This window comes from Prosopis cineraria, unplaced genomic scaffold, assembly GCF_029017545.1.
Source record: "Prosopis cineraria cultivar Desert tree isolate PC_DT_omini unplaced genomic scaffold, ASM2901754v1 PC2, whole genome shotgun sequence".
Classification (NCBI taxonomy): Eukaryota; Viridiplantae; Streptophyta; class Magnoliopsida; order Fabales; family Fabaceae; genus Prosopis; species Prosopis cineraria.
The window spans coordinates 31,910,011-31,982,099 of NW_026555333.1; the positions used below are offsets into that span (position 1 = coordinate 31,910,011).

Genomic DNA, 72,089 nt, shown 5'->3' on the forward strand with positions numbered 1-72,089 from the left:
CTGTGTATATACCATACTTGCTTATAGTTACTTGTAGTAGTTAGTAGTACTGAATTATTCTATTACTGAGATTATTATCTAACCCTATAGTTACATTTTTATAGGTTAAAATAGTAAGTCTGGTAAAAGGAAAGACTCAGGACTGGCTTAGTGCTGTTAAAGTCGTGTGAAATCAGAGCTTGTATAATGAACTTCCCTTATTGTGAATAATGTAAATGAAAGGTTGCCATAGGATGACATATGCATATTTTGAACTATCACTTGTAGTGATTATGAAAATCTTAGCCCAATATGTGTGAATATGAGTTACATGTATTGAATCGTGTGATTATGAGCTAAGATTTAATTGAAAATGTGTTGTGATTGTATAGTAGTGATTATGTGGAGAAATGTGTTAGCTGGTGAACTTAGCCCATTTATGTGAAAAAGTGGCAAATTGTGATTGTGGGTTAAGAGTGTATTATGTTTGTATATAAAAGTATCGATAATAGTGAGTTAGTAGTGAATTCTGAGTTAGAAATGATAAAGTGAATTTATTGTGAAATTTGGTAAGAAATAGGCTAGATTGCTGTGAAATGGGCGACTTAGTGGCTAAATTTTGATTTATGTGCATATGTGCTATAAATTGTGGTTAATCAAGTATAAATGATCTTTTTAGACTTGGTTCTAAGCCTAAAATGGCTTAATGAGACAAATTATGTGATTTGAACACTTTGATGCATAAATTTTATAAAAAAAGTGACTTTTTGCACCTTGAGTGCTTAAATTTTGATTAGACTATTGGATAATATCCAAACTTATCTCATTAGCTAGTTCATGAATTAAGCTTCGTGTGGGCACTTGAACCACTCCGATTGGACGTTATATGAGGAAACGATGCACACAGGAAATTCACTTTTATGAATTGCCATAAAACAGCAAAACTCTATCATATACATCGCGGCGCATAGTGCATCACACTGTGGTGCATGGCACGAAAAAGAGAGCTTGTGACTCTGTGCCACATGCCGCGGCGTATGCCCCTATTTTTAATTTTGTTACCTTGATTTTAAGCTATGACTTGAGAGAGTGATGAATGCATGTATTTGTCTTCCGCTGTGCAATATTCGATTAGTGAGATTTTGATGATTTTGAAAAAAAACAGAGAGAGTGGTCCTTTGTGTTTCTGTGACTTGCATACCAATACATACTATGCACTCATTGCAGCAAGCGGCATAAAGCCATTTTCCTTGATTTTTCTCCCACTTTAAGGTTGGGGTGACCCGACCTTGCTTTGGGCTTGCATTTAGGTCTAAAAATACAACCCAAAACTCTCGTTAGTCTTTTTTATCCACACACCATGCTAATCTCACTTAATTATTCTTAATTAATCCGATTAATAGGAGATTAAATTTTTAAGATGTTACAACTAGCCTCTATTTTATATAGAGGTTGGTTATCTAATTTTTGAATAGATATTTGAATTAATAAGGATTAATTTCAAAGATTTGATTTTTTTCATTAATCCTTATTTATTTCAAAATTAGTTTAAATTTAAATCTATCCAATAGATTAATTTAAACTATTTTATTTAATCCAATTAAGAGCCAACAAAAAACAATTTAATTTATTTTCATAAATCAAATTTATATATCTTAACTTCATCTCATAAATTTAAATTTCAAAATTTATATGATATCTTTCTATATTATATTAGTTATTAAATTTATCCTATCTTATAGAAATAAATTTAATGCTAATATAATATAATATAATATAATAATACACACACACACATATCATATATATTACTCCTTCCATTAAAAAATATAAAGTATTTTTAATCGAATCTCACCCTAAAATAAAGTAATTACTTACTTTCAAACTAACTCTATCTTTTCATATTTACCCCTATTAAACATCCTACAATAAATATAAAGTCATTATCAATAATGACACTTTTGGAATAAAGACAATGATTACACCTCAAAAGATTAAAAATACCTTACATTTTTGAACTAAGAGAGTATATAATATTAAATTTGAATTTTATATTATATATACATATAAATATTTATCACATAAATATATATATATATATACATACATACATAAATATAAAATCTATTCACCCTAAATTTAAATGTTGTATCCATTGAATCAAGACACAAATTAGATTCAATGAATCTGAACAATATAGTTCAAGATGGGCCATTCTTGTGTGCAACCTTGTAGGTCCATATGAAATTAGCAGTTTGCCAATAGTGTCATCAATCCACAAGTTGCAAGCGGCCCCTATCAAAATGCTACAACTACTCAAATCATATAAGAATTGGTGATTCGATGTAACCTATAATACAACCATATCACATCCCTTTTGTCACTTTATATTTTGGTCACGTGCAAGACATGGAAATGTCTTCCTCCTTTACGTAACCATTACTTTTTCAATCTTTGAATAAATTGACTATAGAAATGAAAACCTTTTTCCATTGTAGCATGGCCATGCATTTCTCAGTCTTACTTTATCGAGGGGCCCAATAACATCTCTCTACTAATGTAAGAGAGAAATTCAATCTCGACCATTCACATTGCTCTACATGGAATTCATAAAACTTGATTATAGCCTTTATGATCACCCGGTTAAAGGCAAGTTTTGACTAAGTCAAAGTTTAGTGATCCTCATGTAGGAATCTATGATGATCTTAGGTCAAAAGGTTTGATAACATGGTTATATATGAGATAAGCTTTTGATTTGATCTATGCAGCTTTCTCATGGCAGGTCACTTTAACACCTTATACTCTTACAAATGCCTATGACTTTGATCTGTATCTCTACACATCGATCAAAAACATACCAATCTTAATTCATCTTTGTTATCACAAAGATGATTGATCAGGGATATTAAAGACAATTACTACAATTTATTCTCGGATGCAATTACTATAGTGAACATGTAAATAATATGATAAATAAGGAAAAATTTATTATAAATTACAATGTTCATAATAAAATGATTTTCCTAGGACACAATCTCTTCATTCCAAAAAAAAATGTCATGTTAAACTTTTATTACAATAACATGTAAAGCCTACAATATATAGGCTTGAACCCTTGAAGTCTACTTAAGGTCTTCAATGCATAATTTATTAGAGTTGGATTCCCTTCGCTAAGAGAATCTTTCCATTGTCTTCTAGGGTATGTTTAGTTAGGGGGAGGAGAGGGGAGCCTCCTTTTTAGGTGGAGGGGGAGGGGAGCCCCTCCACCTAATAAAATTTTTAAAATTTTTCCTCCCCTCTTATTGAACTAAATAGAACCTTAGTGGGGGACAACAAATATAAATTAAATTAGAATTGTTTAAATTTAAAATGTTTTATTTTTATATCTATTAAAAATTATAAAAAATATATTTCATTACCAATTTGAATAATTCAGATTTAACATAAGTAGTCTATATTTAATATTAAAATTTTTTACAATTTTAATATTAAATTGAATTGTCCAGAATATGTATAAAAATTTAATATTAAATTTAACTATTTATATTAAATTTGAACTGTTCAAACTAATAATTAGATTTAATAAAATTTTTTTTATTACTTAAGTATTCAAATATTGTACATATTTAATATTAAAATAATAAATAAAATAAAATTTAATTATTAATTTGAATAGTCTAAAATTAATATAAAGCATCCAAATTTAATATTATTTTTTTATAATTTTAATAAATATACAATAAAAATAAAAATAAAAATAAAAACATTTATTTTAGGTGTCGGCTGCAGCGGAGGAACGAAACCTAGTCCCAATTTACTAGATATTGCATGAAAGAAAAAATAGGCTCAGACCCAGACTGGAGAAAGATATTCTGAAACAAAATTTCACGCAGCTTCCAGAGCCAGTAGAATCCCTAAGAAGATGAGGGACGCACCGAAGAGGCAAGGAGGCCGACCACTGTCCCCACCTGCTAGAGGCCCTCCACCTCCTCCTCCTCCTCCACGCCCTCGCTTCGAACCTGTTGATCGCGAAAAGGTTCCCGCTTTGTCAATCTTTCTGCCGAACCCAGTTTTTAACTTCCATCGTTCATTGACCTAGCGGTCTTAGTCCTTAATTGCTTTATCTTCTTAATGCGTGTTTTCTGTTTCGTTTCTTGCCTCTCTTGTTAAACCTAGCTGGTATTCTTGTGGAGATTTCTTGTTTTTATAGTTATTTTGTTGATTGCATTTGCAGACTTGCCCGCTGCTGCTGCGAGTGTTTACTAAGGTATGCCGGTCTGCAGTATCTGCACTTTACATGCTTGATGATGATCTATCTCAAGTTTCCAGTTTTTGTGTACTTTTGTGGGTGTGATAATTGTTCATGCATTTGATTTAAGGGATTGTGTTTTCTGTCTTCAGAGGTCACTTATAGTTTGTCGTGTTAATATAATTATCCGTTGATGATTGGGATTATGGTTTTCTTACAACTGAGTTGTTTGTAAAAGAAAGACATCATTGGAGGCTTTGCACCTTGGCTGTCATGGACATGTGGTCCTCGAATCGCAGAGAGCAAGTGTTAAAATCTATCAAGGGCCTTTGGTATGAAGTATTGAATTTTAAGGGATTGGAAATAGGATTGGAATGGGATTGGGCATGGGATTGAGAGTGGGAATGACTTTTTAAAATCATGTTTTGTAGGTGATGGGATAAAAAAAAAAAAAAATCATGCTCAGATCAAACCAAAAACAAAAGTAAAAGACATAATTATCCTCTTCTTTTTCTGTTTCCTACGACTGTCTAGTGACCCAAAAAACCAGACCTGGGCTTCTTCCTTCATCCTCCTATCCTCATTGCGTCGCTCCTCCAAAGATGGTTCCAAATGTGTTGTAAGCTTTGCTTCCCTGCCACTCATTTCTTTGTTCTCTTTTAGATTGCTTCGCATAGAGAATTCATTGTTCTTTGCTTCAAGTTTGTTCAGATTAAGCAACTGTTTTTAACTATGAGATGCACTGGTTGGCTATTGAACCAGTTTGAATAATGGATAAAACATCAGAAACTTCAAGAATCTCTATTGGCACTCTGCATTGTTGGAAAGGTTGATTGGTTCAGATCTGGTCACCTTGTCGTCGTTTTGGTTCATTACCCTTGTTCTTGCTGTTTGGAAGATGGGGATACTGAAGGAACACTGTCACTGTGGGTGGAAAACAGCACCATCGGCAAAGACGTCACCGGCAGCTGGCAGGGGAGGAAGGGGATGAAAGGATGGCAGGGGAGGTAGACGAGGGGGGGGGAGAGGAGTGGAGGGTAATTTGGTCTGCAAATATTTAATCCCATGATTGATTTTCTAGTACCATGGGGGTGGTGGTATTGAGAAAACCCATGTAGGTGGGACTGGCATTGGTATTAAATGTTTTATTACCCCATACGAAACATAAAAAGTTGGGGTTTACTCAATCTCAATACCAATCCTGCCCCTTCAGTCTCACATACCAAGCAGGGCCTTTAGATCTTGCTCAGGACTAGTTCTAACCCCTCATGCAAAAGTTAGCTTTTGGGACAAGAGAAACAATCCACTTATGTATACCATGTAGCATCCCATTTCACTCAAAGTGGGGGCATCCCATACTGTTTTAGTTCCCATATCCATTAGTTGGCCCGTTGGAGAGATGGCATCACAGCAGGTACAGTCTACAACAGCTCATTTTAGCATTTTAGTCTTGCTATTAAGAACCCATCACTAGTTAGAACCCTTTGCTAGCGGCCTTCCCCCCCTCTTGAACTGCTGATTGTCATCGCTGATATCAATTGATTGGCATCCGCTGCATGCCATGTTGCTTTTGTTTTCTAATCTTTTCATACATGTAGGTGCACATAATCAATGTATGCACACATCCACTCAGACATATCCTGGTCTTCTAATGTACTTCCATAATTTCGTTGTGACTTGCAAGACATGAAAACATATCATCTGAGATAGTAATCTATGCTGTACTGTACTCTTTAAATTCTGCAGGCTGGAGGTCATCATACCAATGAGGAATTTGCAGTGAGAGGCAAGGAGCCCAAGGACGAGGTTCAAATTTATACGTGGAAGGATGCAACTCTTAGAGAGTTAACTGATCTTGTATGAAGAATATCTGTCCCCATTATTCCTTTATGTCTTCGTTTAGAATTATGAGCAGGATACATGAGTTCCTTGATGAGACTCTATTTAAGGCTTTTGTTTGTAAAAGAAGCATTGTTTAGGCAAAGGCCTCATCATAAAATGGTTCACTTCTAGTAGTCTTTAAAGAATTGAAAGAAGGATAAGGTGTTATATAAAAATTTTAAACCAACTACGTTTGAAATAGGAAAAGGTTGGCCTGTGTGTTCTAGTAAGATGTCTTCTCTCGAATGTTACATTCAGTGAAATATTAAATGGACAATGCTCTTTGGGATGTACTAGGATAATTCCACAGTTTCTTCTATACCTAAATTTCTATCCAACTAGTGTTTATGATGTTATCATGAGCTTGAAAGTCTGCCCCACCATTTTATATTTAACTGGTGCAACGGAGTCATTGCTGTGTATCCTTTATTCTAAATTATGATGCCACTTGGATTTTATGCAGATGTGTGCAGCATGGCTTGAGTTCATAAATTTAAAGCAACACTAGGTATTAGGGTAGAAGTGATGTGAAAAGACAGTGTTGCTAGAAATTATTTATAAGATACATGGCTAGATAGCATTTAGCCAGATTTCAGTTAGAGGATATCTTGCTACTATAATTTAGAGTAGATGGTTTACCAATCACCATGACAGAATCTGTGCTTTTGCAAAGACCAGATTCATTGAAATCATTTATTCATTTGAATTGATGCTCCCCTTTTTCTGAAAATGCCATCATCTCTGTTTGTGGAAGGTCCCTCTTGAAATGGTGGTGTTTTTCATTTATTCATGCTTTCCTTTTTGTGGTTGACTTGACTACCCATTTTGTGCAGGTTAAAGAAGTGGCTCCAGCTGCAAGGAGAAGAAATGCAAAGCTCTCCTTCGCATTTGTTTATCCTGATAAACATGGCCGCTTCTTAGTTAGAGAGGCAAGTCCTTTTGTCTTTACGAGTTTGTGTCTTTTTGCTTAATGCAGACTACATAACTTTAGAGTCGTATCCTATAGCTTCTCACCTGAATATTTGATGTTCCCTAGTGATTTCTTTGCAATCGTGAATTTGACTTTATTGTATATCCCATCAGCTAAAGTTTGTTAACATTGCTGCCGATTTTCACGAGTGTGCTATCTTTTGCTTCATGCTTTCTTCCTATTTTATTGTTAAAAACAGAAAACCCTGACAAAAGTATCCCTTTTTTCTCACCTCTTACTTGCTCGTTTTGAAATTGTTCTCCAAATTAATGCGGTTTTTGTGTTGAATGTCTCATTCTTTTGACTCTGAAGAGGCAATTAGTAACTTCTGAGTTATTGTTCACATCTTAGTGGGATGTGTGGTCTACTGTACATCACTGCTTGGATTTTTAGTTTGTTCCTCATTCTTTTACTCTCTTAACTTCATGCAGGTGGGGAAGGCTTTTTCATATGGAAATGGAAGATTAGATGATGGCAAGGCTTTAGCTGAACTTGGTTTTGAGGTAAGCAACATGTTTTTTCCTGGTACGTGTCATGACATGGTTAACTGAGTGAGCTTATAAAGAGAAGGCTTATATAATTTTTGTAGAATTCAATGAAAGTTTGTGTAACTAGCTCGATTATTTTGAACAAAGTTTTGGGTAATAATATTAATATACATTATATACTCGAAATGTTTGTTGTGAACATATGTATGCTGTTTTATTATGACCTTGATTAAGAATTGAGATAGTAAATGACTTCCACCCCACTGGTGAAAAGAAACTCTAATTCATATATTTTTAAGACCCTGCTCAAGGAATTTGCAGACAAAGATCAAGGAACCTGTTCAATTGCCGTTTTAGCATGTCTTTGATCTTTATACACGTGTTTTTCAATTTTTGATGCGAGTTCAATGGATTTCATATTCTTAAATGTGTTATTTTGGCATAAATTGATATTTATAGCTTTTGAATGATTATACTTTTTTTTTAAACAATGGAAAGTAATTTAAGCTATGTTGAAAAGTTAGTAGTGATAATTATGATTTACTAGCCCTGTTACTGAGCTTGGTTTATACATGCAGATTGGTGATTACTTGGATGTGGCAATTCTATAGATGCGTTGCAGGTTCCATCATTTTGGTTGTCTTTTTGGGTCTTGTCCCTTGTCAATTAGGTTATTCTAGAATTTAAAGATTGTTCTCGTGTATGTACATTCTTGTGAACTTAGTGGTAATTGAAGTTACTTGAACTGAAAATTTTAGTTTCTTGCCACTAGTGAAGAACAGATCAAAAGAATACGTTTTCTTGCCCCTAGGGGTCTGGTTGATTTGTAGTTTTAAAATAATTTTTTTTTAAAACATAAAAAAACTCATTTGGATAAAAATATTTTAAAAAATAAAAATATTTTAAAATTGTTTTCATTTTATTTTTCTTGTTTTCAAATATGCTATATTTGATTATTAGAAGTTACAGCTAGCTTGATCAATTATTATTATAAGCCATTGTTATTAACTGCTAACGGCTATCATTATTAGTCAATTTTTTTAATTTTAAAAGTGTTTTTAAATTAACATGATCAAACATTTTTTTTGTTTTGAAAAATTGGTTTACGAAAATAATTTTTAAAAACAACAAAGGAGAATAAAACGAAACAAGCCCTAGATTTGTGGGCGTTGGCGTTTGAATTTTGTAGTCTTGGATTGTTGCTAGTCAATGGGGACAATGTGTGGGAAGTTTAATTGGAAGTTGACAAATTATAAGTTAAGATTTGTGACTACGTTATAAGTCAACAAATTAGAATGTTGAGTCTTTGAATTCTTTCTTGATTTTTATGTTCAATTATTTAGTTCTTGGTTCTTTTTTTTTTGTTTTTTTTTTGGGCTGAAGAATGCATTCATAATCAAAACAGATTACAGCAACAAGGGTTTAAAGCAACCACTCATGCTTTACCTCCTCTTGGGGGAGAGGTAGGGGATGGTCAAAGGTACGAAAATTAACACCTAAGCTATATGACAACTTCGCTAAATAATCAGTAGTACAATTAGACTCTCTAGAAACATGGTGAATAGCTAAAGCTCTAGTTCCTATGATAGCAAAGTCGCATAATCAATTATATCCTTGAAGGGGTGTAACTCCTCACCCTTGTTGATCAAAGTTATGGTGTTAATGCAACTGTAATAGATAACAATGCGCGTCCCAATAATCCAACATAAATGAAGTCTCCAAATAATAGCCAGCAGTTCCGCAATAATAGGTGGAATATTAACAAGTTTGCATCTAAACTGCTTCACCCAATTTCCAACTCCATCTTGGATGTAAACGCCCGTAGCTACTACATCCAGGAGAGAGAGCAGAGCCATCCACCTCAAGTTTAACACCATCAGATCTGCTCATCCTGTTACCTCTTGAATGCTTGCTTGCATTGGTCAATGAAGGTACCATATCAAGACGATCAGTATTCAAGCAAGCTCTAAGGAAGTTAGATAGGACAGTCCGGTAGTCATTAACACCAGTCATGACCAAAATTAGAATTAAAGACTTTCTTACATCTCTTCACCCAAATATCCCAGCAAATCTAACCAAATGGAGTTGCCTAGGTAACCTTTTTTGTGTAACCTTTACCTACTTCATGATCCAAGTTTCATCTTAGCCAATCAACACTGGTAAGGCTGATAAAGATGTTCCAATGGTCTTTTATGACAGTAGCTTTCGATCTTTCTAGTGCATTCGGGGCAATCACGCATCAAATGCATCAAGTCTTCAGTAGCCTCGCGACTAAAGGGGCAGTTCCCTTTAGTCACAAGTCCTCTCTTCTCTCAGCTCCTAGGTGTGGGTCCTCCCATGCTTAAAAAGCCACATGATAGATTTCACGGGGACGGGCCACCTCCATAGCATTTTTCATGCACCATTAGCTCTCCTTCTTGTACCTGCGGATAAAAAAGAATAAACAGATTTAACTGTAAAGCAACTATCAATGGATGCTTTCAAAAGTGTTTATTCTCTCCTCTTTTCTCACAAGGTGAGTGGGCATGGGTAAGAAAAGTAGTATTAGGCTGGAACCAACAGTTAAGTTTCTGCAAATTCCTTTGCCTGGATGGGTCCACATAATCATACACTCTTTCGTTTCTGTCAATCAAGCTCTCTCTTCTAGCAACTAATTCAATCAAAGGAACGTTTAACGTAGGCCGGTTCTCGAACCAGAAATTTGTGGAATTTCTATTTCCAATTTCTTTCCCACACCTTACTCAAACTTATCCCAGATTTCACAGATTCTAGGGTTAAACATTGAAAGGAATCCGCAGCGTATTATTTTTACATCTTTGTATGTGCTTTCAGTTTAGAAGGACGAACATTTTTTCTGCCCCAAAGTTTTTCTTAAGAATATATTAGGATAATTTAGATTTTTTTCATGCTACGGTATTATTTATCATGTTTGAGATCGGCTTTCAACAAAGAACTGGCAAATGTTTGAGATTATCATCATGTTGAAGTTAACGCCAGTTATGGATTCCATTGATCAATGCCCTTTATTTAAGATTAATAAAAAATAAATGATTTTTTTTTATATAGCTAAGATATTACAAAAAGATATACTTTATAGATTGAAAAATTACACTTAGGTCTCAGAAGATATTTAATCACTAAGAGATTCTATGAAATGTACAAAATTTTCCTAAATTTTAAATTCTGCGCATTTAAAACTTAGCAAATGGCATTTACAATTGGGATGTGGGCATTTATAACTTGCTATTATAGGTTGTCATTTTTTTTTGTAAGTTGTAAATGATCATTGGCTAGTTGTAAATACCTTTTATTTAGTTATAAATGTATAGAATTTGAGATTTGAAAGTATTTTATACATTTTATGAGATCTGTTGATAATTAATTAAATTTTATGGGACCTACTTGTAATTTTCCCTTGTCAATTTTATTAAAAAAAGACATTATTTTATGTTCAGTTCTAATAATAAAAATGTGATTATTACTTAGTTAATTTTAAATTTTATATCTTTTTATCTTTTTAATTATTTTAAAATTTTATAATATTTTCGTGTATGCTGCTTTTTTAAAACGTTCTTTTTTATCTATCATGCTATATTATTTTTAGAGGTTATTTTAATTAGTTTTTTAAAATAATTAAAAATATATATTTTTATTTTGATTGTTTTCAAAAGTTTAAACAAAAGTCATTAACATACAATTAGAAATATGTTGTTAAAAAATAAGTGATTTTTTGATAAAATAAATTGAAGTAAACTAGCCCATAATTGATGTTAATTATAATATTTATATTTATATTAAATTGTATGGTAAGTTATAAATATTAAAACTATTATACATTTATTACATTGTGCGCAGGACACGGTAATATACCTAATTTTAATTAGGTTTAATTTTAGTTTTTTTGCCATAAAATTTTAAACATTCAAGTTTGAGATAGGACACACTTTGGCTTGATTCAGATGGAAAGAAAAGTAGGTAGAAAACAAAGAGAGAAAACTAAAAGAAATTTTTTTAAAATAGTAATTTTTTTTTACTATTTTTAAACGTTTTCTCACCTAGTTTTTTTCCTCCATATTTTTCTCTACATCCAAACAAACGATAAGTATCAATGAATTATTAAAAGGTGATTATATGTTTAGTTTTTTTAATTATAAGATTAAAGTGTATTTTTTTTCCTGTACTTTTATTTGAGAAGTAGTAGGCACCCTTTATTAATAAGTAGGGCATTTCCTTAAACTATTTGTTAGAGGAGCAAAAATTTCTCTGTGTTAATGATCCATTAATGAAGGTTTTGCTCCTTTGAAAAATAATTTAAGTAAAAAATATCTCATTTATTAGTATAAAATGACTAATGCTCTTTGAAGAAAAGTGCATGAGAAAAAATGCACTTTAATTCTTATATGAAAATACCAATTAATAATAAGTAATACTTCAGTTCTAAATATTCATAATTTGACTGTTAGTTAATAAAAAAAATTACAAAGAATGATCTAAAAAATTTAAGAGACTTAATCAATATTAATTTTATTAAAATATCATTTTCTTAATAAATTTTAAAAATTTTAACAATATTTATTATAATAACAATAACATTTTCAATAAATTATAGTAAATTAATAATGATTAAGTATTTTGAATATTTTAAATCATTTTCTGTAATTTTTCAGCTCAACTAATGGTCTTTCTTCAAAGTATTTCACCACTCAAATTTAATATTTTAATATTTTCTAATTTTGTATTAAAAAGAAATGAATGAACATCCAAATAAACAAATAAAATTAATATTATCTTGTTAAATTTGTGACTTGTTTTTTCAATTTTAAAATAAAAAACATTGCGTTATATGAAGGGTTAGTGCATTTTTTTCCCATTTATTTTTTGTCAATGAGTGATTGGCACTCTATATTAATAAATGAAACATTTTTTCTCTTAAAATATTTTCTAAAGGAACAAAAAATCCTTCTCCATTAACGTATCACCAACGGAGAGAGATTTTGCTCTTCTAAAAAATAGTTTAAAAAAAAATAACTCTCTTATTAACATAGGATATCCAGTGCTTCTCAAAAGAAAATACAGAGATAAATACACATTTAAACCCTTGATTATATATAAAAGTTCAACCCTCTTGCAAGATTAAAAGATAAACTAATAACATGCTAATTGTTTTTTTTCTTTTTTTTTTTTAGGGTCAGGTTAACCTTTATATTTAATTAGCAAGTCACACTGAGTTATCTAACACTCATTACATATTCAAGATTGAAATGAGGCCATAAGTAAAATAAAAAATTTAACAATTATTAATATACTCTCTCTAGTCTCAAGTCACTTCCAACAATTTCATTGAAGCCCAAAAAAAAAAAATCTTAAACTTCATTATTTCTATTTAAAAACTTAATTACTTTCAAACTTTACTCCTATTAAATATATTTATTTTATAAATAAAATATTCTAACATTTAATAATTTTTCTAACATTTATAAAGGGCAAAAAGATAAATATAAATATAATAATTATTGAGATACCGTATAAATAGAATCAAAACAAATATTCTCCCTTTGCCTTACAAATAGTCTCTTGGTTGCCTAACCCCATCACACCCTTGGCAAATGGATTGGGTTGCATCAAATTATATAGGGAAAATGACAATCAAGTCCCAAAAGATCAATTTTATACCAGTTAAGTCCCAACTAATTCTAAAAAGCCAATCAAGTCCCATGCTGTTTTTTCCCAATCAGAATTACAAAAAAAATGATGAAAATGCCCCTATGAGTAAATATAACATGTACACTCATTAGCTCCAACATTTTCCTCCCAATTTATCTCTTTCCCGCCATTAATGAGAGTTACATGGAAGTGATGGAGCTGTACATTGAAGAATACCCATTTCTAAAATAGAGTTATGCTTGGAAGAGGTGAGTTGCCTTAATTATTGACTCAAGGAAGCTTAAGGAGTTGTGCTGGTGCGTGCAGACAGGTATTTTTTTTTTTTTTGCAAATCCTTGCATCTGAACAAAAAGGTTTACTCCATGAAGGTTTGATTTCTTGCAAAATGGCTTTCGTAAGGAAAAAGATGGAACGGTTTTCTGCAACTGAACATGAAAGATTTTTTTTTATTTCACGTTTCTAAATATTTGGCATGAAGATTCGACATTTTGCAATTGAAAATGTCAGAAATTACTATCAAGTGTCCATATTTTAAGATGGAACGCTGTCACTGTTTAACTGATGCGAAAATCACTTATGTCAAAAGTAACTTGTTTCTAAGTGATATATTATTACATTTTATTTTGTTTCTTATAGGTTGATATTATTGGGTATGATGGAAAGTAGTTGTTTAAAGAAAATTTTTTGTTATTTTCATTTTAGTGGAGATATTGTAAAAGATATGCATAGGACAATGTATTATGATGGGGGGGAGTTGTAATGAAAGAATGATTAGAGAAGGAATGTCTTTTGAAGGACTTGTTAGATTGATTTCATCATGCTTGAATTGTGATTTAAATGGAATAGAGTTGAAGTACATAGTAAAGTTTGATTGCAGTGCTCTTTTAGACCTTAAAGATGATGAAGGGATAAATCAATTAATGAAATTGAATGATAATTTTGCTCATGTGTACATCATTGGGAAGATATAGCAAAGTACAGAGGCAACAAGAGATTCAATTGATGGGTAAGTTTTTTTAATAGTTGCATAATTAATATTATGTTAATATGAATATGGATAGTAGTAATAAACATGATTTGAATGAAAATGCAGAGCAAAATGTTCAGCTGAGAATTCACATGCTACATAAGATCTTGAAGTTCTACCATGTGCAATACAAAGTATCCCAACACTAATGCTTGAGCTGAATGCAACAAAGTGGAAAGATTTACTAGTAGGACCTGAGCAGATTTTTGCGAGTGCTGATGATTGTAGACAAGCAATCTACAAGTATAGTGTTGCATTATGCATGTTATCTTCGTAGTTCATAGGAGAAAATATACAATGACACTATGCACATATTAAGACCCATGAGATGTCAAAGCCAAATGCATTGACAGTATCTAAGCTCATAAGCCAAACCTTTTTGCTACCTCCTAAAACATCTCGATCAGTTAGCAGACCTCGTCATGTGAGGATTGAGTCTCAATATCAGCAGAAGAAGGTTTATCATTGTTCTCATTATCATGAAGCAGACCGTACATGAAAGAGGTGTAAAAATCTAAATCCAAGTTGATGTTATTGTAAATGGGTTACTACATGAACTTGGATTTGGGTGATATATATATATGGGTAGTTTTAGATCAAGTTAGATTTGGTTAACATATATAGGTTTTTATACATATATATTGGTAGTATTGGGGGGTTTTTTGATACATAGCAACCCCTCTTTTATAAATTCAAGTTCATGCTTTTGTGTATGTGGACAACTGATATGTGCAGATGCATTAGATGAATTAATACATGCAACTTATATGTACAGTTCATATCTTCTGTAATCACTAAAAGTGTGTTGTCTTAAAATTTCGAATAGAGGTTGCAAATTATTTGTAAGGCAGTTGCAAAATTTGGTATGTCAATTGCAAATTACCGGAGCCATGTCCTAAAATAATTTGGTAGCTTTGCAAGTTTAAGAATTCAAAAGTTATTCCATTCAAAATTTCGAGAATGAGTTGCAAATTATTCATAAGGAAGTTGCAATATTTAGTTAGTTGCAAATTACTGGAATCATATTCTAAAATAATTTAATAGTTTTGCAAGTTCAAGAATTTAAAAGCTATTCCACCCAAAATTTTGAGAATGAGTTGCAAATTATTAATAAGGAAGTTGCAAAATTTAGTATATTAGTTGCAAATTACTGGAGCCATATCCTAAAATAATTTGGTAGCTTTGCAAGTTCAAGAATTCAAAATTATTCCACTCAAAATTTTGAGAAGGAGTTGCAAATTATTCATAATAAAATTGCAAAATTTGGTATGTCAGTTACAAATTACTGGAGCATTATCCTAAAATAATTTGATAGCTTTGTAAGTTCAAGAATTCAAAAGTTATTCCACCTAAAATTTTGAGAAGGAGTTGCAATTTATTTGTAATGAAGTTGCAAAATCTGGTATGTCAGTTGCAAATTACTGGAGCCATATCCTAAAATAATTTAGTAGCTTTGCAAGTTCAAGAATTGAATAGTTCTTCCACCCAAAATTTTGAGAAGGAGGTGCAAATTATTTGTAAGAAAGTTGTAAAAGCTGGTGTCTCAATTGCAAATTATTGAAGCATTATCCTACAATATTAACTTTAAGAATTCAATAGTTCTTCCACCCAAAATTTTGAAAAGAAGTTGCAAATTATTCATAAGACAGTTGCAAAATCTAGTGTTTGAATTACAAATTACTGGAGCGTTGTCCTAGAATAATAACTTTTTTAAAAATTTAATGGTTCTTCCATCCAAAATTTTGACAAGCAGTGGCAAATTTGTCTCGAGCTAGTTGTAAAACTGGGTATCTAAGTTGCTTGACAACTTGATTGATTGGGTATAATGTATAACTTGAACATTATAAATACGTTTCAATATTAAAAGTTGGAAATAAAATTGTGAAAACAAATTACAGAGTTACAAAGTCGCAAACTTGATTAATTGGGTACAATGTATAAACTCGAACTTAAAATCCATTTGAGCATGTCATCACTTGTACAAACTACATAGTCTCCTTCAGCTAAGACACTCAGAGAAAAAAATTGAAAAAAAAAAAAGCAATTTCTGCATAATCAAAATGGTAAATGTTGATGAGGATCAAACTCTTCAGCTAGGCAAATACATCACACCCATCAAAGATTAATAACCAAAACAGATTACAGATTAATGACCTAAGCAATTAATCACTTAGGGTAGAGAAGAGATGTTAAACAGAACTAGAATAGAGATGATAGACAGTTTTATTGGACAGCTCAGAGAAGAGATGATAGAGAGCTTTACTCACTTGCAATGAGACAGGGAAGAGACGATGAACAGGACAGGGAAAGAAGAGATGAGGAACAAGGCAGGGAAAGAAGGGATGACGAACAGGGCAAGGAAGAGTAGAGAAGGAGAAACCTCACATTTTCATCAGCCAAATAAAGATATTTCGATCATTTCTCATTATATTAAAATGCCACTCAAGGACCTAGGGACTTAACTGGCCTTTCAGAATGTTTTGGGACTTATCTTGAATAAAATTAATCCTTTGAGACTTAATTGTCATTTTTTCAATTATATATAACAAATTTACATGGTCAGATCTTACACCCCATTACCGCCACAAAAGAAGAAAAGAATGAAAAACCACCACACTGGAAATCTGTTTAGCTCGCCCAACTTGAGGTTCAGTGAAGTCCCACCCGTAAAAATATCATTTGGTTATAAGTAATCGGTTTCTTAAAGACAAGCAGTGGACAAAATGACAATAAAAAACTGCATAAAAAGCCAAAATTTCAGTTACAGCGGTGAACAAAAGAATTCAAAACAAGACAGCAAATATCCCCCTACCCAAAGAGAAGGGGGCTGGGGGGAGGATGAGTTTGTGAGATGATGAAATTTTAGTTACATTCATAAGCAATTTTAGAATACAGAAACTGGAACATAGTTTTGCAGACTTATGTGGGTACAACAGCCTTTGCATTGGGGGCCAACTGTGACGTGAAAAACCAAAAGGCCAAGATTAACAACAAAAACTGTACCCAAAAGTAAAAAGTCACCTTATATACTCGTTTTTGCATCATAAAAGACTCCAAAACTTCTAAAGTTCCACCATGATGATTTTCCAGTTCTTCTGATTGGTTCTTCAGCACTGAAGCCTTACTCTCTGCCTCCACAAGCTTAGGCAGAAACTGGGCTTGCTTCCTGGACAGTGCTTCCAGTTCTTCCAATTGTTTAAGGTGAAAATCTGCTTCAACCTTCAAATCATGCATCATCTTTGTGATCAACAGGCATTCAACCTCAGATTCAATCTTTTGCCTAAAAAGCTCATCAAGATCAAAATCCGCCTCTCTATATTCTTCTGGTAAATGCACGAGGGTACTTGATTCTATGCTAGGAGGCTTGTCATTTCTCAGGGATGTTTCGAGTTCAGCGATCCTTGAATTCTTCGCAGCAAGTATTCTCTGTGTTTCCTCCAACTTGAGTTCTAAATTATTTACATTTTCGGTCAGGCTCATCATCAACCGATGTTCCAAGAAACTTGAAGCAGTTTGTTTAATTCCTTCGACTTCAGACTGGCCAGAAAACCATGACTCATGGAATTTGGGGTCAACAGAACCAAATTCAGCTGCTGCCGTGGCACATTTAATTGATTCATCACCCGGTGAGAGATGCTCATGTCCAATCTCCCTAAGCTTCTGGACTTCTGCAAGAACGCACAGATTGGTTACTGTGCAATTTTTAGAGAAAATATTGATACTGTCTTCAGAATAAAAGATCAGACATGTTTTTCAATACCTATTCTTCGCAAATATGCTTTCAGAAACAACAAACCAGCAAATTAGAAACAAATTTATAAACAAGTGCTTATATATTATATGGAATCTTTAAAGATTTTTCTGTCCTTAATAAGTTATTAATTATCATTTTCTAATTTATTATCATTTTTTATAAACACATGGAGGATTATTTATTATCATTTTCTAATTTCACCCCTATTCTAAATTTAATTTTATGGTTTATCATATACTGTGCACCATTCTCTTGCCATCTTTAATAGGGGTAAAGTTAGGAGGTTTTTTATTTCAAGACGTGTATTGAGTTAATTATCATTTCTTGGTTCTCGTGAAATAGTTGAAAACCCCTTATAATAAAGACCAAAGGGAGTACATTGAAAATGAAATCCTAAACCCAAAAACTATTTTCAACTTAAAAGTGCAATGTGGTTTATTACTCAAGTCATTTTCTTCAGCCCGTCCAAAGAGGATAGTACAGCAAAAGTACTTAAACAAGCTCTTGCATAGATTCCTCAGTTCACAAGGAGATTGTGTTACAAATGAAAGGTGATTCCATTTTTGCCTCCATTCCATAAGAACGAGTATTCCCCAAGATTTGTACAGAAAACGGCAGAGTGAAAATTCCATTTTGAGCCTCAATTCTAGAGATATAATATCCTTTCCTTGTGGTTTGTCTGTTTATTCTTAGCTATACCTCCTTCCACATCCTCGCCAACAACATAGGACAGCCATTCTTTTTAAGGGGTAAAAATGATGATTCTTCACAACTAGAAATGAATAAATTTGGTTTCATTCTGATGGGACCCGAGCAATCAAATATGAAAATAACAGCAAATAAATCTAGGGAAGAAATCTGAGCAAAAAATGATGTTATATTAATGATCGAAATACCCTCTTAAGGGAGAAGGAAGAGAATTACAAGAGATCGAAACTCACACAATGGAAATACGCTACTGGAAGTGAAAGGAACACTCGCTCACACAAAAATCTCACTGCCAACAGAAAATACTGGAAAATAGAAAACAACATGAAGAAAGAGGCCTTCCTCCATCCCTAACCTGGGATTCAAGAGATCAGGCACCCTCCCTCACAAAACCACTAGCTTCTTTCCCATCCTCCTCCAGCAAGAAACCCGAAAAAACCTGCCTTAGGACCTACACTCCCTCCAACAGCTCAGAAACTTGGGCTCTCAACCATTGGGCCTGTTTCAGTCTCACTGCTCTTACCCGGTCCATCAGATTCCTAATCATCCTTGGTCACAGCTATAGTTCCAGCTATTGAGTGTAACAAGGGAATGGAATGAGAGAACCAAACACTGATCCTGGAAAGGCCTTTCTGTTTTTAATGATAAAGAACTCACTCAAAATCCAGGCAGACGGGAGGAAAGAGCCACTTCAATGAAGGGAGTCTTGTGTCTTATAGCTAGTGCGTGACTCATGGTATTGCATCAAATTCCCAATCTCATACCCATTCTGTGTTTTCTGCCCATTTTGGTCTGAAATCTTAGCCATTATGATTTCACAAAGAATGAGATAGACTTGAAATGTTGGGATGTACATTATATCTCAAGTTTCATTAAGTAATGACACAAAGACACAAGAAAGCATCTCAAAAAGTAGAGTCAGGAAACGGGTGGACTTGAGCCCATATTAAGCCTTGTTTCCCTAAAATTCCCCCATTTCTAAAGCTGGCCTTTATTTAAAAGGCTCAAGGCTAGGCCTATAAACCCGTTTGAGGAGAAAATTAAATTAAAATTTAGTATTTGTATAATAAAAAAAACTAACATTATAACATTATAGACAAATTTAAATATTCTAAAATTTAAAACAAATCAAGAAGTCCAAACTGATCCAAATCCAAAAGAATTCAAGCTAGTGGAGGATCAAAAGCAATGTACACTTTTAGAGATAGTAATTCTACAATTAAACGACATACATCAAGAAATGATCCAGTCTAATTTACAAGAAAGAGTAAGTAATAGAAAAGCAAACAAGAGAACTCATACTATCTCGCCATACAACTTCGAGATCATATAAAACAGAATTAGTAGATCACAAAGCCAAGGTCCAATTGGAAAAATCAAACAAAACCAAAAGTGATCAAATCAAGTCAAATTATCTAAAAGAAATGAGAGAACCTAAGGGAAGGAGGAGCTCTGAGCCCAAATGCTATCATTGAGGTCGGTGATGGCAACAATAGCAAGGTGGTAGCACTTGAAGCGAGACAGTGAGAATCAAAGGTAGGCCGAGATCGAGAAGGCAAGATCAAGACACAATGAAGGGAGATGAGTCCACCAAACACTTGCTGAGTTCGAGTAGATGCGAGGGAGAGGGAGACCAGAAGGAGTGACAATGAGGATAAACCGAGCGCCCTAATGTGCTGTTGCCAAGATTAAGAGGAGCAAGAAGAGGGAGAGGAGAGCAACATGAGGGAGTCCAGCGTGATTGTGAGGGAGAGGGAGTGACAAGTGAGGCGTAACTAGGGTTAGGTTTTTCTTCTTCAAACTCCAAAGCGATGCATTTTGAACAGGGGAGGTTAAAAAAAAAAAAACAAAAGACAATAGAGACAATTGTCAATTTTTCAAGGTTTATTAAGGCTGAGTTCTGAAGCCCAATTTCCCTGAAAATTGTCAATTTTTCAAGCCCAAACCCTTATAAAAATGAGCAATCCTCCAAGCCCGTCTCTTATTCCTAACTCTATCAAAAAGCAAACGACAATAGAGACAAAAATATAAATTATAATATCAAGAAAATCAATAATGTAGCAAAAAGATGTAAACAAAAATAATTGTTCATGAAGCCAATAAAGCTTTTTATGGAGGTATTGTAATTATTGTAAATATTTTTTCCTATTTATTAGAAGTATTAGCCTTTATTAGTCATTATTACTTGTCTTCCATCTTGATGTATGAATACCCATCTGTATCACACTATCCAAGATCAATAATAAACATATTTTTCACCCAAATGTTCCACATGATATCAAAGCCTGGTTCGAGAAGAGGGAGGGATAGTGAAGAAATTTAACTAGGGTTTTATTGTGAGAGGATCAAATCTGTCTTGACTCTTGACTAGGATTCAAGTGTAAGAGGATGAGACCTGCTTTTGACATCTTTGGATCTGACCACCCAAGATCAACCAAACCTAGGAAGGCGACGGTGCATGTGATCTCCACATGCCACCTTCAATTTCGGTTCTAGTGATTCCCTGTCAGTGTAAGGGGGTGCAAGAGTGGCTTTTCCCATTGACGATCAACTCCTCTAGGGTCAACTCCACAATTCCAGCTTGCACCTCCAAAGTTTAAGGCATGGGTACTTCTTTCTTCATTGAAGAAGCTACAAAATTAGTCCTTTGCTACATCTACCTACCATGAGTTGGGGAAGGATTGTAATTTTCCTGTCTCTGCTTTTACAACTTCAATATTGTGCACTTCTTCTATGCAATAAGGTTGCTTCATTTCAGAAGCTTATAAGGAACAATATTATCTTCAGCTTCAAGACAATGATGTTGCAACAATTTAAGACTCAGTTGAGGCATGCTTAGATAGTCTAGAGCTAAGAAACCAGGCATAAAATTGCTAAGTTTAAAGCTATAGCTGTTGCAGAAAACATCTCAAAGTCAATATCTTCAGTATTATTGGCAAAAAAGGGTAATTTTCTTCAACCCCTAAAAACCTCACGAGATAAATATTGTTAACTCTAAGGTTGTCAAATCATATGAACAATTGCCATCAATTACTCTCTACTTATGTTCCATGTGTTGGAAACAAGAAAGTTAAAATTGCAAATGACTCTCTCCTATTGCTGGAAAAGGAAGTATTTGTATTTTAGGGCCCATTACTCTTGAATCTATCTTACATGTGCCAAAACTAGCATGGAACTTGTTTGTTGTCAATTGACAAGGCAATCTAAATGTTGCGATAATTTTGTCCCAACTCATTGTGTTTTTTAGGATCGCTCTATCATCAGGGATGACGATTGGCCATGCTAAAGAGCACAAGGGGCTTTACTTTGAAAATGCTCAAGTAAGTAACAAACAAGCCACAAGTACATGTAATTCTATATCAACCTTTAAAGATACAGATATTCTATCATAGCACAAGAGGATGGGTCATCCTACTTGAAGCACTAAAGGAATCAAAACCAGTGGTATTTCCCGAAGAAACTGATCCAAAGCCACCTTTGCAAATTCCTGAACAGATTTGCGATCAATCTAATCTTAATGTACCCATTGTTCTTAGAAAACTCTCTCATTCTTGAAATTTGCATCAAATTCAAAAGCATATGTCCTACAAAATCCTCTCTTCAAGTTACCAAGCCTTTGTCACCAATCAAGACAAAGTTGATGTTCCTAACAATATATTCAAGAGGCAATGGAAAAACCAACAACAACAACAACAACAAGCCTTTATCCCACTAGGTGGGGTCGGCTACATGGATTGCAAGACGCCATTGTGCTCTATCAGGCAATGGAAAAACCAAAATGGAGAAATGTAGTTGTGGAAGAAATAAGAGCTTTAAAGAATGGAACATGGGAGATTGTTTAAAAGCCTTGTAGCAAGAAGCTTGTAAGCAGCAAGCGGGTCTTTACCCCAAATCATAAGGTTGATGGTACTCTTGACAAGTTAAAAGCATGCTTGGCAGCAAGCAAGTTTGCTCATACACATGGTCTTGACTGCAAAGAAAATTTTACACCAATGGCAAATTGAACACCGTCAGAGTTCTACTATCTATGGCAACCTAGAATGGCCACTTCATCAACTTGACATCAAGAATGCCTTCCTAAATGAAGAACTAAAAATAGAAGTATATGACTTTACCTCTAGGATTTGATAAAGGAAGAAGTGATCAAGCATGCAAATTGTAGAAATGTCTATATGGCTTGAAAGTCTTCCAAGGCATGGTTTGACAAGTTCTCGAAAGTCCTAAAGCTAAAGGGCTACAAGTAGGGAATGTCAAACCATATGATATTTGTTAAGGCTGAGGGAGGTAAGAGGTACATCTTTATTGTGTATGTTGATGACATAATTCTCACATGACACCATTTTAAGGAAATAACAAGAGTAAAGACTTCTATTAGAAAAGAATTCAAGGTCAAGGACCTTAGCAACTTGTTATACTTTCATGGGATGGGGGTTGCAAGGTCAAAGAAAGGTATCTATGTATCTAAGAGGAAGTATGTACTTGATCTTCTAAAAGAAATAGGCATGCTGGGTTGACCTACTAAAACTCTTAATTGTAGTTTTGAAAAAAATAATAATAATAATGAATAAGAAGAATAATAAGAGTTAGAGGAAGAGCATAATTCTAATGATGAGGTTGAAGAAGAAGACAATGAGAAAAAAGGGCAGCCAACAAAGAAAGATATCAAAGACTTGTTAGGAAGTTGATTTATCTCTCCCATACAAGACCAGATATTGCTTTTGCAGCGAGTGTAGCTAGCCAATACATGTTTGAGCCATAGAAGAAGCACATGGAAGCAGCCCACAAGATTTTGATGCATCTAAAAGATACTCCTGATAGAGGATTATTCTTCCAGAAAAAGGAATAAAGAACCATAAAGGCATACACAAATACAGATTGGGGAGAAAATTATCCTGATAGAAGATCAATCTATGGTTATTCTTTTGTATGAGGAAATCTGGTTATCAGGGTATGTTGAAAGCAAAGAGTTGTTTCTATTGAAAGTAGGCTTATGGGTCTTAGGCCCATTAGTCAACCTAACCCCATACTTAACATCATTATCTTTATTTTATTATCCTTTCAACATGTTTTTAGGGATTAGATTTTATTTTTCCTAATATGATATTATTATCATATCTCATGTGTACACCATAAATTAAGGTTCCCTCTGAATAAACAAAAACAATTAATCATTGAAATAAACATGGTATCAGAACCGCAGTTAGCCTATACCTAAACCCCTATCGCCCACGCGACTTAGTCCTGAGAGGCATGCAACTCTATGCATTTTTGTTCCTCATACGCAAGGCGTCTCAACGTGCATCTTTGTTCTCTCAAGTTGCACGAAGCATTGTGTATCTTTGTTCTCTCCAATCGTGCATAGCATCATTGCATAGAGTCTCTATTTACAGTCAAACATCATCTCTGTTCAGGCCTCACGTCTTCGTTCTACACTGCTTAAGTAGTGCGACCCTGTTTGCTCATTTGTTCCAGTCCAACCTGTAACATTCTACCCAAACACAAGAATACGTCTTTTGGGTCTAACACTAAACAGTGCATCTCTCATCTGTTTCTATCGAAGAAGCACTCTATTTCAGTGTTTCAAAGCAAAGATAGTGTCCTTTCTCTGTTTCATCTTCTGTCTTATTGTTACTATGGCTTACAAAGCACCCTTGAATAGTAACCACGAACCTTCAACACAAAAGGGGAATCCACAAATAATTCCTCTGGTCAACGTGGCAGTGACAACGTCCTTTCCTCAGGGAATGGCAGCAATGTGATTTGCTTTCTCATCTACTTCTCACCCATCGATTGAACGGGAATAATTATTTGCAGTGGTCAAGGAGGGTCCCTATGTTCGTACATGGACAAAATAAGGAACATTATTAAACTGGTTCCTTAAAAGCACCGGAAGTTAATGACCCCAAATATGAGACTTGGTGTGTAGAAAACAACATGGTGATGACATGGTTGATTCATTCGATGAACCCAAGGAGAAGTGAAAATTATCTCCTTGCCAACTCAGCCCAAGAAATTTAGGAGCCTGCCTGGCGTACTTACTCTATCAAGGAAAATACACCAGCTATTTATCAAGCAAAGCACACTTTTTGAACCCTTACATAAGGGGAGAAATTAGTCACTTGATATTAACACTACCCATATGCGTCTCTGGCAGCATATTGATCTATATGAGGTGCACCAATGGTCTTGTCAGATTGATGCTCTCTACTACAAGACGGTGGTTGGGCGGGAGCAATGCTATGAATTTCTCCTTGGTCTTAGTGAGTCCTACGAGGATCTTCGAGGAAGAATTATGGGTATGAAACCGCTACCTTCTCTTGAAGACACATTTAACATGATCAAATATGAAGAAAGCTGTAAGAGTCCTAGTATAGCTTCCTTCTACCTCCTCTACTCCTTTCAGTACTAAAGCTTCTGCTATGGTGGCTCGTGGTCATCAAAGAGGGGACCACAAAGGGAAAAAGTCTCTTCGGTGTGATCATTGTAATAAAATTGATCATATCCAAGATACTTGTTGGCAGATTCATGGCAAGCCATCTCATTTAAAGAACGCTGAGGGTGATAACAAAGGGGGAGCAAAAAGGAGATAGCAAAGGGTTCACCGCCTAACCCACGCATGATCATAAACTCAATACTGAGGAAATTGCTATGATGAAATATTTTCTGGAGAAATATTCTTGTGATGAGACAAGTGAGAAACCTACTCCCTCCGTTACCTTGGCCCATGCTAGTAAGACCTTATTAATTGCATTGAGTACTATCTCTCCTTGTAACAACATTTAGGTGGTGGATTTTGAGGCAACCGACCATATTACAGGTTTTCGGGACTTGTTTTCTAAGTTTAGCCCTCATTTTGAGCATACAAGTAGCCAATAACACATGCTCGAGTGATGGGAACTGGCACTGTTGCTATCTCCAACTCTATTGTTCTGAAGAATGTTTTATATGTTCCCAATATCCAATGTAACTTGTTATCTGTCACAAGTATTACCCACCACTTGTCTTATCTTGCCACCTTTGACAAATCTCGTTGTGCTTTTCAGGATTTAACCTCGGAGAGGATGATTGACAATGATAAGGAATGCAATAGGCTTTACTATTTGGAAGGCCAACCTGTCAGTCAACATTGTTCAATTGACCCTATTTCCAATTCTGTTTCTGTTTTTTCTATTATGTCACAAGAAGACATTATGTTATAGCATTCTCGTTTAGGCCATCCCAATTTTGATTATATGAAAGTTTTGTTTCCCAACTCTATGAATAAAATTAAGTTTCATTGTGATACATGCCAATTTACCAAGCAAACTCGCAATCCCTTCCTTGCCCATCCATATATCCCCTCCACACCTATCACCCTCATCCATAGTGATGTGTGGAGTCCTTCACAAATCGAAACTCACGCAAAGGCTAGGTGGTTTGTTTCATTTATTGATGACTATACATGGTTAACATGGATTTTTTTGATGAAAGATAAATCTGAAGTTTGCACTATTTTCAAAAATTTTCATGCTTTTGTGCAAACTCAGTTTCAAATTTCTATAAAAGTTCTTCATAGTGACAACGGAACTGAGTACCTCAATTCTACTCTTCGAACCTTCCTTACTGAGCATGGCATTCACCACCAAACTTCCTGTGCGCATTCCCCTCAACAAAATAGAGTGGCTAAGAGAAAAAACAGACACCTCCTTGAAGTTGCTAGGGCTCTCTTACTGGGTGATAATGTTCGGCACAAATTTTGGGGAGATGCAGTCCTTACAGCTGCTTACCTTATTAACTACATGCCCTCTAAGGTTCTCAACTTCCAAACACCTCTTGACTTATTCTTGACATCCTATCCTCACATTTAATTAACTCTCTTCCCAAAAGGTCTTTGGGTGCACTGCTTCCGTTCTTCATGATGCAAGCAACATATTTGACTCTCGATCCATCAAATGCAATTTTTTAGGGTATTCATCTACCAAAAAGGGGTATAAGTGCTATTCTCCTGAAACTCGCAAGTTCTCTGTCACTACTAATGTCACTTTTGTTGAATCTCTTCCTTTTTCCTCGAAATTATCCGTTCAAGGGGAGAATGATGGTAAATGGCTAATTTGTGCGACCAATAATGGTCATCTCAAAAATAACCAGATTGGCAACCTTAATGTGGGTCCTTACACATCACTAGACCCGTTCTCCATTGACTCTAGTTCTATACCCATCTCTGAACCACCCATTCCTAATCTTGAACTACCTATCCCTGAATCTGCAATTCAACCTACCCATATTGAGCCCAATTCCGCGCCATACTTAGATGAGTCAAGGATAGTTCAATTTGAATAGCACATAAATAATGAAAACCCCATTGATGTTCCAAGGCAAAGTCATGATTCTCAATCTGAGGGTAATCCTGAAGACCTTCTGTGGCCTCTTGCTCTTAGAAAAGGCAAGAGAAGTTGTACTAAACAACCCATCAGCAGGTATGTTTCTTATAACAAACTCAATACTCAATTTACAAACTTTGTTGCTGCTGTGGATAGTGAAGATATACCTAAGACTTTTGAGGAAGCTATTGTTGATCCTAAATGGAAGGCGGCTATTGATGAAGAGCTAAAGGCTCTCAATAAAAATCAAACCTGGAAGATTATGGAATTACCAAAGGGAAAGTCAGTTGTAGGGAGTAAATGGGTTCTTACAAAAAAGTTTAATCCTAATGGTAGCCTCAATAAATACAAGGTTCGATTAGTTGCCAAAAGCTTTACCTAAACCTATGGCATTAACTACCAAGAAACTTTTGCACCAGTGGTGAAATTCAACACCATAAATATTCTACTTTCTCTTACTGCTAATTTACACTGGCCATTATTCCAACTAGATGTGAAGAATGCTCTCTTAAATGGGGACGAGAAAGAGGAAGTGTACATGAAGATTCCATTAGGACTAAGGTCCAGATAATACAGGTAAATTATGTAACTTGCACAAGTCACTATATGGCTTAAAGCAATCACCCAAGGCTTGGTTTGAAAGATTTACTTGTGCTGTAAAGGGATTTGGATATGTTCAATGTTAGACTAATCATACACTATTTGTAAGACAATTTGGTTAGAAAATAACTGTCTTAGTTGTGTATGTGGATGATATAGTATTAACAGGGAATGATGTAGAAGAGATCTTGAAGCTGAAACAGCGACTGGCTAAAGAATTTGAGATTAAAGACCTCAAAAATCTAAGATATTTCTTAGGTTTGGAGATTGCCCACTCATCAAAGGAAACTGGAATGTTGGGAGCTAGACCTACAAATACTCCAATGGAATTGAATTGCAATCTAGAAGTGAAACCTGATGGGAAGGCAGTAAATAAAGAAAGATATCAGAAACTGGTGGGAAAACTCATATACTTATCTCATACAAGGCTTGATATATCCTTTGCAGTAGGGGTTGTAAGCCAGTTTGCAAGCAATCCTCAACAGGAGCATTTGGAAGCCACATATAGAATCCTCATATATCAAAGGCTACACCTCAAAAAGGTTTATTCTTCTCAAAGGGGGATAAGAAGTCTGTAGAAATCTACACAGATGGCAATAAGAGAACTCTGGGATCAGAAAGTGTAACAGATGTAGAAATCTATACCAATGCAGACTGAGCAGGAGCTATTCATGACAGATGCTCTACCATAAGATATTGCACCTTTGTGTGGGGTAATCTAGTAACATGGAGAAGCAAGAAACAACCAGTTGTATCTAGAAGTTCTGCAGAAGCTGAATACATGGCTCCAGCTCTTGGAATTCGTGAAGGTATATGGGTCGTACAACTATTTAAGAAACTTGGTGTTGAAATGAAAGCTCCTATAAGAATGTGATGTGATAGTATGGCAGCTCTCAAGATTGCAAACAATTCTATTCAACATAATCGTACTAAACATGTTGAGATTGAGAGACATTTCATCAAAGAAAAGATTGAAGCTAAAATCATAAATCTGGCATATATTCCCTCAAGAAACCAAGTTGCAGATATGATGACCAAGCCTCTAATTAGAGCCAAGTTTGCCAAGATCATAAGCAAGCTAGGAATGATCAACATCTATTCGCCAAATTGAGGAGGAGTGTTGAAAGTGGGCTTATGGGTCCTAGGCCCATTAGTCAACTTAACCCTAGATTTAATATCATTATCTTTATTGTTATCATCCTTTCAGCATGTTTTTAGGGGATAGATTTTATTTTTCCTGATACGATATTATTATCATATCTCATGTGTACGCTATAAATTAAGGTTCCCTCTGAATAAACAAAACAATTGATCACAAAAATAAACAGTTTCTAAGAGTAGTGTCAACTTGAATTAAGAGCATTGGCTTAAAGGAACAATGGAAGAGTTCTAGCTTAAACAAGTCTTGGAAGAGATATATGTCAAAGTGGACTTACCACTAAAACTCTATTGTGACAATAAGGCAACTATAAGCATGACCTTGAATCTTGTTCAACCTGAGAAATCCAAACACGTGGAGGGATAGGCATTTTGTCAAGGCAAAAGTGGAAAAAGGAATTTTATGTTTAATTTATTTGCCTACCAAGCTTCAAGCTATAGATGTATTGACTAAGGGGTTACTTAAGCCTCCATTTGCGAGTTGCATGGGCAATTTAGACGTGATTAGCATCTATGATCCAAGTTGAGGGGAAGTGTAGAGACATTGTAATCATTGTAAATATCTTTTCCTGTTTATTAGGTGTTGAAGAGGCACTGATTACTATTACTTTATTAGTATTTTATTAGTTTATGTTTTATTACTAGTACTACTTTTGTTGTCATTATCAATAATTCCCTAGGTGAGTTTTAGATATGATATCTTCTATTAATAAATTATATCTTAGAAGATAAATCTACAATGATAATAATAATAATTAGTCAAAGATATTATATCTAGGATCGTAGGTTTAAGGTTTGTTGTAGCCTACATTAATCCCATTTGTATACACAAATTGCATCGCATGAATAAAATAACAGAGGCACACCACACCTCTATTTCTACATGATATCAAAGCATCGATCAAAGTTATGATTAGCCTAGCACTTACGACACTCTCAACACTATGGGGGAACATGAGAAGCACAAAGACAGAGAGCAACATGAAGGTCCAATGCCTGGCAGTCCTGGTTTCTCCTTGTCATTTCCCTCTATGACAAAAAATTAGCTGCTTTCTATCACAACACACCACTTCAATGGCAACAACTATCTACAATGGTCTCAAGGAGTACTCATGTATGTTGTTGGCAAAGGAAAAGAGGATTATCTCACGAAAGAAGCCATTAAACCACCTACACGAGACCCTAAACACAAGGTATGGAATGCTGAAACTAACATGGTGAAGTCCTGGCTCATTAATTCCATGACTCCAAAGATTGGCCAAACATTTCTGCTCTTCCACACTGCTAAAGGCATCAAGGAGGTAGTTTGTAAATGTGACTCTACCCATGAGAATTCTACCACTACTTTCCAAATTAAAGGAGTCATCCGCAAGTTATGGCAAAGTGGACATGACTTGGTATTATAAAACTCTTGTTATGCATTGGCAGCAACTTGGTGCTTATGACAATCACTAGTGGCATAGTAGTGAAGATATTGAAACTTACAGAAAGATTGTTGAAAAAGATCACATGTATACTCTCCTACTTGGTGTGGATTTCAACTATGATGTAAAGGGAAGGATCATGCCTACTGGCCTTCTCCCTTTGTTAGACAAAGTTTTTTCAGAACTGAAATGGGAGGAAAGCATAAAGTAATTGGTTTCCAAGCACGCTCACCCATCTCAAAATTTGTCTAAAGCCTTTGCCGTGGTGTCTAACGAACATAATACTAATTCGAGTGTTGAAATGGTGATAAACCAACTTGTGAATATTGCAAGAATCATGTTAAGGATAAGTGCTTGAAGTTGCATGGTAAACCTACTGATTTGGAATCCATACATTGAGGACTGAGAGGTTTCGCTGTTAGAACTAAAGGTGAAGAACAAAATGGTGACGGCAATTTATCTAATAGTGAGCTATTGAACATTCTTCAACAGATGTTTAACTTAGACTATAGAGCATGATGATGGCCCAACTATTGGCTCTTGTGGCACAGCTAGACAAGATAACAACAATCTTGTTACTCGGATAGTTGACTCAGGAGCCACTCACCATATAACAAGTAATATTTCCTTGCTATTTGACTTCTCTTATTGTTCCTCACATTCTTTTGTAACTATTGTTGATGGTGAAAGGGCAACCATAGTAGGTGTTGGCAAGGGCATGCTTAATGATGATTTGATTCTTCATAATGTCCACTTTGTTCTTAGTCTTGATTGTAACCTGATTTTTGTGAGAACCATCACTAAAGCCTAGTGTACCACTAACTTTGATGCCTATGGATGTTTGTTTCAGAATTCAGAGACAAGGAACATGATTGGCAATGCTAAAGAGTGCAGTGGTCTCTACTGGTTTAATGTTCCCAGAAGTTTCGTTGCTGTTTCTTCAATTCCCAATAATGATGCTGTTTTATGGCACTTTAGGCTAAGACATTCTAGTTTTTCTTATATGAAAAAGTTGTATCCCTACTTGAGCAATAAAATTTCTGATTATTTTCACTGTGGTGTTTGCCAATATTCAAAGCATACCAAATTGTTATACCCACCACATTCTTACAAACCTTTTCTTGTCCTTTTAACTTAACCCATAATGATGTCTGAGGACCATCTAGAGTCAAAAATTTAAATGGTGCTAGGTGGTTAGTTACTTTCATTGATGATCATACCAAAATCACTTGGGTTTATTTGCTTAAATAAAAATCTGAGCCTGACGTATGCTCCATCTTTCAAACCTTTTATGCCCCCATAAAAAATCAATATGACACAAGCATCAAAATCTTTTGAAGTGACAATGGGAAGGAATTTGTCAATTCTACAATGAATTTTTTCCTATCCCAACATGGCGTTGTGCAACCAAACTCTTGTGTCAATACTAACAAAATGGGGTGGCTGAGAGGAAAAATAGACATCTTTTACAAGTTGCCTAATCCCTATTATTTTCCCACAACATTCTCATTCGCAATTAGGAGGAGGCTGCACTAACAGCCACATATCTAATCAACAAAATGCCCTCTCGTATTCTAAATTTTTCCACTTCACTTCAACAACTCCTTGCTATCTACCCAACTACAAAAACCATAAGTTCTCTACCACTCAAAGGATTTAGTTGCACTGTCTTCATTCACAATAAGTCATCCAGTAAACTGGAATATCAGTCTCATAAATGCATTTTTGTAGGTTATTCCAGTTTCCAAAAGGGGTATAAACGTTACTGCCTTTATACCAGAAAATTCTATATCTTCCTCAATGTTCCCTTTCATGAACATGTCCCATTTTATTCCAAGCCACCCATTCAGGGGGAGAATTCACGTCATGAATGGATGCCCCCTCCCCAAAAACAGATCAAAGATCCACCTAAGATGTCAACTATACCTGAAATTACACCTGAACAGCTAATTCCAGAACTGGAACAGCCAATTCCAGCACCTGAACAACCAATTCCAAAACCTGAACCCACTAAAACAGAACCTGGACCAAACCCACCAAGTGAACCAGAGCCAAAAACACTTGCACACAAAGTTATTCCTTCTGAAACTGAGCCCAATTCTCAAGCCAAATCTCACCAAAGTGCCATACATCAACAGAAACTTCATACCTACAACAGGAAAAGAAAGGCCAAACAAGGAAAAGGAACAAATCAAGAAAGGGAACTACAAACCAGTGGAAACACTCACTTGAGGCAAAGTCAATCTGATTCTCCTAATCCAGCTACTAAACTTGAGAAGGAAGATGATGAGTTACCCATAGCTCTTAGAAAGGGAGTGAGGAGATGAACGGTACATCATCCTATACAAAATTTTGTTGCTTATGACAATCTATCTCCAAAACTACAGGCTTTTGTACATATTGCCACTTGAAAAAATCTCACCAAATATACATGAAGCTTGCAAGAAAGCTGAATGGAGGAAGGCAGTGAAGGACGAATTGGAGGCACTTGAAAAAATGGCACTTGAGATTTTTTTTTTTTATCTCCCTCTAGGTAAAACAATTGTGGGATGTAAATAGGTGTTTACAAAGTATAATCTTGATGGAGGTGTTAATCGTCATAAAGCCAAATTGGTAGCTTAAGGGTTTATGCAAATCTATGGAATTGACTATCAGGAGACGTTTGCTGCAATTGCAAAACTCAATATTGTAAAGTTTCTCATGTCCCTTGCAGCTAATCTAGATTGGCCATTGCATCAACTAGATATAAGGAATGCCTTCCTGAATGGAGATCTCAAAGAAGTTTACATGAAAGTTGCTCCTAGCTTAAACAAAATTGATAGACCCCACGGCACTTATGACATAGCATTGATGGCAAGGAAGCTTGGATGGCATGCAAGCTCAAGAAGAAACCCTAGGTGCGAAGGAAGAAGCTCAAGGAGTCCAACCATTCAAGTCCAACATGCTAAAAAATCTACTACCACATATTAGAAGTCCAATGACAAGAGCCCGAACCAAAGCCATGAAGCAAACTTTATTCTATCTTGTGCAAAAGGTCCAAGAGCTATAGCTCACTTGGACCACATCCCTCAAGCCCAGAGAAGACCCCTGAGGCATGTTCAATGTTCTAAAGATCCAAGTACAAATGTTCAAAACCCTAGCACTAATGGCTTGATCTCCTAGCATCATGAAAATCAACATTCAATTAGATTTGAAGCATAAAGAGACATGATTCTCCTTTGATTTTAAAGATCCATTGATTGCTCCAATTTGATTAATATTTGGTTTTTCTATTTTTACAAGATTTGATTTGATTCCTTTTCTTTAGGATCAACATATTAATTTATTATTTTTTTTTAAGTATTAGTTTCCTATTTTGGTGTCTAGTCAAGATTAGGTTTAATTATATTATTTCCAATAATGTAATCCCATGATTTTAGGATGCATAATCCCTAAATTATGTGGTCAAAATTTTATTATTATTTTTATAATATTTTTCATCCAACCAGGGTTAGAATTAGGGTTTTTGAGTCCTCTTGAGTTGCCTATATATAGCCGTTCATTTTTATGTCATAACCTAAGTTTTTTTTTAATAATAAGAATATTTCTTGTTTCTAGAGTTTATAACTCTTATGAGCTTAATGCTTGTAGTGGCATCCGTGTTAAATGCAGAAGTGATCAAGAACTTGATCGACTCTTGTGGTGTCTTCATAGGTTAAGATTGCCAAAGGCAGGCGCTTTACAAGATCTTATTGATCTCTATTTTGTTTTTGTCTTCATTGCATTTCCATCTTCTTTTTCTTCCATATTTCATTTATTTTCTTTGTTTTCTTGTGTTTATTTGTGTTTCAGGATTCCTTTCCTAACTAGCACGGCCCCTATCAAAAATAGCAGAAAGAAATAAAGTTTGCCGATTGAAGAAGTCTTTGCATGGGCTTAAATAGTCTCCTAGGGCACAATTTGAGAAATTCACAAATGCTGTCAAGGGTCAAGGCTTTGTACAATGTCAAACAGATCACATATTGTTCATCAAAGGTAGAGGCTGCACTTTTAATTGTGTATGTAGATAATATTATTGTTATAGATGATTGGGACGCAAAAATTCATAGACTTGAGCAAGTTAGCAAGAGAATTCAATGTAAAAAATTGGGGAGAGATGAGATATTTTTTGGGCATGTAGGTTGCTCGAAGCCAAGAAGGAATCTCAGTATCACAACAAAAATACACACTAGATCTTTTAAGGGAAACAAAAACGTTAGGCTGACCTGCAGGAGCTCCTATTGAGGAAAATTACAAGTAAAAAATACAACCAAATGAGGATGAAGATGAAACTCCTCCCCTACCAATTGACTTAGGAAGATACAAGAGAATTGTGGGAAAATCGCTTTATTTGTCACATACTCGACCAGATATCTTCTTTCTGTGAATGTAGCTAGCCAATTTATGAATGATCTAAATGAAGCACATATGAATTTAGTGTTCAAAACTCTCCATTGTCTAAACATCACTCTAATTATGGATAGGGGATTGTTCTTCAAGAGTGGAGAAAGTAAAAGCATGGAAATCTTTACTGATGCTAATTATGAAGGTTCAATAACAAATAATAGATCTACTATCGATTATGCTACATATGCATGGGGGAACTTAGTCTGGAGAAGACACATCAGTTTGTATCTAAAATTGGGAATAAGGGTCAGGCTTGGAGGGCCACCCATTAAAGCCCACTTTTACAAGGGCTTGGGCTTGAAAATTTGACAATTTTTAACAAAAACAGGCTTTGGAACTCGACCCTAATAAGCCTTGAAAAATAAAGGCTCAAGCTTAGGCGAACCTCCAAGCCCAGTTTCCTCTTCTTCTTTTTTTTTTTAACCTCCCTTATCCAAAATGCATCGCTTTGGAGTTCAAAGAAGAAAAACCCTAACCCCGACGGCACCCCACTCGTCACTCCCTCTCCCTCAAAGCCATGCTCGACTCCCTCACGATGCTTTCCTATCCCTATCCTTACACCTCTCAATTCTAGTAATAGCAAGTCACGACGCTCGATTTCTCCTGACTATCACTCTTCTTAGTCTCCCTTTCCCTCGCATCTACTTGATCTCGACAACTGTTTGGTGGACTCGTCTCTCCTCATTATGTCTCGATCTCAGCCAGCCTCTGATTCTTGCCTTCTCACTTCAGGTGCCACCACCTTGCTACTATCGCCATTGTCGACCTCAATGGTAGCATTTGGACTCAGAGCCCTCCTTCCCTTGGGTTCTCTCTGTTTTCTTTCAGATAATCTGACTAGATCTGATTGCTTTTGGTTCTGTTTGATTTTACTAATTGGACCTTTGCTTCTTGATCTACTGATTGTGTTTTATATGATCTTGAAGTTGTATGTGGAGATAGCATAAGTTCTCTTGTTTGCTTTTCTATCACTTACTCTTTCTTGTAAATTGGACAAGATGTTTCTGGATGTAGGTTGTTTACTTGTAGAATTTCTCTAAAAGGATACTTTGCTTTTGACCCTCCACTAGCTTGAATTCTTGTGAATTCTTTTGGATTTGGATAAGTTTGGACTTCTTGATTTGTTTTAAATTTCAGAATATTTAAATTAGTTTATAATGTTATAATATTAAATTTTTTTATCATAAAAATACTAAATTTTATTAATTTTTCCCTTAATCGGGCTTACACGCCTAGCCCTAAGCCTTTTACATAAGGGCCAAGGTTTAGAAATAGAGGAATTTTAAGTAAACTAGACTTAAGAGCTTGAGCCCATATGGGCCAAGCCCGCCCATTTCTCAACTCTAGTTGTATCTAGGAGTAGTGCAGACTGCAGAGTCAAGCAAAAGGTTATTAAGGTCACTTAAGAACTCAAGCAAAAGGTGACCTTACCTGTGAAGATGTTCTGTGTAACACATCAGCCATAAAGATGATGAAGAACCCAATCCAACATGACAGAACAACACATGTAGAAATTGATCAACACTTTATCAAAGAGAAAATGGATTCAAAAGTATTTGAAGTATCTCACATTAACTCAAGTTCTCAGGTGGCTGACTTACTAAAGCATTTGATAGACCCATATTTGAAGAACTCACATCCAAGCTGGGGATGATTAACATCTACTTCCCAGCTTGAGGGGGAGTGTTAAAGAGGCACTAATTACTCTTACTTTGTTAGTATTTTATTAGTTTCTGTTTTGTTGCTGTCGTCGCCATCATTGTTGTTTTATCAATAACTCCTTAGGTTAGTTTTAGATATGATATCTTTTGTTAATATATTATTATATCTTAGAAGATAAATCTAAAATAGTAATAATTAGTCAAAGATATTTATCTAGGATCATAGGTTTTGGGTCTGCCGTAGCCTATATTAATCTCAATTGTATACCCAAATTGCATCGCATGAATAAAATAAGGCACACTACAACTCCGCTAGGAGTTATTAGTCTTTACTACTGTTTACCACCTTGTCTTCCATCTTGATGTATAAATGCTCATTTGTGTCACACTGTTCAGCATCAATGAGAAACATATTTTTCTCCCAAATGTTGCACATTTTAACAAGGCTTGAGAAAGGGAAATACAGAAAGGCTGTTGAGCTTCAGATAGGGAACTTTGAAAGGCAGAATAAACAGACCACAAGGTAAGTTCATGAAAGGCTAAAGATCATTGTAATCATGTTATAGCTAGCAGGCAACTTGCAGGGGGGGAAATCAGAAATATAACACAAGTTATCCAATGAGATTTTGTTGATCTCTTACACTGGAATTTGGATTAAAGTCATCAAGATATCATATGCAAATGGCCAGAACTATTTATTCATCTTGTTAAAGAGTTATTGGATCCTTACAAACCATTACAAATGGCTCCAAAATAACTCCAGAGTATCCTTAACAAGCAAACAACCTGCCTTCTAGAAAATGCACATAACGGCCAACGTGCAAACTACAGTGTCAAACCATTAGTAGATTGGGTATGGTATATCTGAAAATACCTTTCCGATGGCTGCTTTTCCATATATATACCAAGGTACTGAAAACCGAACCAGTCATTGAACCAATCAAGCCAATGGGTTACGGGTTAGTAGTTCAACCCGAAGAGCAAACTAATCATGATTAAAATAATACAATTTAAATAAAAAGACATCAATCATGAAAATATTCAACCAAATCCAAGATTAATCTCTAATACAATATACAAATACAACAATAATTATAGAATTATAACCACCCAAAAGTCTATTAATAATAAAATACAACTTTCTAAATATTCATTCTTACAATTACAATTTACAGCCCTTCAATCATTGAAAAGTCTAAAACTAATCATCACTAACACTAAAATCATCAACAATGACAGTCATAATTCATAAATGCTAAGCAACAATAAGACAAATGAACAACAACAAATAATGGAAGATTAAAACAATTAAGGTACAATTAACTTAAAAGAATATTGAATCTTTTAAATTCAAACTTACAATTAAGGTCCTCTATTTGAAGTTCAAACTACAAACAATGAAATCCAGTTTAATTGCCTTGCCCTCCATTGTTTTGCTTTTTAATTTTCAAGCTGAATTTTTTACTTTTTATTTAGTTTTTACAATTGCAAAAAAAAAAACATACAAAATTAAAAAAGTGACCCGGCTGACCTAGTAACCTAGTTAGCCAAGTTATGCTGAGTTGACCCCCGGGTCACACCAGGTCAGTGGCTGGTCGGTTTATATGGAAACCCAAATCAAAAAAGAGACCAAGTCACCAATTCATGGGCTAAACCAACCGGTCCGGTCCGGATTGCCATACAATGATATATCCTATTCACCTAATGGATCATGGATAACAGTTTCTAATTCGATATGACTGGATTAATAAAAAAATTCCAAGAATGGCCAGACTAGACCATCAAACTTTACAAACCAAAAATCAGAAAGCAATAAATTAATCACCTCTTAATCAAATATTAAGAGCTCACATTATCAATATTTTCCAACACTAGAAGGAAAGGGAGGAACTCTAGATAAGAAAATGTCATTTTCCTTTGACAAGCCAGACAGGTGATCTTCAAACTGTAGAAATATAAAAACCAAGACCTTATTAATTGCAAAATCTACTGGCTGTGAACATACCCACATTAAAATATTCCTTATCAACACCACTTCCTCCTCCTGCATAAAATCCTCTGAAAACACCATCTTCTATCTGAGCACTTCACGTATCAACAGCAAATTCATTTCAATGATTATCTATACTTCTAGATTTGAAATGCAGATTGCTCGAGGTTGATGAGGACTAGTGTGGGAAACTTAAGTCCCATGCTGAATAATATCAGATGCTGTTTAAGTGGGTTTGTTCCCTCTATCTTAACAACAAGCCTTTGTTGGAGGATTCCTCATCCCACTTTGGAACCCACCAAATGGTATCAAAGTTAATCGTTAGTGGACTTGGAAAGGGCTGCCTATGGGAGGTTTTGACTAGTAAAACATTCTAACCGTTAAGAAAAGTGAGGAAAGTGTCACTGAGTGAAGTGTCATAGAGCATAGTGACCAAGAGTCCAAGACATTGTCTCTTTAAGGGGGAGCCAATCGATAGAGATTATGGAAGTATGAGATGCCTAACACTATGTTTAGTACGGGGTTTTTGGAGGGGAGGGGAGGGGCTCGCCTCCTTTCATCTGACTGGCAATTTTGTAAGGAGCCTCTTGTTCGGATGAGACAATCTTTAAACAGGGAAGCCACTCTCCACCCCTCCTTTTCCCTTCCCAGCCAACTCACCAAAATAGGGTTTTTTCAAAAGGGAGATGAGAAATAACATTTTATTTATTACAAAATTAGCCTCAGCAAAATAATATGATTCCTCTCTTGTCATTCAGGTTTTATCACGGTCTAACATGCTCCGTTTGTCGTTAACACTGCCTCTCTTCCCTCCCCTCCCCCCTTTCTATCTCTCCCCTCACCTAATGTTTAAATATTACAACATATTCACAAATCGTTATAATCATCCCTTGGCTTAAGCCTCTTGTGTGGCATCATCACAAGTGAATTGCCATTGCGTAAGTCCTCAACCATCATTGCAACATCTTGAGTACCAGTTCAATTCTGGAATAAAAGATTCCATGAACTCATTTGCACTAACAGTCAATCCAAGTTAATAATTGAAACTGTAAAACAACTTTGGTGAAGCAGACTCTCTCTCTCTCTGTTTTTTTTTTTTTTTGGTGTACAATATAAACTGCAGAAACAGTTCAAGAATTTTGAAAATATAGAAAGCCTTAAAGAATAACAGCTTAACCGACTAACGAACAAGATTTTATACTACAGACATCTATCTACAGAGAATACACAGGCGGAAGCATAAGAGAAATGAGGATGGACAAACCTTCTGCAAGCGCCTCCTGTACAGACTGGAGACTAAGAATGGATTCAACTAGAGGATCCCCCACCATTGAAGGCTGTTTGCTATCGCTTTTCTCTTCCTTCAAATCCCAAGAAAATTTCGTGGCCAAATTCCCCTGAAAAAGCCCTTCATCTTCTACCACGTTTTCTTTGCAATATCCAACGTGAACTTCATCAGGAAAATGTTCATTAGTGTGAGCATCACCGCTGTTACCTTCGTGATAAATAACTGACTCTTCCCAGTGTTTTCCATTACTAGTCACTGTAAAAGCATTTCGATTAACGTTGGAACTTCTTGAATCAGAATCCGTACTGGAGTGAGAATTTTGCTTCCTCGCTTTTACTCTTTCACCTCGATGTTTTTTACTGCTTTCAATCTGTCCTTTTCCATGTTGAACCTTTTGAGTTGAATTCGCAAAAACATTTGAACCGATGTTCCTACTCTGGCTATTTTCCTTCGCATATCTGTGTGGCGCGCTAGCTGCCGTTGATGATTTGCTACTCCGATCTTCACTATTTTCAGAATCCGTCCCAACTGCAAAAGCAGATCCAACCGCATATTTGGAATCTGAACTAGAGCCACGCACTGCTAAGCCGTAAGTAAACCCAACATTTTTTAACACATTTGAGGATCCAATAGAACCCTCACTATTCTGTTGAATATCATGTGGAAAAGGCTGGGCTTTAGTTGAATTGGCAACGCCAGACAAACCTCGCTTCAACAATTTGCTCGAATCTAGATATGTATTTTGGTCCTTAACAACATCCCTCTTAATTCTCCTCCATTTCTTCAATCCATAGCCTTTAGTTGTCGGATGTGAACTCTCGGAAAGATTTGTTCCGCTCAGACGCTGAGGCTCTTCACCATCTAATCCAGCAAGTTTTCCTTTTTGGTCTGTTGAATCTCCATCAGGACAAGAGAGATTACTCTCAGCCCCATTTTCACCATCATGAGGCGATTTGTTCTGCCCGACTTCATTTTCCTCCGCAGAGATTGAGCATTCACTTTCCAAATCCATAGCAATAATCAATGACCCCCGCCAAAATTGTCGGATCAATGGAAGAAATTCAAGTTCATAAGCAATCCAGATGAATAATCTGGGAACACATGAAATGAATGATAGTTTCAGAAAGCGATGAATCAATTATGCATACATCCATTGATTAACTTCGAAAAAATGCACAAGATGGGATAGAAATTAAGCGGGAATGAGTGAAGGACAGGGTAAAGAATCTATGATACCAGCACATGCCACTTGCGTAATTACCTTCACAATAAATGGATGAAGCACTCCAAACGAAGGGCATGGAAACCCTAAACTTCATCAGTTTCAACGCAGAATACTATCGGACATTGTCAAACTCTCGATGCTTCGCATGTCAGCCCAAAATACGTTGCATAATCTTTTGACATTATACCGAAATTTTAGGAAAAATATAACTTCAGTGCCTATATTGCATACAATTTGTCATCACTCCTTACAATTTATTTTTGATGTTTTAAATTTTTATAATTTTTTTTTACATACATTTTAGATCTTTATAATTTTAGATGGTGTTAATATGACATTAATATTATTAATTATATTGATATTAATAATAACATCATTAATTATATGATAATGGGTTAGTTAATGGTTATTTTTTTTTGGGAAAAAGAAAGAAGGAAAAGTTATTGTGTATTTTTTTAATAATTATTATATATAAAAAAGTAGGGTTTAATGTTATAAGAAAATCTCATGTGTCTATTTTTAGATTTGTTATAATTATGAATTTTAAGATGCTTTTTATGTCATTCTATGCTCCAAAGTGAAGTTTAGAGTTAGGTTCAAAATGATTTATTATTTTTTTTGCTAAAAAAATGATTTATTATTTTTGAATGTATATAAAATATATCATTTAAGTTTGGAATTAGGATAAAATTTTTTCACTGTTTCATTATTAAAAAAATACTCCATCGGGTCCTATTTAAAGGACGTATTTTAAAAGAAATTTTTTTTTAAAGATATAAAATACTTTATAATAATTACACTTCTTTTTTTCAATTTTACACAATTTGCTAATTGTAATTTCTATTATTGAAAAATAAGTTTTCAAAATAACAAACACCATTCATAACTTTTATTTAAAGAATCACAACTTTTGTTTAAAGATTCGCAAGAATTGAACAATAAATCAAAATTATTAATAAGGGTAAAACAGTTTTTTCAATTTAAATTTTATTGACAAAGAAGTCCTTAGAGAATTTAGTGAAATTATGACATTTTAGGAAATCAAATTATAATTTATATAATTTAAAGAGATTTTATTATTATTTTTCCTATCATTTATCTTTTAATTTGTTTGAAGAATAGAAACATATATAATTTAATAGTTTCATCTTCTCTATTATTCATGAAAGAATAGAAATTATTTACATTTTAGTAAACTTTTATCTCTCTTTTTTTCCTTCTTATTGCATGATATATATTTTAGATATTTGTGTAAAACAGCCAATACATATCCTTTTTGATGGGTTTAGGGGGCGAGCTTTCTTTTGTCTTTTCACATCATGTCAATGACAAAAAACGCACTCGACTTCTCTCTTTCAATCCTCTCTCTTCTCTTCTCCCCCATTTAGTAAAATTTAACGGGAAAATTACATCCAAACGTCCTTAAAAAAATTATTCACAAAAAAAATTAATAATAAATTTCATTAAAAAATTTATATTTTTATTTTAATAATAATTTATTTCACATTGATTCTTGTTTGTAAATAATTTTCTTGAAAAATCTTTGAATGTGATTCTTTCAAATTTAAATGGTCTAAATTTAATATTTTATTTTTTATTGAAATAAAAAATTATTTAAAAATACATTTAATAAATATGATCACCAATTTAACTGGTCCATATTTAATATAAATGATGCAAATTTAATATTAATTTTTTTAATAAATTAACTATCTAAATAGATATATACTCTAAACTATGCAGATTTAATATGGATGATAAAAATCTAATATTAAAAATTTTATGAATTAATTATCTACGTATATTCTAAACAGTGTATATTTACTAACAATCACTTTTTGTAAAAACAATATTTTTAATATGGATGATAAAAAACTAATATTAAATTTAAATTGTTTATATTAAAAAAATTGCAAAATCGCAAGAAGAAACAAAACAATAACCATCAGTTTTATCTTGTTTTTAACTTTTGCACAAATGGTATTGCCATTAAGTACTCACTCAACTCTCTTCCCATCAATCTTCAGCCACCAAAAAAAAAAAACACAAAAGAAAAGAAAAGCCCTCACTCATTGCCTGACAATCATGAAGCCAGCCATACTTTGACTCTTCATCCTCATTTATCATCAATTCATTTTCTTTCTTTGCCAACACCTCCATTCGCTTTCTGGACTATGGTTAGTTTTATAATGTTTGGTTATGGTGAGATTTTTTCTTTTTTTGTATTTTCTTTTTCCAATTTCTGATAAGATCATCATGGGCTCTTCACACCTTCCCTTTCCTTCCTCTTCTTCATGTGCTTCTTTTTTCCCTATACTGTTAATCTTTTTTCATGTTCTAGAGCTTGCTCATTTTTCATGTTTATTCTACCTCCTCCTCCTCCTCCTTCTTCTTCTTCTTATTATTATTATTATTATTATTAGGCTTGAGGTTCAATTTTATTCCTATACTTATTGTTCAGGAGCGTTGGACAACCTATACTCTTAAATGGAGTAATTTTACTCCAGAACTATTTTTTGAATGAATAAAAAACCCCTTTCTTTAATCAACTGTTAAGTTTTTCATTTTTTTGCTGATGTGGTATAAGCGTAGGACCCATACATAATGATACGTAAGACTTTGATCATATTTTTTTGTGCTAATTTCTCCTTGAACTCTTTTTTTAAAAATGTTAAGCACCCTAAAGTCTTTTTCATGGAGTGCTGGGAACCCTGAAGTCTTGTTACAATAAACATTATTAAATATTATTAAAATATTAAGTATTTTAATGTTTAATAATTTAAATATTACTATTTAAAACATTACACCACTCAATTTAATATTTTAATATTTTTGATATTTTGCAATTTTGTATTAAAATGAAGTGAATGAACCTCCAATTTAATGAAGTGATTTCTTTTTCTCATCTCTCCATTTTTTTTGTTAAGTAATTTTTTGTAGCATATTAATGGAATAAGCAATATCATTCAAATAAATATTTTTGTTTTCATATTGTTGATCTTTATTTGTCATGTTTATGATTTTATTATTAACATTGCAACATACAAAGAGTATTAAATTTGGGTAATGTAATATTTTGGAAAAAGATCATTAGTTAACTAAAAAAATTAAGGAACTTAATCAATATTAAAATATAAATAAGTTCCGACACACATAAAAAGCATAACAATTTGAGTGTTGTATCGAAGAGAAAATTGAAGATCGATATATAAAAAAGAAGAAATCATCTATAAATTTATAAAATACTAGCAAAAATAATATTTAAATATAAAAATTATTAAATTGGATGGTGTAATATTTTAAATCATAATATTTAAATTATTAAATATTAAGATACTTAGTATTTTAATAATATTTATTTAATTTTATTTTAACAAAATTTCAGGGTGTCCAGCTCTTCGAGAAAAAGACTTTAGGGTACTTGGTACTCCTAAAAAAAATAGAATTCAAGGGCACAATAGTACCAAAGGATATGCCGTGTCTTACATATTACTATGTATGGGCCCCACGCATATGCCACCTTAGTAGAAAATGAAAAAATTAATGGTTGATTAATGGAAGGGGGTTTTTACTCCTCCAAAAAATAGTTAAGGGGTAAAATTGCCCCATTTAAAAGTATAGGATGCCCAGTGCTCCTAAAAAATAAGTATAGGGGCAAAATTGAACCTTAGCCCTTATTATTATTATTGTTATTGTTATTGTTTTTGAAATAAGACTGAAACAGTTAGCACACCAAATCATTGGCTTTTGTTAGTTCTTTCAAAGGTTTGATTAGTTCAACAGTTCTTGACTGATTTGGTTTACTCTCAATTTACCTCTCATACCAAATTGGAATAGTGGTCAAGTGATGTGAAACAGGAAAGAGGAGAGGGGAAGAGAGAGAAGGGAGAAGAAATGAAGAATAGAAAACTATATAATTTTTATTCAAATGCCAAAACTCTTTATAAAGGGAACCCTAGTTCTATTTATAGAGCTCTAAATTTAATAAAATAATAATGCAAATTTACCTTTAATCAATGGAATATGATAAAATATCTAACTAGTCTAGATATCATATTTTATTTAATAATGCTTAAAAGATAACAAAGATAATCTTGATTTACCTAGATTTATCATTTTACTCCAAATAAATAAAATCTAAATCTAAACCAAATAAACTAAACCCTAAAAGTTGAAACAAGTCTTAAAAAAAAAACCCTAAATTGAATTAAATATTATTTCCATCATTCTCCCCTCTCGGCAGTTGAAAGAACTCTCCATCAAAGAGGTTAATAGTTGGTAGTTGTTAAAAAAAGTAAAGTCAATGTTGCGGAACTCCTTTATAGTAATCCACATGGCATCTAAGTTAGAATGACCCTTCTAGTGAACAAGGTACAAGACCTACTTGAGTTACAATCATCTGTTCATCCATAATAGCATCAATAGAATTGATAGGCAGCGTAACAACAGGCATTAAGGGAATTAGGGCATGGTAGGGCTGTGCACCTTCAGAGTCGTCAGAGGGCAAAGGGGTGGCTTAAAAGTACCTAATAGGGAACAATATCCTCAACATTGAATACTGGACTGATAAACATATTTAGAGGTAAATATAATAGATAAACATTAGGTTCTAGTTTTTTAGCAATGTGAAAAAGGCCAAAAGCTCAAGTATGTAACTTCTTGAGCAAATTTCTTGGGAAGTGCTCTGGATGTATGGAAGCCACAATGTAGTCTCAAACATCAAATTCTTATGAATAGTAGTGTGCACTAGCAGCTAATGTATATGCATCATTATTTATTACTAACTTATGCCTAGTTTCAAAAACTTTAGTTGATTTAAATATATAGGTTGTAAGGGGGATAGGTAAGAAAGCAATAGGCTATTTGGGGTTGTAACCTTGAACAATTTGAAATGGACTCTTACCAGTAGACTAATTAATCGAATTATTATTGGTAGACTCTACGTTGGCAATACCAAATCCCAATTTTTTGGTTTATCGTCCACTAGACTCCTGAGCAAGTCACCTAAATTATGATTAGTAATTTTAGTTTGATTATCAGTTTGAGGATGAAAGGCAGAGGTGAATTTTAATTGGGTACCAAAGAGCTTCCAAATGATCTTCTAGAAATAACTAACAAATTTGACATCCCTATTCAAAACAATAAAAGTGGGTAACTTGTGAAGATGGACAATCTCTTAAAAAAATAGCTTAGCGAGATGGGAGGCATTGGTGGTCTTACTGTATGATACGAAGTAAGCCATTTTCAAAAATTAGTCAATGATTATTAGAATTGAATTGTGGCCTTAGACTGTCTTAGGCAAACCTAATATGAAATCTATACTAATATCCTTCTAGGCTGCCTTAGGAATTGGTAAGGGCATACACTACCTTGTATTTCTTTTTTTTTTTTGCCTTAGCAATATGGCATGTGCAACATTGAGTTAGGATCCAGGCAACATCTTGCTTAAGGGAGGACTAGTAAAACCTATCCTCTATATGGTTTTTTGGATACCAAAATTTCCAGTTAACCCTCCAACGTGTAATTCTCATATGAGAAAATCATGCATCAAAGTGTAAGGGATACACAATCTAGAGCCTTGAAATAGGTGCCTATCAAGGACAAATAAGTTTGCATGTTTACAATGATGACCATCGTTAACTTCTCGATATATGAGTTTAAAGTCAGTGTAGGAGGTGTAGTCATCCTTCAATCTCTCAAATCCTATAGCATTAACGATTAATGAGTTCAAAAAGTGGATTCTCATCCTTAAGGCATCAACTATCTTGGTCTCAACTCTGGCTTGATGCTTTACAACTAAAGTGAATTCTTGCATAAATTTAACCCACCTAGAATGTTTGGCATTCAAATGTCTTTGAAAACTTAAGAATTTAAGCACTAAGTGGTCTAAATACATAACAAATTATTGAGGTAGGAGATATTACTTCTAATGCTCAAATGAGTGGACAATGGCATAGAATTCCTTATTGTACGTTGAGTACCTTTACCTTGTCTCATTAAGTTTTTCATAAAGAAAGCCACTGGGTAGCCTTTATGGCTAAGGATGCCTTCAATTCTTACACCTAAGGCATCACATGCAACCTTAAAACACTTATGAAAATTAGGTAATGAGAGAACAAGGGAACCCAACAACTTTTGTTTGATGGTTTGGAAAGCCTTGGATGCTATGGGAGTCCAACTAAATGTTTATTTCCTTAGGAAATCAGTTATGAGTGTCATGATGGTACTAAAGTCTCATATAAAGCACTTATGGAAGGATGCTAGGCCATGAAAGCTTCATATTTCATAAAGGATCCTTGGTTCAAACCATTCTTGAATGGCCTTGACCTTTTCTAGATCAGTGGATAGGCCATGTTTGGAAATAATGAATTTAAGAAAAGTGACTTAGTTCTGTAGGAAGGAATATTTAGGGAGGTTAACAAAGAATTGTTCCTCATAAAGAATAAGAAGGACTTGTCAAAAGTGGACCAAGTGGTCATCCTTAGATTTGCTAAATATTAGGATGTCATTGAAGTACACAATCAAGAATTTTTCCTAAGTAGGCTCAAAGAATGTGGGTTATAACTCTCATAAAGGTGCTAAGGGTGTTAAGCCAAAAGGCATAACTAAGGCACTCATATAATCCATCTTAGGTCTTAAATGCGGTTTTCCACTCATCCCCAGGCTTAATCTGAATTTGATTTCGAAGACCAATCTTGGAAAACCGAGTAGACCAAAAAACTAAGTCCAGCATGTCATCGAGCTTAAGGATTGGAAATTGGTACTTAATAATTATCTTATTATGACTCAGCTATCCCCACATTGTTGGATTAGGAAGCGTAATGAAAGATTAAAATTTTAAAACCATATCTCGATGTCGACCGAGCAAACTCATTTAAATCAAGGTAGATAGAAGAGTTACCTTTGTAGCTTTGAATTTGTCATGTGTTTTCTTCAAGTGTTTCGAACCTCAGGAATTGACAACACAGATCTATTCTCTTTATCGGCATTCACACGAATAGCTTTTAACTCAAACTGTGTGCTAGCGCTCGAAACATTTGTCCATTTTATTAAACGTCAAACTTCTCTTTTCTTTAAGGTGTTTCTGTAGCTCTCACTATGTTTTACCGTCAAGACTTTTTCTGACTCTCTTTGAAGCACATCATTTTTTCTATAATATATATAAATCAAGGTTTTAGTCTTCCTCTTGAATTTTCAAAAAGGACCATAATTATTTTGAAAATCATATCTTGAGCAAACGAAAATTTATTAAATTTATCTCATAAATTTAATCTATGATATCATATCTAATTCAAATTTATCTTATAAATTCAAATTATAAAATTCATATGATATCTTCTTATATTATGTTAGTTATCAAATTCAATTTATCATATAAATCTAAATTTAAAACTAACATAATAATATAATATAATATAATACTCCTTCCGTCCTAAATTATAAGATACTTTTAAACAAAATTTCATATACCAATAAACCTCATTAAATATGCTTAACAATCTTATCTTTTCAAAATAAAAATATAAACTTTCAAAAATACCTATTATTTAATATATTGAAAAGAGAAGAGACCAACATTAATTATAAAGAGAGGAAAAGTAATATTAAAATTAGCACATTTAATGAAATCTTAATTTACTTAAAGTGTCTTATATTTTAAGATGAAAAACTCTTTCAAAAGTACCCTATAATTTGGGACAGAGATATTATAATATATATATTATATATATATATATATATATATTATATGAATGAAAAAATATGTGTGTGTGTAGATATATATATATATATATATAATTTTCTGAATTTTATAATTCATACACACACACACACACATATATATACAAATATTTATTAGATAAATATTTAAATGCATTCATATATATATATATATATATATAGTCATTCACCCTAAATAAAGAATTATATTCATTAAATCTAGACACATTCAACATTCAATGAACTTGGACATTATAGCTCGAATTGGGCTGTTCTTGTATACAATCCTGTAGGCTCATATGAAGTCGGCAGTAGGCTAATAACACTATTAGCTCACGAGTCACAAGTGGCTTCTAGCAAAATATTATGACTAGACAATCCATATAGAGATTGATAATTCGATGTAACTTATCATATAACCGTATCACATCCCTTTTGTTACACGATATTTCGGTTAAGTATGAGATATGAATTATCATTTTCCTTTACTTGACCATTATTTTCTCAATCTTTGAATGCACTGATTTCAATAATGAGATATGGAAAAAACCTTTTGATTATAGTATGGCTATACATTTTTTTTGTCTAACTCATCGAAGGGCTTAGTAATATCGCCCAATTAATGTGAGGGACAAATTCCATCATGACCACTCATATTCCCCTGCATGAATATCACTAAACTTAATCATAGCCTTTATGATCACCCGATTAAAGGTGACTTTTAACTAGGTCAAAGTTCAATGGTCATTAGGTAGGAATTTATGATAGTCTCAGATCAAAGGGCTTAATGAGACGGTTACATATGAGATAAGCTTATGACTCATATCATATAGCTTTCTCATAACGGTTAATCTAACACCTTGTATCCTTTCAAGTGCTTATAACTTTAATTTATATCTTTATAATTAATTAAAGTCATACTAGTCTTCTTTCATCTATGATCCCTCATAGATGAAAGAAGACAGGGCAATCATTATAGATCATCCAAGGATACAGTTATCATAGTGAACATGCACTTAATATGATAATAAAAGAAAAATTCATTAAATAACAATGTTCATAGTACAATGATTAGCCCTAGGGCACAATTTTCAACACACACATCCTTCAAGAACCATCTTTCTTTGGGTTAGGAGGGTAAGTATAGCATAAGGGCTAAGACTATGCTGGATGTAGCCTTTCTTGAGTAATCCATTAACTTGTCGGTTTAGCTAATCTCTATCTTTAGGTTTCATCTTATAGTGTGATAAGTTAAGAAGTTGCAATTCGGGAACTAAGTTTAGTACATGCTAGATATCTCTCATAGGTGGCAATTGTGAAGGTGATTCCTCAGGTGCCATATCTTTAAACTCTTCCAACAGCTGGGACACTTTGATAGGTATAGGAATTGGTGTGGGTTAGGCAATGACTTTTGAAATAATGGCAAGAATAATGTTAACCTCCTTGCTTTTTTGCACAAACTACTTTGTTAGTAAGTGGAGGTTATGACATTTTGATTTTAGACCTTTAGAGTTAAGAGAACTCTTGCCTCTTGTTTTTGGTATGACAAGGTGTAAAAGAATAGTCTTGCCATCATGCTTGAACGTATGGGTATTTTCTTGACCATGAATAGTGACATCGTGGTCATATATCCAAGGTTATCCTAATAAGATGTGGGATACATCCATGGGAACAGTAACACAAAGAACTTCCTCTTGATAGTCACCTAAATAAAAGGGTACTTAGCATTTGTTGTGTTATGGGCAAGGAAGTGTTATCAATCCAATCGACATGGAAAGTTTTAGGAAGAGGCTTCATATTAAGTCCAAGTTGAGCAATGCTGTGACTAGAGATCACATTTTGCTTACTTCCACTGTCTATGACTAACTTGTATGACTTATTACCGCACTTCATGAATGTGTGGAAGATACTATTCCTTTTTCATGAATCATTCAGTGATGGAATAACTAATAGATATCACATTATCCCAAGATGTCTTGAAGGGACTTCATTTGCAATAATTTCTTCATCCACATTGAAGGGGCTCTTAATAAGGTCTACTATAATATCGAGTATGCACTCAGCTAATACACCTTCTTCTTGAGATTCAAGGAGTAGAGCACGTTAAGGGCATCTAGATGCGATATGGCCCCTAAAGTGACATTTGAAACACTTGATTGTGGAGTTGCTAGGATGAGAAGTAGACTCGAAGGACTCACTATTTCATAAAATATTTAGCCCAACAAACTAGAGGTTGATTGTTAAGGTAAAGGGTTGCTAAGGTTACTTATAAGGCTATAGTTATAGTACGGATTAATGCTTGAGAAATTAGTGCATCTTGTAGATGGGTGTCGAGACAATTGGTTCCAAAGCCTGATTTTACTTCCCTTTCCTACCCATGAAATCCACTTTCAGTATGTGTTGTATATACCTATCACTCCCAATTCATCCAAACTACATTATTGGTGTTTTCCAGCCTTGTTCCTGCCATTTTGTCATTCCAAATCTTCCTAAAGCTTCAAATCATCTCGCGAGGCCATTGGGATAAATACTCTTATTTATGCGCTTTCTTAAGTCATACTGGTAAGGCCTACTTGATCCTCTATTTATTTACTTCAACTTTTAGCATTTGTAGATGTTTAATTTGAATATTTTATTTATTTTGAGCATTTTCTATTTGTTTGTTTTGTAGCCTCAATTTTATTTATCACAAATAAAAAACAAAAAAAAACTAAAAAAGAAAAAAGAGCAACAAAAAAGTTACATATTTGTGCAATTTCTTTTCTTTTTATTTTGTTCTTCATTTAGTTAATTTATATTTTCATTACTCTTTTTTGATTTAGGCCTACTCTGCATATTAGGATCACATATATTCCTCACACACAAATGGCCTTATACCTAAGCCAACTTTTACCCTAGGTTAGTTAAAGTTCGTAACGGTTTTCCTAAAGGGCTTTTAAATCCTCTGAGATCATAATGAAAACTGTACTTATGTTATTAATTATTTAATAAGTGTAATTCTTGAGGAGCTTTTAAGTTTTTTTAGGCTTAGACTTATTAAATAGGGTATTTACTTTTTGGTAATGGCAACTTAAGGGCCTTTATCTTTTAGGATAGAACCACCTTAAACTTGCACGTTAGTCTACTTTTACTCTTGCATGACCATTCATGACCTTTACAACAATCAATCCTTTCTTAAGCACGACTTGACTTCCTTGAATCCCAAATGGATGTAAACAAACACACCTATCAACGTTCCATTGAGGACCCTACTAGGACCTTTGCTAACTTTGCTAAAAGACTTTATGGCATAGATCAAACTCTTGTGGCATTTTAGCACAACTCTAAATTGAGAAATTAGGAATTATGGGGTGCATTTTATAAGATCCCAAAATTTAGACCTAAGTGCTTGTAGGTGTAGGCAATAAGTTTTGATTAGTATGCTATTTTTACCAATTAAAAAGGAGCTACTAAAAGATCTATCAGAGATGTGCTTGAGATAAGTGAAAGAGAAATCTCAACATTTGAAGAATTTTTAGAAATTTACCTATGTCTAGTTATTATTTATAATTTATTGAATTATAATTATGATAGGTGAGAACATAGGAAATGCTCCATAAAATTTTAGAGATGCCTAAGAATATCAGGAAAAATTAAGGAAAACAAAGGCAAAGATAGTAAGGACTAAATTCTAAAGATCCTTTGTTTAAATCAAGAAGCACTCTAAGCTATCGGATGGATTAGGAAGAGTCCTGAATATAATAAATTCATTTTTATTCTTAGGGCATCAAAATAATGTTGTAAAGGAGAGGTACAAAATTAGAGATGATAAATATTTATTTAAGTCTAACAAGTTAATTATTTCAAGTAATACATATTTACCGTGTATTTGAGGAAAAAGAAATAACCTAATATGGGATAAAGTTAAACAGACATATTTCCACTTAGAGCTCAAAGGAGAAATAAAAATTCTTAAGTCAAGAATTAGTGGGAAATCACTAACAAAATCATGGATCAAGAAAAGAATAAATAAATACGTAAAAAGAAAGAAGGACATGAAGGTGAAATTCAAGAAGACGAAGTATTGGTTTAAATATTACTAAGTTAATATTTATTTGGATTATAGATATAATCAAGTTACTTTAATTTTGGTTACAAATGGAAATAGATAAAATTATAAAAAAAGAAACTATTGTAGGTGGCAAGCTTGTAACATTTGGTTTGGTCCTCTTCTCCTAAAATTTAATCAAATGACCGAATAAGTTGATTAAAGAAATTAAAATGTGAAAAGAATATATGGCAAAAGAAAAATAATAACAAGAAATGCAAAGGAATGATGTGTCACTAATTTGAGTAATATGAGATCACCAACCTTATGTCTTTATTTATATATTCATTTCCTTTTCACGTTAATCTAATATTTCATGCAATTAGATTAGGTGGCATTTAATCAAATTAGAGAGCTTGGCGATGTGGTTAAGTGGTAGAAATTTACAATAGCAAGGATTAGGTGTCTTCTTTTATTAATTCCACCAGCATTCCAATTGAATGAAATATGGACAATATATTAGGTAGCTTTAAATAAGATTAGGTGGCATGGTATGGTTTTACAATGGAAGGAAATTTGAAAGGTGGCAGCATAAAGAATTTCAAAAGTAAAATTTAGCTTTGGTGGAAATTGATGACGCATATTAGCCATCGCTTAATTCCTACTTTTCTTCAAGAATTATATATGCACATATGCAATTTCACTTGATTATTCTTTCATTTGGTGATGCTACCTGAGACTTAGAAAGAGAGAGAGAGTGAGGAAAAGAGAGAAACAAAAAGAACCATTTAGATATGGCTTTTAATAGATTCAAGCCAAGAGAAAAGATTATCTCAAATGACTAATAGACAAGGTGCCAAATTTATTCTTTACTCTTATTTGTATTGTGGTTTTGCTTGAGTTTGTTGCTTCATTTATATGGTTTAACTGATTATGGATTATTAAACTCAAAGCATGTGTAGTTTTTAGAAATATATTTTAAAAGATCAAGCATGCTGAAATCAAAATTTAGCAAGCCATTCATTCTGCTTGTACGTTACTAAATTAATGAAGTCATCAAGGTCATTGCACATGTATGTAAAATATGCTAACTTACTCAAGTTTAGCCACGTACATTGTGAGTAAATATTATAATTTGCTATTAAGATTATTATAATTTCACCCTCTAAAAATTTATTAACCATGTTATAATACCAAACTCATGCAAATGAAAAGAACTCATAATGGAGGCAAAATGAAGTTTTGAAGCTAGAAAGATTGTTGTAGCTATTTTGTATAGTGATTGTGATTGTAAATTTTCTATAAAAATGTATGAGGAGCAAGTGTTGCATTATGCTTTGCATTTATGACCATATAGTAGTTGTAGATGTATGAGAATTGTTGTATGCATATTTTGAGTTAGTCTTGTATGTATATATAAAATCAAAGTAATCATACGGGATAACATGAATCTATTATGAAGTATAGAGTTATTTTGGATCTCAAGGTTGACTTAACTGAATTAATGGCCATGGGAATTTTTATGATTAAATTAGACATGACCAAGTATAATAAAAACTTGAAACCATGTTAATTTACATTTTGGTGTTGAATCATATACTTTAGTGATTACAAAACCAAAAGAAGAGGTGTGTTTGTCATATGTGCAATTACATAAAGGAGCATGAATGAAGACAAAAACTCAAGAACATGAAGAATCAAGAGAAGAAGACTAATTATAGAATAAGTTATTTAATTCTCTTAAATTCAATGTGAAAACTTTAAGAGCTTAATCACATGTTATCATGTTTGAAATGAATGCATCATTCTTAAGCTCATTAGTCTCATTTATGCATATTAGCACTTGTCTTAGCATATTCAAGCTTGTGAGTTATATCATTCTAGCTTGAATTGGATCATAGAAGTTGAGCTTTTCACTATCTGATAATTCACGTGTGAATCAATATGGTGCCACCTGTGATTTGTCACTTTAGGTGCACGGACTGAAATTTCATGCTTGAATCAAGAGTAATCCATGTGTGATTTGTCACTTGTGTTTGTGTAATGCCCTGTTAAAGTTTTTATACCCCATTTCATGCAACCTACCCTTGGGTATACATGCTTGAATTATCACCTTGTGTTCCCTTGCATGTTGTGAAGTGCCACTTCACGCCTAAATGTGAAGGTATCCTTGCGTGATTTTTCACTGAGTCTTTTGAATACATTGTACACTTGTACACTTGCATGATATGTCATGTATTGTTCTAAGTCTATTTGATCATGTAATCCTTGCTTGAGTGGACAATGCTCATATGTGTGATTTGACTTATAGAATAGTTTAATTTTTCAACTCGCCATTTCATGCGTGAGTGTTATAATGTTCCATATGTGATTTGTCTTCCCAAATGGTTTGGGTTTGGTAACAAGCCATTTCATGCTTGATAGTTCATTGGTTCCACATGAGTTTTGTCACACAAAATTGGCCTTGGCATTCTGCCAACCAATTTACGCATGAGAGCCTAAAGGTTACATGCAAGTTTTGTTACACAAAATGATTTTCCTGTTCATATACTCCAAAATGCATGTGAGACACCTTGTTATTCATGCTTAAATTTTCACATATGCTTGATGAAATTTGGCTAGTTCCATTTCATGCGTGAATCATTTAGTTGCAAGCAAGAAATGTCACCAACGACTATAAACATTTTTCCAACGGTCTGTCAAATACCCAAACTATATATGTGATATAATTTAAGTCTAGAATAAGAATTTTGATCTTTAAGTGAACTATTCATCTTTTGAGCATTCTAAAAAGCTTTCAATTGTGTATTAAAATTTAGCATTCATTTATCATTCTTCATAAAGTTTTTGAAAAAGCTCTTATAAGTTTATAAGCTTTTAATTCTAATCTATCTACTCTTCTAGAAGAGTCTTTCTTTGAAAGTTTTATACTTTAGCAAAAATTTTGAAAAAGTATTTTCAAGTGTTAGGTAATAACTTACTAGTTGTAGCAAGATTTGTTATTGAATCAAAACAAGTTAAGTCTTGAGAGTTGTACTATGGTTGCAAACACCTATTGAAGCTTGTGAGATTAGTTAAAAATCTCAAGTGTGTTATTGAGAACTAGACATAGGTCAAGTTTTAGGTTGAATCAAGATAAATCCTTTGTGTCTTATCTCCTCTTTCCTTGCTCCTATCTTCCTCACTTTTCAAGTTTTCTAGAAAATTTTAGTGTCACCCAATTCACCCTACCTCCTAGGTGCTAGCCTATTCAACATTTGGAACCTATGTTATAAATTTAACAAAATTAAAAATTGGAAATCTGGAGCAAGTGAATGTTTTCTGGACAATGGTATTTTTATTGATTAACATGTATCCAGTAGACAATAATCGTCTTGTTTGATATTTTTGTGTTGTAGAAGACTTTCCAAGAGTATCAAAAAGCCTTGAATCATATTAATTGGATCCCTAGAATTCAAGTTATGAATTCTCCGAGTAAGTGCATAAAATCTGGATCCAATACATAGCCTGGATAAAGCAGTCTTAAAGATTAATTAAAACGTATTAATTAGGATACTAAGAGTTATGTTTTGTATTTTTCTCACATAGTGAAAGTTATTAGGTGTTTAAAGAGCATAATATCATGTCATTTGGAGTTTTGTAACTCTAGATATCCATTTTCAAAGTTAAGATAAGCATTCTAAAAAGTTAAAAAGGTGAAAATAGAGCAAATTAGCTAAACAATTAAAGTACCATTTGGCTCAATCAAGTTTAGTTTAGTATTTTTTTCCCTATGAAAGATGACTTAGATAAATTTATAATAAGTACTAAATCACCAAATTTAGATCAGTAAGGCCCAAGATGAGAATTTTCAAAGTTTGGAAAAACAATTAGATAAAAAAGAGCATTTTGGCCAAATGATTAGACTACACTAAATGACATATGTAAAGTTCATTTTCATATTTTTCCTATACAAAGGACTTATATATCTTTAAAAAGAGACAAGAATGAGCTAAATTTGAGATTTCTGCAATAAGTTATGAATTTTTTTGAAGTTAGTCAAAAATTTTGAAATTTCCAAGTTAAAGCAAACCAAGATTTAGTTCAAATTTTTAAATCCTTTTTATCTCTAATTGCTCTAATTGGAACCTAAGATAACTTTCATTTCCAAACATTGGTTCCTAAAATAGGATGTTTCACATTTCAAGGACTAAACAGACAAACAACCAGAAAGTATGTAGAAGGGTTAATGGACAACCCTCATGATAGGGATCAGACACACACTAGGAACGTTGATATAAGGCCTGCAGTTATGATTGCTCATCAATCTTTCATAGGTCTTAGCAACCCTAACACTAGACCATCTCACCTTTAATCCCCAACCCTTTAAAGAAGAAGAAGTGCCTTGGTATGAACAAGATAGTGATGAGTGATATAAGTCACCATCTAGAAATAGGTATTTTCTAATGAATCGAGCTAGGTAATATTGGCAGAATGTCTAAGAGAATTTAGAGCACTTAGTCAATCTCTTGTAAACACTTAGGTCGAGATGAAGCTAAAATTAAAATAGAAGTATGTGCCACCTAGCTATAAGAGCAAGCTTTACAATTAACTACTTAACCTTAGGCAAACTTCCATGGCTTTTGAATACATGTCTCGACTATGACCTCCTTATTAGGAACAACATATCTGAGGCTTCTTGGATAACTATTAAAAGGTTTGTTAATGGCCTTAGATTGTATATACAATGATAATTTAGGATAAACTATCTATTGGATACAGCTAGCGCCTAAGAGGGGGTGACTTGGGTGACAACAGATTTTTTTGGATTTATATACCCAAATGAAACCAACCAAGGAAGATGGGAATAAATGACAAAAGATTTAAGGAAGAAAAGCTTTGACACAATATATTTATCTTACTTTAGTCCAACAACTTGGCCTACATCCAATTTTCAAGATCAACCTTAATATTTTCAACTATAATCATAAGTTTCAGTAGGTGTTTGTAACCTCAGTATAGTACTCTCAAGACTTGACTAGTTTGTTTCAATAATAACATTTGCTACAACCAGCAAGTTGTTATAACTTACTTGAAAAATCTCTTCCTAAGATTTTAACTTAGTTATAATAATCTCTCAAAGAATAACTCTTTGTAAATAGTAGATAAATTATAATGAAAGCTCATGAACTAATGAGAGATTTTTCACAAATTTATCAAAGAGTTGTTATAAGAGTGAATGCAAGATCTTTGATGCATAAAACAATATTTTCAAGAATGTTCATACTTAGAATAGCTCATAGATAGATAAAATTCATGCTCTAAACTTGAATTGATATATATAGTTGGGTAAAGTTTTAGACCTTTGGAATAGTGAATATAGCTGTTGGTGACATTTCAAGCGTGGAACCTATCTCATTCACGTGTGAAATGGAGTATGACCAAGTTTTAATCTTTCATATAAGACAATTCAAGCATAGACACAGGCTGATTCATGCTTGATTTGTAAGGTGTAAAATTTAAAACATTCTATGTGACAAATTAATCGTGAATTCCTCTCACTCTCACGCATGAAATGACTGGAGAAAACTCAAGCCATTCTAGATGACAAATCATACTTGAGTTTGCAAGCCTTTCAAGCATGTATTTTCATGTAGAATTCTCATTCCTCATATAAATGACAAATCACACTTTGATTCTTAATGCATTTAGGTGTGGTTGAATGACAGAAACACTTAGCTTCTTTAGGTGACAAATCATGCTTGAACACATTGCAAATCAAGCTTGAATTGGCTTGATTGGTTTTAGAATCTTTTATATCAAATTTAGGTTTAAGTGATCATGTGACAAATCAAGTGTGGAAATTCTCATTCTAGGCATAAATTGTCATTTCTAAATGCAATTTGATACTATATGACAATTCAAGTATGTATGTATGCAATAGTCAAGTGTGGATTGAAGCACAAAAGCTTTACCAAGACATCTCACATGCACAAGTGACAAATCAAGTGTGGATCAATTAATTCAAGCTTGAAACGTCATGTAGTGTACCCAATGTAACAAATTAAGCATGATTCAATAATGATTTGCTTGAAATGTCATGTAGTGTAATGTCTAACTTCTATGGTCCAATCTAAACATTGCTCACTTTATTTACAAGCTTGAGTTGACTATGTCAAGTCCTAATATGCATAATAATGATCATTTCAAGCATGGATTATCCCATATCAAGCTTAAAATGGCTAATTAAACACAAGTACATTTTAAATGTATAACATTTATGATTAAGAGACTTATGAGCCTGAAGATGATTATTTTTAAAGATGCATTCATATTAATTCATGACATGTGATTAAGCTCTCATAGTTTTCACATTGAATCTAAAAGAAATAAATAATTAAACCTATAGAACTTTTTTTTTCTCTTAATTCTTTATGTTCATGGAGGTCTTATCATTTTAATAAATCTTGATATCTGCATAACTAACAAACACCTCTTATCTTAGTTTTGTAATCATCAAAACATATAGTTCAACACTATCTAGATACCCTTAAATAAGCATATCATAAATGTAATGTCCTCATTGACATTACTAGGATAACACTCTTACATGCCGTTGTAATAATTAGGAATAGTTAAATTCCAAGAAAAAGTTATCACAACTTAAGAGTTTAAAAGATAATAAGTTGAAATAATGGGATCCTAAGAAAACCCTTTTTAAAATAGTGTTTGAGCTCAAACCATGGTTAAAAATCAATTAAGAGCAAATACGGAAACATGGAAATCAAATCACTTCAAAATAGGCTGAAATAGCCATTTTACAATTATTTAGCCTGTCTGCTATGGCGGATGGCACAGAGGGATGAGTCCCTCAAAGGCTATTTGCATTGTAGCGCAGCAGCCACACACCACAGCACGCACCTACTATCATGACAGCAGATTGCTATCATGACAGCCTTTTGAACTTTCGGAGTACACCGTTTCGCCATTTAATGTCCGATTTGAGTGATTCAAGTGTTTACACGAACATCTTTAAGCCCTCTAGTTAATGAAATTTGTTTCACACTCAAATAACCATATATTTAAAAGATAGACACCTAAACCCAAAATGGTTTGTTTTCACTTAAAACACACAACAAGGTGCCCAACTCACAATACCAAATGCCATTAGCCCTAGAAATACTTTGACCACTTTAAATAGACTACACACAACATGACAATTCATTCATATCAAAGAAATAAGCAATCATGCTCAAAATGATCACCAAACCCCTATTTGATAATAACATAAAGGGGTGGATTACATTTAACACACATATCAACTTGGTCATTTTAGGCACATAATTCACTTCAAATTCATTACTTGTAATTGTAACTTGACCCAACACACACATAATCCATCTTATTAACCTTAGACCAAGATATGCATACTTACAACAAATCCATACAAGTGATATCTAAAATAATGTCATGTTCCTACGTTGGCATTATATATTGACAATATTCGTTATAATACCTAAAAAGAGGAAAGGGAAGAGCTATACAACTATGTTCCTCACTTTTCAAACGCTCCTTCCTTCCCCTTGCCCCTACCTAAGCCCTTACTTGTAAAATATCACCATAGGGTGAGATAAACATCTTAGTGACTAATATAGTTCATCAAATGCTTATTATCACAAATAACCATGATAAAGTATTAAAATTAAGGTAATATCAAGTATACTATATTTATGAGATAAATGCATCTTTTCACAACAATTCCACACAATTTCACACTAGCATGATCATCTAACCACAGAACCTCCTATGCTCCCCTACATGAAACTATAGGCTCTCCTGGATCAACCACTTGTAAACTCAAGCACACTTTCGGTGGTAGAAACACCCGGCTAAAGGTAATCTAACCCACCTACTGACTATGATTTTTCCCTCTTCACACACCTGTGATAGAGGCGTTGTTGACTCCTAACCGCAATCTAACGGGTACTAGGGAGTTTTAGATTGCTTAGATGTCCTATAGTAACAGTCTTATATAATACTGTACTGGATATCCTATGGTGCCAGCCCAAACATATGGATTTTTTTACTTACATATCTCCACATACACATATCCCTATATATCTCAAGTAAACTCTTACCCCCTATGATCATGGTTTTCTTTTTTCACACTTATGATTGCTTATCCACATTTCCACGACATTTACTTTCATATCATATATATATATATATATATCTATTTGAATCAATGACTTTTCGAAATCCATTTTACAAACCATAGTTCATGCTAAAAATCATTTTTCAATATCAAATCATGCACAAAATTCTTAAACAAAAAGTTTATTAATTTGTAATTACTTCTATAAAGTTATAATAGTTAACAAACACAATGCATTATATGGTTATCTCAACCCTTTGTCACACCATGGCTCAATGTTAGCTCCACACGTTCTATATGCATGATATGGCTTGAGCAATACGTAATCTACACAATCAAGTGACAATCATTAATTATCACTCCGGTTAAACCTGAATTCACTAGGTGAACCTATAACACCTAAATTCTTTTTCTAACAACTTCAACCATTCATAGATACTCTAACCATCCTATTAAACATCCCCACACACCAAAATCACTAACTAATATCCCAAATTGTCTCAAGATCTTGAAATTATGCCTAAGGTTTGTCCAAACCCTTACCAAAAATTCCTAATCACCACAAAACTTAAAAACTTAGGGTTAGATGCTTGATTTAACTCCCCAAGACTTTAAATAAACTAATGGATTCGGTTTAAACCCAAAGGAACTAAAATTAAAGCCCTCATTGCCCCACCAATCAGATTTTCGCATAAAAGAGGGAAAAGAAGGAATGTGAAACTTACCCAATAGTGATTCAAGCTCTAAATAGTTCTAATATGGCCTAAAGATTGTGCCTTAGCAAATCATGAGCTCCTCTTCGTTGCTTTCTCATTTTCCTTCTTTCTTTCTTCTATTTTTGGTGTATTTTGGTGAATTGATTAGTACTGATTTTACACGTGTGCTGAGACCCATTGACATGCCCGCTGCGACACATGGCATAGAAAGTCTCACAAAATTTTAAACTTCTTTCCGTGCCATGGCCTGCTTAAACATAGTTCTAGCCCTCTTCTAAGACTGTCCAAGGATTTAAAAACTATATTAGTTTCTTATAAACCTTGTTAATCAATAATTTATTTAAATTGACCAAATTACCCCTGGAAACATTAATAATTACCAATTGAGAAACTCAGGATGTTACAATAAATTTACCACAAATTAATAGAACATGATAAGATATCTAACTAGTCTATATATAATATTTTATTTGAAAATACTTAAAAAAATAACAAAGATAATCTAGATTTACCTAGATAATAAATAAAATCTAAATGCTAAACCAAATAAATTAAACCTTAGATGTTGAATCAAATTTTATAAAATAAACCCTAAATTGAATTGAATATTATTTCCATCACCAGGTCATGGTTAGATTGGTTAAACCATCTAGTCCAGTTTTTAAAACCTTGATAATCATTGATTAATTTTAGAAAGCTAAAAGTTTTAAAATGTTAAAATTACAAATGGTCATTAAGCATATTTAATTTGTTATTTAGTTTCTATGTGTATAAACATTTTCTTTTATAACCAATCATGACACATGATACTTTCAAATTTACATCCAATCATTTATTCATACATGCATATATTGGCATTTTGGTATATTTATTGAAATTATTCTAATTCAATTATATTTGAATATTTGATTGTATGCAATGTTGACATATCCTATAAAAAATCTATTTTAAGATGTGCCCAACGACACTGTTCTTAAGAATAATTTCAATACAATTGTCAGAGCTCTCCAGGAGTAAGTAGAATCCTCTTGTAAAATGAACAAGGTGATAGAATAGCAAGAATACATAATAGCCTAAGAGAAGCACAAGAGGAGGGGAGTTTGGGGCAGTGACAATCTATTATATGATCTACACTACTTTTTATAGGCAAAAGCTTATGAACATTGGGCAATTATAACATTGATTAATGACATCTTAATGCAATTAAAAAATAGTTAAAAAAAGGTTAATATGCAATTTGGACCCTTAACTATTTGAGCAATTTGAAAGTTAAACTCGTAATTGGTACATGTTGGACCCTAAATAATTAAAGTTTAGGCATTCTTGCCCTTACTATTAATTTGGTCTAACAGTGACTGTCAGCTAAGGAGAGAGAAATTTGTTTAACCAAATTTTGCCTAAGTGTCATGCAAGTTATGTAGGCTAATATTTTTAAATGGGTATATTTATAATTACAAATAGACTTAGTATTCTCCTGAATGTCCCTCCTCGACTCCTTTCCCCTTCTCTCTTCACCTCCTTCCATACTCTCTTGTATATGTGCACTTACCTTTACCTAAACCATATCGTTGAAGTCATTGTGGATATAACTAATAGAATCCACCATTTCTCACTTGTTCTGTCGCTTGAGGGATTGATAGAAGATGTGAATTGCAATATGAAGAAGAGGAAGTAGAAGATGAAGAAGGAGGAGGAGAGTTGGACAAGATCATGCTTGATAGAGTCCATTCCAATTTCTTTATAAGTGATTCTGTGCTCAAATATCTCTTCTCTCTACTAATGTTTCAAGAATAAGAGGTGGCCTGTGCTTCTCAAATCTCAATGAGTGGATGGTCTTTGATGAGTTGATTCTCTCCCGTGTGACTCTCTCTTTATCTATCGCTCCCCATCCCTCTCAAATCATTGAAGCTTATGATTTTGAAATTATGTTTGTGGATAAATGAAACCATAGCCAGTTCTTATAGTTTGCTATTTCTTCTTTTTCTTATTCTGATATTGGATCGTCTTTCATTCTTCTTTTTCATTTTCTTTTTCATGTTCTTTATATAAGAGAAGAATTGCAAAAAGAAGCTCATCTTTATCAACATATGGTGGTTAAGTTTTTTTTCTCAAAATTTTGAATTTTGAGGAAAATGTTGTATATGTCATTCGATGTGAACTTAATTGAAATTATTTGTGTTAATACTAAGGTCAATATTAACATACAACTTCTTTAATAATTAAAAAATGTACTTGAGTCTACCTTGACTTGACTACACTTAGGGACTGAATTAGGTGACCTATACTGGCATATGAACACTTAAGTAAACCATAAGATTATATATGACATTATGATTTTAACTCTAAATTGACTTGCATCGATCACATGGCATTAAGGGAGACTTCTCTCTCAATCTATAAACTTGTTAACATTCTCTCGCATGCCTTTCAAGCTTGTCATACTTTAAGGATCAAATTGGGTATCATTCATTAACAAGCTACAATCCAATAACACATAAGCAACGTATTACATTCTTTAACATACACTACTACAAAAATGACTTTTTACAGTGGTTAAATAGGCGATGTTGTTACAGGGGATTTAGAAACTCTACATCAATTATACAACTGCTGTAAAAAATATATATTCTACATCGGCTAGCTATAACCCATGTATAAAATGGATCAACGATTTAAAAATTTAAAACTTTCTACAGTGGTTGGAACTTTCTATAGCGATTTCTTTGGCAACCGCTGTAGAAAGTTTACTATTTTACACTAGTTTTTATATTAACGGATGTAGAATAGTAATTTTTACATCAGTTATGGTAATAACCGCTGTAAAAAGTGTATTTTGTTTTTAAAATAAACGTTCGTATTTTTAAATTTACTCTACTCTATATACAAAAATTATCACAGCCAAATCAGACAGCACAATTTATTTACAATTTTCAATATAAAATTAAATTAATAACTATCAAAAACTAAAAGTTATCTATAAATTATCTAAAACCATTGAGCTACCCAAAACATTATGTCAACAAATGTTTTCAAAAGTTTTCTACAACTAACAAACTTATTAAATTGTATGAAACTTTCTATAAAAATCACAAATTTTCCCCAAAATAAGTTGCCTAATGTATGCTGATGTCTTCAATTTTAGCTTCGGGGAATGGATCCAAATTGTCAAACATCTAAAATATAATTTGTAAAAGAGACTTATTATGTACTCTCAAATAACATAATAAAATAAAACTTTTAAAAATATATTTACCTCTTTTGTAAATTCAGTCATGCCCAATGTGATAATGTTGAGCATATGTCTCATCATATAAAGGCCGCACAAGTTCGTCTTCACTAGTTGTCTATGGCTCTGTATAAGAATAAATCATAAGAAATCAATAAAAAAATCTTAATAATTGAACATATTCATAAAGTATAGCATTACCTTTGGATCGATCCATGTAAGATCTTTGAGCTCATGTCTGTGCTTTTGCAAGATCACATTTTAATATTATATACAATTGTATAGAAATTTAAAAGGACAATAAATAATAATATTACTTACAATCCTTTCAGTAATCTCGCGCACCGCCTCGCTTTTATGGCCTTTTTTGCCTCCTTTTTTATATTGGTGTCCATATCTCTATTTCTCTTCTCAGGAGACAGAGATGGTGGAGAAAGGAGTATGGAAGGATCAGACTTAGCTTTTTCTTCTCTCTTCTTCTGTTTCTGCACCATCAATATATTATCAGCCTTAGCATAACCCTCACGAGACAGCGTGTGGGGGCATTAATTCTGTCGAGCAATTTCCTACCCTTTAGCTCATTTTTCCTGTTAAAAAATGAATTTTAAATTTTATAGTTGAAGTAAAACTAAACAAAACTTGAATCAATTAGAAATCAATAGACTAAAGCTTTTTTAGAAGTTTGAATCTTGACAAATTTTTACCAAGTATCTTCATCAAGGAACTGGTATGTATCGAGAGGATTAAGATGAGCTTAACCCTCTGGCACCTTAATATGGATATATCTCCTAGCAAGATCAGTCTTGAAATTTCTCCAACGTGTTCCATAGTAGGAAATCAACCTGTGCCAGCAATCTTAATTAGAAGGAACATCATACATGAGCTACAACTGAAACACAAGATGGTAATTAGTAACTTTACAATGATATATAACTACATGTATAAATTAATTACGTACCTGAATACTTTCCCATATCTGGTCCTTCACATGTTTTGGCACATCAGTCCATTCCTCAAATACAATAGGGGGCTTGGTACGAGATAGGAGGCCAAAAAAACTAACAAACTTAGCCTTGTGTTCCCCTATCGAATTCCATCTCTGATTAAATTGGATTGGTAACCTGTGCCCAACACTCCTACTTAATGTCAAATCTTTCAATTGTGTGCCATGTCTACCTCTCCTCACAGACTAGCTCTCACTAGGGTGCCCTAACTCGAGTCATCACCAAGTGGCTGGCCAGTAGTAGGCTAGTTTTGAGTATCATCACCATGTTTACTCTAATACTCCATGTTCCTATTAATTGAACTTAGAAAACATACTTTAATTTAAAAACTAAACTCATATAGGGATATTCTCCCATATCCTTTCATGGTGATCACTTCTTATGGCATATTCATCATCTACTTCATCTACTACATTCAAAATTGGTAGCCCTGATGAGAAAGTAGGGGTTTCAGAAATATCGAAGCTTGATTCTTGATTATCATCACTATTAATCACCATTTTTACACTATTGATGTCAACTTATTTGCATTTGAAAATAGGAACTCTAAATTTTGCGTAATTAACCTCCCAAATCTTTTCAATAACTCTAAAATAAGTCCTTACTGCTAGTTTAAGTTTCTTATCTTTTGAGCTAGAGAAGTGAATGGCTTCAGCTACTATCATAACCCTACTATTTTGCACTGTACTCTTTTCATCCAAGGACTTTATATAGAAAGAATACCTATTAATATAATATGCACTCCAACATATAGCATGAAAGTTAGGACCTCCTACTGACCATTTAACTGTATCAGAAATGCTACTTTCATTCAAAACTTTTTATTTGAACCAATCTACAAAAGTCTTATTATGCTCTTTCAACAACCTTTATTCAGTCATTCTCATTTAATAATTTTCTGCCTTTAGAAGTTCTTTGTGAGAAGAAATGTAATATTTAACTTCATCAATATTATTCAAAATATAAAAATGTACTTCTTGTAATTCATCATGACTCATGCTCTTTATTGATACTTCACGTGTGCCTTGACCTAATTGCATCTTCTTATGACAAGATTTAGGAAGTCTAATTGATTCTGTGTAATGCCCTCATTAACATTACCATACGCTCCACTATAAAAATCACTAAATTACTTCAAATCTTTAAGTTAAAATTTGTTGAAAACATTGGGATCCCAATAAAATATTTCTAGAAAACATTTTATAATCACTTGGGTTATTCAACCCCATACATAATTACATACACAGTGGAAGCATATAGATTTAGTGCATCAAAGGTCAAGAAAACATGTGCATCACTTAAAAATAAAGTAAACATTTGTATCGTACCCCGCGACTTGTGCCACATGCACCGTAGCATGTGGCATAGAGACCATAATCGCCTACTTTGTGCTGTGCACCACGGCATACAGGTACATGCACCGTGGTGCATACACCTGAATTTGCTGTCAAATGATAGTTTCTGATATAAAATTTAGATGTGCGTCATTTCGACATACGAAGTCCGATTGAGATGATTCAAGTGCCCACACGAAACTTTTTCCGAAGTCTAACTAATGACATTAGTTTCATCTCAATCCGATATTTTTATAAAAAATTGGACACTAAAGTGCACTTTGACCATTTTCTGTCAAATTTTTGTCACTTAAGTGTCTCAATTCGAAACCAATTGCCATTAGCCACTTTTTGGGCCTTGCCTAAGTCTAAATGGATAAAATACACCTAGTTGGTCATACACATGCACAATATAACACACATACACAAATTTGGCCTATAATCTACCTATTTCACACTTTGGGCCAAAATCACATTTTCACTTTTCTAGTCTTATATTTGACCAAATCACTACATATAATCACTGCCCTTGTCATATACATACATAATTACATCCATCCACTAGCCCCTTTAATCATTTCGTCATTCACACACATATAAGGGCTAGGGAGTTTAAAATCACAAAAGCATACCATAACCATATCTAATGCATATGTGCAAATCCTATGGCAACTTATACATACTGTTAGCTCATAATTTATAAATCATTATACCATATCTTACAAAGATTTAGGCAAGAGATGCCAGCTCAACCTATATCCTTTTCCTTAGACCTACTAGTACCAAAACCTGATATAAATAACCACGGGTGAGATAAAATCTCAGTAACCAAATATAGTTCATTAAATGTCTATTATCATAAATAACCATGTCAAAGTAACTAAACATTATATAGCACATTATATATCATATATCAATACTCAATTATCTTTTTCGCATATAAATCACATTTCAAACACTTTTATACTATAGCATGATCAACTATCCACCAATCCTCTAAAACTCCCCGACACAAAACCATAGGCTCTTTTGGATCAACCACCTATTGACCCAAGCTTACTTTCAGTGGTAAAAACACCCGGCCAAAGGTAATCTAACCTACCTACAAACTATAGTTTTCTCTCTTCACACACTTGTGATAGAGGTGTCATTGACTCCTAACTACATCCTAACGGGCACTAAGGAGTTGCCAGACTGCCCAGATGTCCTATGGTAATAGTCCCATAAGATGCTGTATCGAATTACCCATGGTAACAACTCGTAAAATGCTACACCGGATGTCCCATGGTACCAGCCTGACTATATAGATTTTTCACTTACAAATCTCCACACACACAACCTCATATATCCTGAGTGAACTCTCACCCCCTATGATCACGCTCTTTCACAACTTTCACTACTTATATACCTTTTACAACATATACATATCGATTGAAATCAATACTTTTCAAATTCATTTTACAATGCAAAGTTCATGCTAAAACTCATAAATTGACAATTTAACATTTAACATTTACTTCTACACAGTTATAATAATTAATAAACATATAATTATATTGTTACCTCAACCTTTCTATTCGTTAAAAAAGGTTGCCCTTGTAACTTCAACCTACTCAAGCTCCTCTTTCGTAATTTGTGCGTCACACACTAGAATCTATATAGAATTGGCATTTAGAGTCAATTCCTCTATTGACTAAAAGTGCCACTAATCGCAATTAAACACTTATTTGCTATCAAATCCACATTTTATACTCGATTATACACATTACTACTAATCATCCCTCATTTCAAGCTTTAATATTGTCTAGTAATTTTTCTCTCACTACTATCTATCTAGATTAGGGCAATTCTTGCCTAAAGCTTTAAAATTTTATCATTTCGACTTAAACCAGTTACAAAGCACTAGTTTAACTCCAGAGAACCTTTTTATTACTAGTGGCTAAGAAATCAATTCCTTAAAACTCCCGAATTTACTTTCTCATTAGTTAAAACTAAGAGAAAATAGGGTAGATTCGGAGGTTAAGGTAGTAGTGACTTACTCGATAAGTAACGAGTTGGAAACACTGTCCTTGCTCTTGATTTAGCTTGCTCTAGCATAGCTTTAGCTCTTCTCAACACCAGAACTCTCCTTTCATGTTTCTCCCTTCTATTTTTCGAGCTGAACACGTCCCTACTAATCTAATTTTTGCTCCATGTGCCACGGCACATCTGCCACCCGCTGCGGCATGTGGCACAGTGAGGAAAATTCTCACTATACTCACACACTTTGCTTCATGACCCTGCTCTTCTACTTATATCTATTCATATAACATCCCAGTAAGTTAATATATCATTTTACTACTCATAACTCTAATCCCTACATTAAATTATCGATCCATCCCTAATCAGTCATTAATAAAGGATTAGAAATTCGGGATGTTACATTCTATACTTGAGAAGTAATTAGAACAAAATTCTATGGCTTCTTCGGTAACATATTTTTCAACTATCGATGCTTCGGGTCGATACGGATTCTTGACATACCCTTTTAGTTTTTTCATGTATCTCTCAATTGGGTACATCTATTGTAAATAAAAAGGGCCACACAATTTTACTTCCCTCACTAGATGCACTATTAGGTGAACCATAATGTCAAAAAATATAGGATGCATCTTAAGTTGGTACAAAATCATACAAGTTTCTTGTTCTAACTCTTCTAGTTTATAGCGATTAATAATTTTATTACATAAAGCATTAAAAAAGAAATAGAGTCTAGTTATTGTAAGTCTTAAATCTTCTTTCAATATGCCTTGAATAGCCAAAGATAATAGTTATTGCATTAAGACATGGCAATCATGAGACTTTAAGCCTATCGGTTTCAACTCTTTCACAGGCACAAGCTTCTCAATATTTGAAGAATACCTTGAAGGAACTTTAATTCCACATAAACACTCACAAAAACTTATTTTCTTAGACTCGCACAATGTATGAGAGGCTAGGGGACAATAAGTTCGCTTACCTTCTAGTCTCGAGTGTAAATCCTCCTGTATTCCCTTTTCTTTCAAATCCAATCTTACATTCACACCGTCCTTGGTCTCACCTGATATGTTCAGAAGTGTTTCAATAATACTATCACACACGTTTTTCTCCACGTGTATAACATCAATACAATGTCTTACTTTAAGATTGTGCCAATATGGAAGGTCAAAAAAGATAGAGCTTTTTTTTCAATATGTTTTTTGCACCAATGTTCTTTTTAGTCTTACCGAAGATAATGTTGATGTCTTTCACCTATTCAAATACTTGATCCCTAGTCAAAGCATCCGGAGCATGATTGTGCTCTTGATGACCATGAAAAGCTTTCTTCAATTTATGATAAGGGTGATCTCCTCTGAGAAACCTTCGGTGGCCATAGTAGATTGCCTTCCTTCCATGTTGAAGTTGATGATAGTTTGTGCTTTCTTCACAAATTGGATAAGCTTTATGACCTTTCACACTATAGCTAGACAAATTCCCATGCAGGAAAATCACTTATAGTACAAAAGATCATAGCATGTAACTTAAAATTTTCCTTCCGATTCTCATCAAACACTTCCACACCTACCTCTCACAACATTTTCAAATCTTTAATTAGAGGTCTTAGGTAAATATTAATATCATTTTCTGGTTGTTTTGGTCTTGAAATCAACATGGATAGTATCATGTACATCCATTTCATGCATAGCCAAGGTGATAGGTTGTAAATCACCAAAAGAACAGGCCATAAACTATGAATATTACTGAGACTACCATAAGGATTCATTCCATCGGTAGAAAGTTCAAGCCTCAAGTTTCTTGGCTTATTAATAATTTTAGGAAACAATTGATTAATTTTCTTCCACTAAGGAGAATCGGCTGGATGTCAAAGTTTTCAATCAGATATCCTCTCATTTGCATGCCATATCAAGTTCTTCGCATCATTAGTATTTACAAACAAGCGCTTGAACCTTGGTATAATTGAAAGATACCATAAGACCTTTGCAGGAGCGCCCTTCTCTTTGTACCATGGTGCCTCACATTTTGGACACTTCTCCTCTCCTTCAAGCTCTTTTCTATACAACACACAATCATTAGGGCATGCATGTATTTTTTATACTTCATACCCATTGGACATAAGATCTTCTTGGCATCATAATAACAATTTGATAGTACATTACCTTTCGACAACATTATTTAAAGTAATCTAGCAACCAAGTGAAACTTTGGTCACTCCACCCAGCTCTTGCTTTTAAGGTAACTAGTTTTAACACCCCAAATAATAAACTAAAATCAGTGCACCTCGAGTATAGAGGCTTCTCCACGTCAGTGCACAAGTTATCATACACATGTGCTCGTTCAAAAGCTTCTTCCCTAACATTACGGATCATGTCCACTAATCGATCTTCATTCATATCTATTTCATTACCCATATTATCAACTTCTACATATTGAGATGTGTTACTATAATTTTCCAATCATTCACCATGCCAAATCCATATCGTATAATTCTTGCAAATCCCATCACTAATCAAGTGTTGTCTTATTTCGGTAGCACCTAATCTCTTCTCATTCAAGCAATTGACACAAGGACAATAGAACCTTACACTATTGTTAACAGCATTTTTCTTAGCAAATTCTAAAAATTCTTTCACCCTATTATCATACTCATTACTCGTTCATCTCGCATTCATCCAACTACGATCCATATGTCAACTCTTAAAGAATATAACTAATGTTATTACCTTCAAACTATTTCAAAAATCTAAATTTGTAAATAAATGACCACATACAAACAACCTGATGAGGCCTTCTTAAAAACTAAATTTAAGCAATTTAGGAGAAAAGAATGAATTTTAAAAAATTTCGATAGAATCTCCCTTAAAAATTGGACCTCCTAAGACTTTTAGAAAATTTTAATAGAAAAAGTTGTTAATTTTAAACCAAATTAATGATCGCATGCAACAACTTAAGGCTTTATGAAGCCACTAACAGCACTTGTAACAACAATTAATATCAATAACAATTAAATTTAAACAATTTAGGGGAAAGAATAAATTTTAAAAAATTTTGATAGCATCTCC

At 33.6% G+C, this 72,089-nt stretch overlaps 2 protein-coding genes and 1 long non-coding RNA gene across 5 annotated transcripts; 2 read left to right on the forward strand and 1 right to left on the reverse strand.

Moving 5' to 3' along the window:
• Nucleotides 1-3,792: 3,792 nt before the first annotated feature.
• On the forward strand, nucleotides 3,793-8,373 carry LOC129304149 (histone deacetylase complex subunit SAP18). Of its 2 annotated transcripts, XM_054943820.1 has the most exons (6): nucleotides 3,804-4,015; nucleotides 4,214-4,246; nucleotides 5,975-6,085; nucleotides 6,943-7,038; nucleotides 7,511-7,582; nucleotides 8,146-8,373. In XM_054943820.1, exons 1-6 carry the CDS (start codon nucleotides 3,902-3,904, stop codon nucleotides 8,176-8,178), a joined length of 459 nt encoding a protein of 152 aa, XP_054799795.1. In that variant the 5' UTR covers nucleotides 3,804-3,901; the 3' UTR covers nucleotides 8,179-8,373. The 2 variants fall into 2 exon arrangements, with proteins under 2 accessions (XP_054799796.1, XP_054799795.1); XM_054943821.1 differs by lacking the exon at nucleotides 5,975-6,085 and having other exon boundaries at nucleotides 3,793-4,015.
• A 5,179-nt stretch (nucleotides 8,374-13,552) lies between these two features.
• On the forward strand, nucleotides 13,553-14,858 carry LOC129300314 (uncharacterized). The gene is made up of 2 exons (XR_008590741.1): nucleotides 13,553-14,237; nucleotides 14,325-14,858. It is a non-coding gene; the product is annotated as an uncharacterized LOC129300314 (long non-coding RNA).
• Nucleotides 14,859-16,973: 2,115 nt separating this feature from the next.
• LOC129302256 (WPP domain-interacting protein 1) lies at nucleotides 16,974-41,046 on the reverse strand. Of its 2 annotated transcripts, none has more exons than XM_054940997.1 (3): nucleotides 40,888-41,046; nucleotides 39,603-40,717; nucleotides 16,974-17,926 (listed from the first exon to the last, which is right to left on the reverse strand). In XM_054940997.1, exons 2-3 carry the CDS (start codon nucleotides 40,636-40,638, stop codon nucleotides 17,178-17,180), a joined length of 1,785 nt encoding a protein of 594 aa, XP_054796972.1. In that variant the 5' UTR covers nucleotides 40,639-40,717; nucleotides 40,888-41,046; the 3' UTR covers nucleotides 16,974-17,177. The 2 variants fall into 2 exon arrangements, with proteins under 2 accessions (XP_054796972.1, XP_054796971.1); XM_054940996.1 differs by having other exon boundaries at nucleotides 16,974-17,950.
• Between the last annotated feature and the right edge of the window lie 31,043 nt (nucleotides 41,047-72,089).

Coding starts and splice junctions, on each gene's coding strand:
- LOC129304149 (XM_054943820.1), top strand. CDS start 3,902: ATGAGGGACGCACCGAAGAGGCAAGGAGGCCGACCACTGTCCCCACCT. Junction 4,016..4,213: donor AACCTGTTGATCGCGAAAAG/GTTCCCGCTTTG, acceptor TTGCATTTGCAG/ACTTGCCCGCTGCTGCTGCG. Junction 4,247..5,974: donor TGCTGCGAGTGTTTACTAAG/GTATGCCGGTCT, acceptor TAAATTCTGCAG/GCTGGAGGTCATCATACCAA.
- LOC129302256 (XM_054940996.1), bottom strand. CDS start 40,638: ATGGATTTGGAAAGTGAATGCTCAATCTCTGCGGAGGAAAATGAAGTC. Junction 17,951..39,602: donor ACAGGAGGCGCTTGCAGAAG/GTTTGTCCATCC, acceptor AAAATTGCACAG/TAACCAATCTGTGCGTTCTT.